Genomic DNA, 72,089 nt, shown 5'->3' with positions numbered 1-72,089 from the left:
GCCCGAACTCCTACGGGAGTCGGGCTCCGTCCTCAACATCAACTGCCGGTAAGCCCCGTCCGGGCTCCTACGGGAGCCGGACTTTGCCTTTAACTTTGATTGCAGGAAGACTCCGCCCGGACTCCTACGGGAGCCGGAATTCGTCCTCGACTCCAACGGCTGCAGACAGACTTCGTCCGGACTCCTACGGGAGCCAGACTCCGCCGACAACTCCGACCTCAAGTAGACTCCACCCGGACTCCTACGGGAGCCGGGCTCCATCCTCAACGTCAACTGCCGGTAAGTCCCGTCCGGTCTCCTACGGGAGCCAGACTTCGCCTTTAACTTTGATTGCAGGAAAATTTCACCCTGACTCCTACGGGAGCCGGGCTCTGTCCACGATGCCAAAGAAGGCTCCGCCCGGACTCCTACGGGAGCCAGACTCCGCCGACAACTCCGACCTCAAGTTGACTCCACCCGGACTCCTACGGGAGCCGGGCTCCGTCCTCAACATCAACTGCCGGTAAGCCCCGTCCGGGCTCCTACGGGAGTCGGACTTCGCCTTTAACTTTGATTGCAGGAAGACTCCATCCGGACTCCTACGGGAGTCGGGCTTCGTCCTCGACTCCAACGGCTGCAGACAGACTTCGTCTGGACTCCTACGAGAGCCGGACTCCGCCGACAACTCCGACCTCAAGTTGACTCCGCCCGGACTCCTACGGGAGCCGGGCTCCGTCCTCAACCTCAGCTGTCGGTAAGCCTTGTCCGGGCTCCTACGGGAGCCAGACTTTGCATCTGATTTTGATTGCAGGGGATTCCACCCGGACTCCCACGGGAGCCGGGCTCCACCCACGACCCCAACTGCAAGGAGGACTCTGCTCGGACCCCTACGGGGGCCAGACTCCGACCGCTGCCGAACTTCAGCCAGTAGATCTGCGCTCCCAGGCCACAATCACGGCCACGATCCTGCTCCACTTCCTGCGGTGGATTTCGTGCAGCTCCATCACTCCCTGACAGGCCACAGTAACAGTCGCAACACTGCTCCGCTCCCTACGATGGATCCCACGCAGCTCCATTACTACCTGGCAGACCATGATAAACGGCCACGATCCTGCTCCACCTCCTGCAATGGATACCGCACGATTCTCCCATCCGCTGCCAAGATGCGACAGCACACGCCGCCCCACTTCCCGCGGCAGGTTCCACGTGGCACGCCCCAGTGATGGCCACGGGTCTACTCCACTACTCTTCGCAGCAAATTCCGCCTGACCCTGGACAGCCCACTACCAGGCGGTTACAAACGTCGCCATCAATCCGTTACCTCCTCCGCCTATAAAAAGGGGGACCCAGATATGTTATTCTATAAGCTCATTTTTTATCTCAAAACTCTGCTAAATTCTCCGTTCGAGCGCTCCATTCTTGTTGAGGCAGAGAACTGACTTGAGCGTCGGAGGGTCTTGCCGGAGCAACTCTATCTCTGGTTTAGACTTCACGTGCAGGTCCCGGCGGCGACCGTGACTTCCCCGACTCCAGCTTCTCCAGCGCAAGTGGATTTTTGCACCAACAGGATCTAACCAAACTTAGTTTGGTTGAGAATCTAATTGGATCAATTTTAGGTTCAAATGGATTTGAACCAAAACCCTAACACCACCTTATCTCTGTGCCCTTCTCTTCCTCACATGAGAATTATTTTTGTGTGAAGGTTTCTCATGCCCAGAAGTGGTTTGTCACCCATTTTCTGATCTCCTTTCGATTAGGATGAGTTTGGTTAATGTTTGAATTCAAATAGTTTGAATTCAGGTTAAAACTACCTTGATCTTATCCTTATCCTATCCCTTGTCGCCAACTCCTTGGGAAGGTTGATTTTTTGTCTGACCAATGAGAAGAAAATTTAATGAGAAATGTCTCTCACCTCAACCCTTCTGATGCCTCTCTTGGATAAAGATTAAGTGGTTTGAGTTTGAATTTAAAGGAAGTTTGAATTTGAACTCAAACAACCACTTTATTCTTATCCTTATCTCATCTCCACGCCAACCATAAAACCTCTCCAATTTTGTGCGACAAAGGATGAGAGTTTTATCATGAAAATTATTTTCTAATAGAGAGGGGGCATGAAACAGAGAGGGGGTGGGTTACTTTATGCGATAGAAAGAGAAAATTTATTTCCTCTTTGGGTGTGAGATCGTGGGTACCCTAGGGTTACATACTAGGGTTTGGAAAGAGAGATTAGATAGGAAGGAGTTTCCTTTTCTCTTCATCTTCTAGCATCTGGATTCCTACTTAGTACTCTTCTGATTCTTGGAGGAGTTCGAGAGATCTGAAGAACGAGAAAAATCAGCCAACCAGTGCCTTTCGCACGAGCTAGCACTCTCGGAAAAGGATGATCAGATCAAAAATTTGAGTAGACATCCTATAGAGACTGGACGTGCTGTGCAGCTGCTTGACATCAAAAAAAATCTGTTATCATGTCTATCAGTAGCAATGATCATCAACCAATGCTCAAGTATAAGGTTCAAAATCTTAGTAGTTATAGATTTGATCTATCGAGTAAATTAGTTTTCATGCATAATATGTTGATTTTATAGTTCAATTTTTTACATGCATATATACATGTCATAGATCCTTATGTAAGATATTTTATGATTAGATCATGTGCTTGCATTATGGATTAAAATATTTAATCTAAAGTTATTCTATTGTGAAAATTTTAAAATGCATACACAAAACCCTGACGGTTTTCTTTCAGTGATATCAGAGCAAGGTTTTTTTATGGCATGTATATTATGCATGTAGCTTTAAAATTTGATTTTTAATTATTTAGATTAAATTTAAATAATTAATTTTAATTTTGAGTAGTGTAGTAGTTGGATTGGATAGACCGTCATAGCCATCCGATCATAGGAGAAAGTAAGGTTTCATAGCCATCTCCTTCCATTCGATGGGGTTCTCCTATGATGTGTAAGGGCGCTGCACGGTTAATTTCTATGAAGATGAAATACAAAAAGAGCTTAAAATTTTATTTTAAGATCTGATATATTGTATGTTAGATCTAAAATTAATTTAAAGTTGATTGCATAAAAACTTGTAAAAAGATTTTACAAAATTTGAAACTATTTTTGAATACCGAACCCCAACCCATATCAGCCTAAACTTAATTGAGAATTAAGTGATCTAGATTTGAGAATCAAAGATTGAAGGCCTTCTTTTTCATAAATCATGGGTTTATGGGTTAGCTCAAGTCAGGTCCTTTTAACTAGATTAGACCTAGGGTTAGAAATCATAGATAATGGACTATATTAGTAATTGATCAAATCTAATTAATGATTAATTCTGATTGGGTCAATTCTTCTCTTGATCATTTCTCAATAGTTTTAGTTGGTCTATATCCATGTTTTTGATTAGACCATATCAAAGATCAAGATCAATCTCGATCGTAGCTCCGTGGTTGAATCCAAGTCTATAAGTTGATTGAATTGAAACTGATTAATCAATTGGTATCTAAGATAAGTTTGACAGTCTTAATTGGTAGTCATTAATTGAGAGCTACTCACATAGATTAAATCTATGGTGAGTTAATGGTATATCCCTCCCATCGATCTCACTTACCTGGCCAACATAGTGAATCATGTTTTGATCAGATCACTTAATGATTAGGGTTGACCCATGCTAGCTAGAAAATCAGTATGATTGATTTAGGTGCCCCTAGTTTGACTTGTCAGTAGTCATCTTCATGATTTGATGAAGTCAGTGGGAGGATTTGTGACTAGTCGGTTGGACCAGCTTGTATCTAGTCTTCTTTGATCTGACTTGGTGAAGTCAATGGGAGGATTATGATTAGCTAGTCAGTCTTTTCTCTTCTCTTAGTACATCTAACTAAATTTTTTAAAATTATCAGATCTCTAAAAATGAAATAGTTATAGTGATAACTAGATCATAGCCTCTCATTAAGTTGGATGATAATGAGTCCAATAGTTTAGAAGATCATTGGAGGCGCCACATGCTTGGTGCTCATTTAGCTGTCGAAATTATCATTCACAATATATTGATTTAGATATGTCTTTCTAACGATGGTCAGATTGGTCGAGCCACACTCAAGTCTGATCATTCATTTGTTAGATATACTGAATTCTGACATATTAATAGTTGGATGTATTCAGGACTTTCAGTGGAGGCGCCACATGCCTGCTGAAGAGGAGCCTGAGGCAAAATTAACTACTAGAAGTTATTTGGTGAAACAATTGATTAAGAATCTATCCATGGGTATACAGAGGTTGGCCGAGCTACACTCGGACCCATGTGCAGCCTATGAGGATTCTAGTATCCGCTAAGGAATTAGTATAATTTTTGAAATTAGAGGTAAAAGCTACCAATTCATATAAAATAGCAAAAGAACCTTTAGACTAAAGTCCATGTCTTTAGGCTTAATTAATTCACATACTAATTTGGTTCTTGATTTTTCTTTATACAATTATGGCCACATCATTGTCGCTCCGATCACTATATAAATTGATGAGATCCAATTTTGATAGTTGGTATCGAAAGCTTAAATTCATCCTAGAGCACAAATGAATCGTGTACGTGCTAACAGATTCGACACCTGAGGAGCCAGGTCCGAACAGCCATAGTATGGTCTAAGATACTTACCAAAAGTGGCTTAACGATCGAACTATGATGCAATGTATAATACTAGCGGCTATGAATGATGAGTTCAGCCATGGGTTTGAGAATGCTCAGCCACAGGACATGCTTCAAATGTGGAACGAATCCTTTGGCACTCCCCACAATGTTGAGAGGCACAAGACAAGTTGTGCTATCTTCAATGCTTGAATGAGGGAAAGAGCATCAGTCATTAATCATGTACTATACATGATCGAGTTGATTGAGCGCTTGAGCAAATTCGATTTTCTCCCACATGAGCAGTTGGGGAAAGATGCAATTTTGAACTCTTTGCCAAAATTCTACCTCCTATTCCTTACTCATTACAGAATGACAAAATATGCAGTCAACTACCATGATTTGTTAGGATTACTACAGAACTTTGAGAAGGATCATCAGCTCCACAAAGAGTCAGTAAATATAGTGGGAGAGTCTTCTTCTGGGCGTTGACCTTTTAAGAAAGAAAAGAAGAACAAGAAGAATAAAAAGAAGGTGCAAAGTGCTGGGGCGTCCAAGCCTGTCAGACTAAGAAATCCAAATCCGACCAGAGTCAGACAAAATGCTTCTACTACAAGAAGTAGGAGAACTAAAAGAGTAACTATCCTTAGTACATTACCTTCCTGGATCCGAACAGGCCAAGAAAGAAGCAAGCTATTGCTAGACATAGTAATTATATGATAACACCTTATTATTTCTCTATTTGTGATTCTACTATTTGGATATTAGATACGGAAGCTCTTTTAATATATATAATTTGTTGTAGGATCTATAGATCATTAAGAGATTTGAAGAAGATGAGAAATTTCTTAATATTGGAGATGGAAGATCAGTTCTAGTTCTAGTGTTAGAGATTGTCAAGCTTGTATTTAAGTCTAATATAATTATTCTTAGTGGATGTCACTTTTGTCCTTCATTTTTATTGAATATTATTTCTATAGGCCTTTTGGCTAGAAATAGTTATGAGATTTCAATAAAAAAAAATTTAATATCATTATGAACGGTTTTAATATGATGAATTGATAATTGAACAATAGAATTTATATATTATCATAATCTGTTAGTGTAATGTACACGTCCGGCAAGCACCCTAGAATTGATGATATCTCCGATATCTATCTTTAGAATTGTAGGCTAGGTTATGTTAACAAGAACAGAATAAATAGGTTGACTCAAAAAAAAATCTTCAAAATTTATGATTGTGAATCACTTCCAACCTGTGAGTCCTGCCTCCTTGAAAAAATGATCAAGTCATCTTTTACTGAAAAAGATTAAAGAGCCAGTGAAGTTCTATGTCTAATACATACTAATGTATGTAGACCCATGAATATAAGTACCAGAGGTAGGTATTACTACTTCATTACGTTTATAGATGATCTATCAAGGTATGGGCATATCTACTTAATAACGCATAAGTCTGAATCATTTGAAATGTTCAAACGATTCCATAATGAGGTAGAAAAATAAATTAAAAAGAGTATTAAAACTCTTCAAACTGACTGAGGAGATGAATACCTCTCCAATGAATTTCTAACATATTTAGAAGAAAATAGGATTCTCTCATAGTGAACTCTTCCTAGAACACCATAACATAATGGTGTGTTGAAAAGGAGGAATCGAATCCTATTAGACATGATTCGATCCATGATAGGCTTTGCAAGTCTGTCGATCTTCTTTTGGAGATATGCACTTGAGTGGCTTGTTATATACTTAATAAAATTTTGAGTAAGTCTGTAAGTAAAATACCACATGAGATGTAGACAGGACGTAAGCCAGTACTCTCTCACTTTAGGATTTGGGGGTGTCCGACTTATGTCAAGCGTTTGAAAATAGATAAGCTCAGATCTAAGACTTACAAATATAATTTCATAGGGTACCTAAAAGAGACTAAGAGGTATTACTTCTATCTTGCTGATGAACAAAAGATGTTCGTCAGTAATAGGATAGTCTTTTTGAAAAAAGAGTTTCTTGGAGAAAGAACTAATGCCTCTAAAGTTGACTTGATGAAGTTCGACCGATAGAAGAACAGACATAATCTAGTAAACTCATGGAGTCGGATTTGATTAGATCAAATTTGAAATATGTTGTAGAGACATCTTTGAGGAGATCTGGTAGAGTACTACGTCAGTCAGACAAATACTATGATTTCTTGATCCGAGATGGTAATCTTGTTGGAAAACGTAGGCGATTTCATACATGTATTTCAAAAATTTTTAAAATAAAATACAGTGAAAGATAACTAAATTAATCATATTAATCTAATATGCATATGAACTAATCATTAAATCAACCTAGTCTAGGATCTATAATATGATATATTGCATATAAAATCTAAAAAAATCATAAGATAAAATCTGCATGCATATATGTGAGCAGTAGATCAAATCTACATCTATCTGAGTTCAGAACTTGATACTTGAGCATGGATCGATAATTATCGTTGCTGATAGATATGGTGAAGATGATCTTTGCTGATTGCTCACAGTCGTACACGTGTCCGACCTCTACGAAAGGTCCATTCGAAGCCCCGATCTGATCGATCTTCCTGAGAGTGCTAGCTCGCGCGAAGACCATCTTCTTGGTTGATCTGGATCCTTTCTTCAAATATCTCAAATCTTTTCAGAGGTTAAAGAAGGATATCTAGAGCAGATGGAGAGGTAGAAGAAATATAGAGAAGAAACAACTTTTCCTCTTGTTTTTCTCTCTTCCCAAACCCTAAGGAACAAAACCTTAGAATTTAGATTTTGCGCTAACCCAAAGAAGAAGGACTCTCCTCTTCTTTTTCACACCAAGAACCCATACCCAAAACCTCCCAACATGAAGAGCACTCTCTCTTGTTTTTTACATGCACAAAAGTGAATTAATTCTCCTTTTTATTTGGCATGTAAGGTATATGGGTGAAGAGTCCAACAATGTTTGGACTCTCCTTTGTTTTATCGCCCCTTCTCACCAATTCATGCCAAAAAGAAACATGGGATGCCCCTTCTAAAAATTTTTCATGCTAAATCAGATCCTTATCTAATTTTCCACACCCCATATATCTCTATTTGTTGCACAAAAGAAAGGCAAAAGAAGGAAGTGGGCGGCAAGGTTATAGATAAGGTCAAACCTTATCTTATATGGTAACTAATTCAAATCAAATTTGAACATACCATAAAATACCAGATATTATCCATATTTGGACATGAGAAAGGGATGGTGGAACACTATTTTTGCATAGAGAAATCTCACACAAAAACCTTTTGTGCGTGAGGAATGTGGCATCCAAAACTTGGTGGCGTATGGGAGGAAGAGTCCATTTTTTCATGGGCTCTTTATTTTCTTATTTGAATCCAAATCAAATCACATCTGGTTAAGCCCAAATAAATAGATAAAATCTAATCTAATTAGATTCATAAATTTTTAATCAAATTTTAATCAAATTAAAAATTGATTGAACCAAAGTCCTAATCAAATCAGGGATAATTCTTCTTTAGCAATTAGATCATCTCATAATCTAATCGGATCAAACCTAATTGCATTTAATTCAATTAGATTTTATCAAATTTTTTTTACTTAATTAAATTAAGTAATAATAATTAAATATTAATTAATTCTCTATTAATTTACTAACACTTGGTGAATAAATTTATTATAACTTTTGTATAAAGTTAACCATTAATCGAATTGATGATTAAGCCCTTGAACGATTCTTAATTGTTGATCAATCATATGATTAGTTAAAAACTTCTTTTGAGAGTGACCCCATAGGTTCGAATCTAAATCAGTAGCACAGAAATAAATTTTTGAACCAATCAATGTAACCATCTTGTAATGAGACCTGACATCTGGATAGGTCAAATGATGGCGAAGCAACATTCAAGAACCTACTGGTATATGGTTACCGAAAAATTCATCCTTTGATCCTAATGCTCAAGGACGACCTAAGATTTAACTGCCACTCTAGATAAGTCATCCATATTATATTTTAATTTTTAAATGTATTACATGGATTATCCTGGCTCAGATTTTGCTAAATTGAAATATATTGATACATTAACTCCTACAAATTTGGAGGGATCAATCCCATCTTGACTCATGCACTGACTTAACAAGTACTTAACTGCACTCAAAAATTTTCAACACTGAATTATAAATTCAGATAGTCTGATATTAAAGTACAATGAGTTATTTGCAAGTCACCATGGTGATCTCAGATCGGAGGGATACTTATACCCATACCCTTCGCGAGCTACTCTTGACAGTAGAGTACTTCATAGTTGGTCACATTCAGTGACAATGTACTCCTACATTTCATCTGTATGCCATACCAGTATCTCCACACCATTTGGTTATGAGGACAATCAATGCATATGGCACACAACGACTTACACTTGATATCGCTATCGTCCTAGTAATAGTGTATCCTTTGGTCACGAACCAATTTAAGGACTACACGATAAATTCTCCTTTATCGATCAAAGTAATTCTAAGAATTTCATCATAATACAGGAGTTTGTTAGAAGATATAATCTTATGATGAAAAAGACTAAATAACTTTTATTATTGATCAATTCATATACATTTATAATTAGCACAATCGTCAAACGATTGGCTTTAGGACATATTTCTCAACAACTTTCACTTGGACTAAAGCCAATCAATATAGTATCATATACCCATCTTTGATTTATCATCTCAAAACTCTTAGATACCAAGATTTTAGTAAATGAGTTGGTCAGATTCTCTTTTTCGTCGATCTTCTAAAGTTCGACATCACCGTAATAAATTTTTCAAATAAGGTGGTAGCGATGCAAAATGCTTGGTAAGCTAATAGAACGTTGGCTCTTTGGCATGAGCTATGACTTCAGTGCTATACAATACAGCAAAACCATCATCAGAGGGTGCCACTCCTAGCTTGTCAGTAAATCTGTACAATCACATAGCTTTTTTGCAAGCATCGAATGCTGCAATGTATTCTACCTCACAAATTGAATTTGGCTATATTTTTCTGCTTGAAATTTTTCCAGCAAATTACTCTATTATTTAGGATAAAAATATATTCTGATATGTTCTTGCTATTATTTATAACTAAAAATTGGAGTCATACTCTACAAGTTTTAAGTTAGATTCTCCATAATCGAATCATCGGTCTTTAGTATTTTTCAAATACTTAAGGATGACCTTTTAGTTATTCTCATCCGGATCTTACAAACATCCACTCACTATCTTAATGAGTATACCATATCCTGTCTCATACATGACGCATATGATAGAATAAATTCTATTCATAAATATCCTATGTACGTTGGACTGGAATAACCCAAGCAGCCATTTAGATCTATTTCTATAGATCTTCATCCCTAAGATGAGGGATGCTTTTCCTAAGTCTTTTATGGAGAACAATGATAACAGCGAAACTTTTATTCCCTGCAATGTAAGGAATATCATTTTCGATTAAAAGAATTTTATTCACATACAAAACAAAAAATACACTCATAGAACTATTAACCCATTTGTATTTGCAGGGTTCTTCTTCATTCTCAACGAAGCCATGCATTTTGATCATTTATCAAAATACATGTTCCAACTTCAAAATATTTCAACATTGCCATAGGAGAAAAATATCTCATTATGGTCAATACCATAATATTGATGATATCCTTAGGCAAATAGACGGACTTTGTAGGCCTCCACCTTCTCGTCTGTGCCACTCTGATCTTATTAAAGATCCACTTACACCTTATAGGCTTTACCCTTTCGAGTGAATCAACGAGTGTCCATACACTATTGATCTTCATAAACTCCATTTCAGACTTTATAGCTCCAAGCCACTAATCAAATTCGGACCTCTGTATGGCATTCATGTAGGAGATCAGATCCTTGTTGTTCTCGTCGAGTTCAACAGAATCACATCTTGGATCTAGAAACTAAAGTATCTATCCGACGGATGTGGTACTTTATCGAATCTCCTTAATGGTGCCTCTATAACGGGTTTCGAGTTTGATCTAATCAAATCTGATTCTATGGGTTCACTAGATTGTGTCAGTTCTTTTACTTGTTGAACTTCATAAGTTTCACATCAAAGGTATCAGTTTCTTCACCAAGATACTCCTTTTCTAAAAGGAATACCGAACAACTTTTGTTCTTTAGCAAGATAGAAGTTATATTCCCTATATTCTTTAGGGTACCTTACAAAATAATACATATAAGATCGAGATCCAAGCAATCGATCTGTAAATGCTTGACATAAAACAAACACTCCTAAACCCTAAAGTAAGAGAGTATCGGCTTACGCCTGTCCATATCTCATATGGAGTCTTTGCGACTGATTAATTCGAAATCTAGTTGAGAACATGACAAGTAGTCTCAAGAGCATAACCTTAAAAGGAGACCGACAGACTTATAAACCTCATTATGGATCAAACTATGTCTAACAAAGTCGATTCCAATAAGAGAGAATCATATTTTTCTCTAGATATGTCAAAAACTCATCAGAAAGGCATTCTCCTCTTTGGTTTGATCGAAGAGTTTTAATGCTCTTTCTAGTTTATTTCTCTACCTTATGAAGAAATTATTTAAATATTTTAAATAATCTAAATTTATGACAAACATATTCATAGATCCAATACATCAGTATGTATCAGATATGACCAAGCCTAAATTACCAAAGGTAGGCATTTGTGATATTATCTACTTTAGGGTGTTTGTTTGATGTGTACTAACAGACTGTGTAAATGTCATTTCTGAGTTGTTCACCATGATTTTGACATCATCTATAATGATATCATAAAAATTATTCTATGTTGATAATGCAAATCCATCTTTGGCCAGAAAGCCTATGAAAATTATATTCGTCAAAATAGACAATGGTGACAATCACCGAAAATAATATTATTCGAATCAAAAATTTGCTTGAGAATTCTAAAGCCAGAACTGAAACATGACTTTCAACTCCAACATTCAAGAATCTTTTACTATTTTCAATCTTTCTACTAATCTGAAGTCGTTGCAACAATTTGCATGGACTTTCGATATCCAATACCTAGGTAGTAGTTTTATAGATAGAGAAATCTCAAGGTGTTATCATATAAGTATCTTATCCTGTAACCCTTTTGGTGATTTCTCTTTCTTAGCCGGTTCGAATCAAGAGACTCTACCAGACTAGGTTAATCTTAGACTCTTTTAGTTTGGACTTATCAGCCCAAACATGATTTTTTTCATCTTCTTTTTCTTTTTTCTCAAAAGATTGTTGCCCAACTGAAGACACATTTTAGAGGTGCAAAAGAATTCCTTCAATATTTGAAGGATTTTCTTCTACTGAGCATCATTGAATTTACAACTAAATTTATATTTTTTGCTGCTTGCAAAAATACCATATGGTGATACAATCATTTGACTACTTTTGAGAAGTGCCTTTGATCGCATTATGTGTGTTGGATGTGGGAACATTAGGTGCTGAATCCGTAATCATATATAGGATCCATTCGTGCTCTAGAACTATTTACAGCTTTCGATACCATTTATCGAAGTTGGATCCTATAAATAAGTCACTATTAAATAGTGAACGGAGCAATAGACATCTAGCCATAACTGAAAGGAAAACACAAGACCTCTATGTTTATGAATTGATTAAGCCTAAAGACTTGAACTTTAGTCTAAAGGTTCTCCCACTATTTTAGTCAATTTGTAGCCTCTATCTATAATTTGAGAAATTATCTTAATTTTTAGCAGATACTAGAATCCACACAGATTGCACACGAGCCCGACTTTAGCCGGCTCACCTATGTACATCTATGGGTAGGTTCTTAACTAATTATTTCAGTAAATAATTTTTAGTAATTGATTTAGCCCCAGATAACTTTTCAATTGATTTTGATCTTCTCTGCAAGCCCTGGTTAGGTCCAACTATTAACATGATCATACTCAGGAATCTAACTACCAATTGATCAGGCCTGACTTTGGCGGCTAATCTGAATACTTGCTAGAGAGACTCGACTGAGTCATCATATTATGAATGATAATTTCAATAGCAGATGAGCACCATGCCTTTAAGCCTCCAATGATCATTATACTAATGGACCCATTATCATCCAACTTAATAGAAGGCTATAATTTAGTTATTACCATAACTATTTTATTTTAGAACCTAATAATTTAAAAAATTTAATTTATGAATTAAAAGAAGAGAAGAGATCAACCAGTAAATCATAATCCTCCCACTGACTTCATCAAGTCGTTGAATTAGATTAGGTCATGCTGGTTGAAATGGCACCTAGATCAGTCACACTGATCCATCTTAATGACAAAGATCAACTCGAATCACTTAGTAGTCTAATCAAGACATAATCCATCAAATTGGCCAGGTAAGTGAGATCGATGGGAGGATATGCTAAGCTTGCCTTAGACACCATCAAAATGGCCAGATAAGCCACTCTCAATTAAAAATTATCGATCAAAATGCCAAACTTATCTTAGACACTAATTAGTTAATTAGTTTCGATTTAACCAGCCTAATGATTCGGGTTCAACCACTGAGCCACAATTAATATCCATTTGATCTAATCAAAGATATGGACTTGATCAACTACAACTATTGTATTGGTTCTAGAGAAACTCTGATTTAATCTAATTCAATATTTGGTTAGATTCAATCAATTTTTCTACATGATCCATTAACTCTTTGATTTTAACCTTAGTCTAACCCAATTAAGAGGAGCTATTTGAGCTAACCCATACCCCCATGTTTTATGCAATGTCATTAGATCCTAAATCATAATTCTAAATCTAATTGATTCTACATTTAATTCTTAATTAAGTTTCATATCAATATGGGTAGGTTAAGTTTTGAACAATTTTAATTTTTTATTTTATAAATAATTTATAATAAATTTTATATAAAAATTTTTTATTCTAAAATTGAGTCGACTCAATCAACATTGAGCTGGCTACACAAAGAGACTAGGTCAGCTCAGTTCAAAATTGGATCGGCTCAATAATTATGCGAGCATATTTTAAAAAATTTAGATCTAAAAATTTTTGCATCAGCTTGAAATAAAATTAATCATAAACACCCTATTAGATTATATCTAAACCTTTTATGTTTTTAGATTTTATTTTTCATGATTAAATAATTTTAATTATATAGATTAAATGTCTTACTTCTCATATAACTTTGTATCACATACAATAAATATAAGATTTCAAGATCTAAGATTTTACAAAAAAATAAGTTCTTTCTTTTATATTATTCTTCATGGGATTTAATCACACATACCCCTACACGTCATAAGAGCAGTCCATCAAATGAAAGAGAGGGCCTTAAAACCCTTTTACTCCTATGATCGGACAGCCTGATGATCAATCCAATCAAATACTTACTAATTGGATCATCTAATCTAATCACATATCATATATGCTTGAATTTAGATCTAATCTAAATTACATCAGATCTGATCACAATCTTAGATCACATCTAAATCAAATCATAAATATTATATGCAATATGTAAAATCAGATTTTATTAAAGATCAACACAAATTAGGATAACCTATTCACTGTAAGGGGTAAACCCTACAGCAGGATAATCTTATTTCAGTTTGTACGATCAACCATTAATCAAATTTAGATCTAAAATATTACATATCAAATCTAAATAAAATTAAATTTTAGATCTAATATATATATATAATATGTCGTAATGAATCTGGATTCTGATATCACTGTTGGAAAATATAGGTGATTTCATGCATGTATTTCAAAAATTTTTAAAATAAAATATAGTAAAGAAAATAGATTAATCATATTAACTTAACATGCATATGATCTAATCATCAAATCAACCTACTTTAGGATCTATGACATGATATATTGCATATAAAATCTAAAAAATTACAAGATAAAATCTACATGTATATATGTGAGTAGTAGATCAAATCTACATCTATTTAAGTTCAAAACTCGATACTTGAAAGTGGGTCGATGATCGTCACTATTGAAAAATATAGTGAAGATGATCTTTGTTGATCGCTCACAGCCGCACATGTGTCCGACCTCTACGGAAAGTCCCCTCAAAGCTCCGATCTGATCGGTCTTCTCAGAAGTGCTAGCTCGTGCGAAGATCATCTTCTTTGCTGATCTGGATCTTTTTTTCAAATCTTTCAAATTTTTTCAGAAGTTGAAGAAGGACATCTAGAGAAGATAGAGAAGTGGAAGAAACATAGAGAAGAAATAACTTTTCCTCTTATTTTTCTCTCTTCCCAAATCCTAAGGAACAAAACCTTAGAATTTAGGTTTTGTGCTAACCCAAAGAAGGACTCTCTCTTCTTTTTCACACCAAGAACCCATGCCCAAAACTCCCAACATGAAGAGCACTCTCTCTTCTTTTTTACACACACAAAAGTGAATTAATTCTCCTTTTTATTTGGCATGTAAGGTATATGGGTGAAGAGTCCAACAATGTTTGGACTCTTCCTTGTTTTATCGCCCCTTCTCACCAATTCACGCCAAAGAGAAATATGGGACACCCCTTCTAAAAATTTTTCATGGTAAATCAGATCCTTATCTGATTTTCCACACCCTATATATCTCTATTTGTCGTACAAAAGAAAGGCAAAAGAAGGAAGTGGGCGGCAAGGTTATAGATAAGGTCAAACCTTATCTTATATGATAACTAATTCAAATCAAATTTGAACATATCATAAAATACCAGATATTATCCATATTTGGATGTGAGAAAGTGAGGGTGGAATATGTATTTTTGCATGGAGAAATCTCATGCAAAAACTTTTTGTGTGTGAGGAATGTGGCATCCAAAACTTGATGGCGCATGGGAGGAAGAGTCCATTTCTTCATGGACTCTTAATTTCCTTATTGAATCCAAACCAAATCATATCTGCTTAAGTCTAAATAAATAGATGAAATCTAATCTAATTAGGTTCAAAAATTTTTAATCAAATCTCAATCAAATTAGGAATTGATTGAATCAAAGTCCTGATCAAATCAGAAACAATTCTTTCTTAGCGATTAGGTCATCTAACTTAATCGGGTCAAACTTAATTGAATCTAATTAATTTAAATTTTATCAAATCTTTTTTGCTCAATCAAATTGATCTAATCAACAATCTAATTGCTAATTAATCCTTCATTAATTTACTAACACTTGGTAAATAAATTTATTGCAATCTTTGTATAAGATTAACCATCAATTGAATTGATGATTAAGCCCTTGAATGATTCTTAATCATTGATTAACCATATGATCAGTAAGAAATTTTTTTGAGTGCGACCCATAAGTTCAAACCTAAGTCGGTAGCACAGGAATAAATTTCTTAACCAATCGATGCAACTATCTAGCAATGAGACTCGATGTTCGGATAGGTCGAATGATGGTGAAGCAACATTTAAGAACCTACTGGCATATGGTTATGTATAATTCATCCCTTTGATCCTAATGCTCAAGGATGACTTAAGATTTAACTATCAACCCTAGATAAGTCATTCACATTGTATTTCAATCTTTTAAATCTATCACATGGATTATTCGGACTCAGATTTTACTAAATTGAAATACATTGATATATTAACTCCTACTAATTCAGAGAGATCAATTCCATCTTGACTCACGCACCGACTTGACAAGTACTTGACTACACTCAAAAATCTTCCGTCACTGAATTATAAATTCAGATAGTCCGATATCAAAGTACAGTGAGTTGTTTGTAAGTCACCATGGTGATCTCAGATCGGAGGGACACTTATACTCATATCCTTCGTAAGCTACTCTTGACAACAGAGTGCTTCGCAATTAGTCACGTTCAGTGAAGATGTTCTCCTATATCTCACCTACATGCCATACTATTGTTTCCACACTATTTGGTTACAAGGACAATCAACGTATATAGCACACAATGACCTACATTTGATATCACTATCATCCTAGTAATAACATATCTTTTGGTTGCGAACCAATTTAAGAACTATACGATAAATTCTCTTTATCGATCAAAGTAATTCTAAGAACTTCATCACAACACAAGAGTTTGTTAGAAAATGTAACCTTATGATGAAAAAGATCAAATAATTTTTATTATTGATCAATTCATATATATTTATAATTAGCACAATTATCAAATGATTGTGATCCTGTTGATCCTATTGAACTCGATGAGAATAATAAGGATCTGATCACCTATATGGATGTTGTGCAGAAGTTTGATTCTGATAAGTGACTAGAAGCTATAAAATTTGAAATGGAGTCCATGAAGATCAACGATGTATGGACATTAGTTGACCTATCTAAAGGGATAAAATCCATAAGGTGTAAGTAGATCTTCTAAAGAAAGAGGGTGCAGACGGAAAGATGGAGATTTATAAAGCCTATTTGGTTGCCAAAGATTATCATCAACATTATGGTATTGAATATGACGAGATATTTTCTTCTGTGACAATGCTCAAGTCCATTCGGATCATACTTATGATAGCAGTACACCTAGACTATGAAATCAGGCAAATAGATATGAAAACAACTTTCCTAAATGGAGAGCTAGAAAAAAAGGTGCATATGATACAACCTGAAGATTTCATATCCACAGATGAGTCTAAGGTGTGCAAGCTTTAAAGGTCTATTTATGGACTGAAGCAGGCATCTCAAAGTTGGAACATACGTTTTGGTAGGATGATTAAAACATATGACTTCGTTAAGAATGGAGAAGAACCCTGTATATACAAATGAGTTAATAATTCTATGGTTGTATTTCTTATTTTGTATGTGAATGATATTCTCTTAATCAAGAATGATATCCCTGCATTATAAGAATTAAAGGTTTGGTTGTCATCTCAATTCTCCATGAAGAATTTAGAATAAGCATCCTACATCTTTGGGATGAAGATCTATAGAGATAATTCTAAGAGGTTGCATGGGTTATTCTAGTCCACGTACATTGATACTGTACTGAAGCAGTTTAGCATGAAAAATTCTAAGAAATACTATCTTTGATAAATCATAAAATTTTTCTCTCGAAAAGGGATTGTCTGACAACTCTTCAAGGGAGAGAGCATATGAATAGAATTCTATATGCTTCAGCAGTGGGATTTATTATGTATGCCATGACATGTACGAGACCGAATGCGACATACTCACTAGGGGTAGTAAGCAAATACCAATTTGATCCAAGAGAGAACCACTGGAAGGTCGTAAAGATCATCTTTAAGTATTTGAAAAATACTAAGGATCAATAGCTCGTTTATGGAGAATTTGACTTAAAACTCATGGAGTTTACAGACTTCAATTTTTAATCAGATCATGACGATAGAAAGAACATGTCAAGATATATATTTATCTTGAACGGTGGAGTGATCTGCTGAAAAAATTTCAAGCAGCACACCGTACCTAACTCTACTTGTGAGGTAGAATATATCCCGTCATCTGATGTTGCAAAAGAAGCTGTGTGGTTATAAAAGTTCATCGGTGAGCTTGGAGTGGCACCCTCCCTCGATAGTCTTGTCTTGTTGTACTGCGACAGTATTGGTGCCATTGCTCAAGCAAAGAAAATAAAGTCACATCAATACACCAAGCACATTCTGCGCCGCTACCACCTAGTTCGAGAGATCATGGATCGAAGTGATGTCAAGCTTCAGAAGGTCCACAGAAAGGAGAACCTAGCCGATCCATTTACTAAAGCTTTCGATGTCAAGAAGTTCGAATATAATAAATCAAAAATAGGTATATGATATTGTGCCAATTGGCTTTAGTCCAAATGAAAGTTATTGAAAATTATGTCCTAAAGTTAATCATCAGCTTGTTGACGGTTGTGCTATGAATTATTAAATAATAAAAGTTATTTGACTTTTTCATCACTTTGTGTACATCTTCTTTGAACTTCTATATTGTGATGAAGTCCGTAGACTATTTAAATCGATATAGGAGAATATATCGTTTAGTCCTTAAATCTAGTTCATAACCAAACGATATGCTATTATTAGGATGATAGCTATATCAAGTATAGGTTGTTGTATGCCATGTATATTGGTTGTCCTCTTTATCAAAGAGTGTAGAGATACTGGTATGGTATGCAAATGAGGAATAGGAGTACATCTCACTGAACGTGATCAACTGTGGAGCACTCTACTGTCAAGAGAAACTCGCAAAGGATATGGGTATAAGTGTCCCTCGACCTGAGATCACCATGATGACTTGCAAGTAACTCACTGTGTTTTGATGTCGAACTATTCAAATTTTTAATTCAGTGATAAAAGATTTTTGGGTACAGTCAAGTACTTACGAAATCGGTGTATGAGTCAAGATAGAATTGATCTCTCCAAATAAGTAGGAGTTAATGCTTTAGTGTATTTCAATTCAATAAAACCTCGATCGAGGTAATCCATGTGATGGATTTGAAAAGTTGAAATATAATATGGATGACTAATTCAAGATTGACAGTTAAACCCTAAGTCATCCTATGTATTTAGGGTCAAAGGAATGAATTATGTGGTAACCATATGTCAATAGATTCTTAAATGTTGCTTGGCAATCATTTGGCCTATCCAGACATCGGATACCATTGCTAGATGGTCACTTTGATTGATACAGAAAATTGTTCTTGTGCTACCAGCTTAGGTTTGAACCTATGGGGTCACACTCTAAAGAAATTTCTGACTGATCAGATGATTAATCGACGATTGAGAATCATCTAAGGGTACAATCATCAATTCGATTGATGATTAACCATGTGCAAAAGTTACAATAAAATTTATGAAGATTTATTAGCAATTAGATTGCTGATTAGCTCAATTTGATGAGAATTAAGGTTTGAATAAAATCTAATTGAATCGGATTCAATTAGGTTTGATTCGATTAGGTTATGAGATGACCTAATCACTTAGGATGTTCGATTCTTGATTTGATTGAAATTTGAGCTCGATTAATTTCTAATTTGATTAAGATTTAATCATGATAATTTGTTACCTAAATAGATTAAGTTCAATTGTCTGACTGGGTCTAACCTAACTTGGTTTGGTTAAGAACCTAATTGGATCAATTTGAGGTTCAAATGGATTTGAACCAAAACCCTAACGCCACCTTATCTCTATGCCCTTCTCTTCCTCACGTGAGAATTATTTTTGTATGAAGGTTTCTCACACCCAGAAGTGGTTTGTCGCCCATTTTCTGATCTCCTTTGGATTAGGATGAGTTTAGTTAATGTTTGAATTCAAATGGTTTGAATTCGAGTTAAAACTACCTTGATTTATCCTTATCCTATCCCTTGTTGCCAACTCCTTGGGAAGGCTGATTTTTTATGTGACAAATGAGAAGAGAATTCAGTGAGAAATGTCTCACACCTCAGCCCTTCTGATGCCTCCTTTGGATAAGGATTAAGTAGTTTGAGTTTGAATTCAAAGGGAGTTTGAATTTGAACTCAAACAACCACTTTATCCTTATCCTTTTCTCATCTCCATGCCAACCATAAAACCTCTCCAATTTTGTGCAACAAAGGATGAGAGTTTTACTGTGAAAATTATTTTCTGATAGAGAGGGGGCGTGAAACAGAGAGAGGGAAGGTTACTTTGTGTGATAGAAACAAGAAATTTGTTTCCTCTTTGGGTGTGAGATCGTAAGTGCCTAGGGTTACATACTAGGATTTGGGAAGAGAGATTAGATAGGAAAGATTTCTTTTTTTCTTCATCTTCCAGCACCTTGATTCCTCCTTAGTGCTCTTCTGATTCCTGGAGAAGTCCGAGAGATTCGAAGAATGAGAAAAATCAGTTATCCAGTGCCTTTTGCATGAGCTAGCACTCTCGAAGAAGGACGATAAGATTAGGACTTCGAGTGGACATCTTGTAGAGATCGGCTGTGCTGTGCGACTACTCGACATTAGGAAGAACTCGTTATCATGTCTATCAGCAGCGGTGATCATTGATCTGCGCTCAAGTATAAGGTTCAGAACCTTAGTAGTTGTAGATTTGATCTACCGAGTAAACAAGTTTTCATGCATGACATGCTGATTTTGTAGTTCAGATTTTTATATACATATATATATGCCATAGATCCTTATGTAGGGTATTTTATGATCAGATCATGTACTTGCATTATAGATTAAAATGTTTAATCTGAATTTATTCTGTTGCAAAAATTTTAAAATGCATGTATGAAATCCCTATGATTTTCTTTCATTAAGAAGTTTAGGAAAGTTCCCTCCAAGCAGGCGTATCAAAAACCAACTAGATAAGCTTTAGGAATGTTGGTCATAGGTAGTCGGATTTTGCAGAAATAGGCGTAGAGCCAATGTTAGAAGATCCATAAAGGACCTCCACAACCCTGGTTCTCTGAACTAATTCCTTGAAGGCCTTAATATGGGGAGGCTGAGACTGTGAGGCCTAAGGCTATAAACTGATCCTCGGCCAAGACTTCGGCTAGTCGGAGATACGATTTTACAATCTTGAGTGACTAAGAATAGAAGAGACACAAGCAAATCCAAACAAGAAAGAAAAATGACGTGCTCTTATGTTGTTGAAACCAACCTAGCCGTAGCTAAAGGCATTCATATAAAAATATAAATAGCCTTCTTATCCAGGTTTGATTGAACTCATCACCAGGAATGTAAACCATGGTGTTCGCACTGAACACTTCATTGATGGGTCGAAGGTTCAAGAGAACTCCTAAATTTAGTAGATTGAGACTAATGATCCTATGATACAGGGTGTTAGTTGAAGAAGGCTAGAAAAAAAAGGTATTAAGGATTAGGGATTGATTGGCTATAGGAGAAGATTTAGATAGAGATAAATATCTAAGAGGCCATTTTTCTCCCATATAGAAGATTTATATTGGGAAACACGAGCAAACAAGACATCCTAGAGATCGGCTTGGTTGGCCAAGGGCCATGGAATTAGGATTTTTCGAAACTAAAGATTTAAAGCCTGATCTTTTATAAAGAAAAATCTCATTAGGATGATGAGGAAAGATGAGGGAAACGATATCGAGAACCCTAGAATTCAAAATTGGACCAAGAATGAGGAGGCTAGATGAATCATAGATGAATATTTGTGATTGCAGATTTAAGATTCCTCAAGCACTCAAGTTTTTCTTGTTTTTATTGATATTATTGAAAGCAGTGTCCAGATTCATCTTGCTTGGAAGAACAAGCTAGTGAAAGCAAGGATGACGGAGAAAAAACTTTAGAACAGACAAACCTTATTTATACAAGACTGGCACGCTGCATCAAGAACTACCCAAAAGAGATCCTAATTGATTGTGACATTTCATGCAATCAAATTTAAAATAGCCCATACCATGCAAACACATAGTTGTTCCGTATGGTCAAAGAGATGTATTGGGTTGCATTCTAAAAAAGGGATAATCCCAATGAGATGTAGGAATCTTGGTAATTGGATATTTCAAAAACTTGTCAGGCACCCAATTGAGGCCCCAGATGTGGCACTAGGTATATCCCATTACCATTTTGATTGTCAACTAAGAAGATGTTAGGAGCGTTATTTACACCATATCCTAACTTGAAGTAGCAGCCTATAGGCCGATTAGATAGTAGCCTCATGGCAATCCTAAATACCAAGTAATAACAAGCTCTAACCCCAGTCGTGAAAGGTTGGCCAAGCGGATGGGTTTGATTTAACAAGAGAGTGTAAAGGCGATTGATGGGAGGTATTGGATAAAACAACTTACATTATAATCGAGATCAACTTAAATGATTTCGTGTGATCAAGTTCAAGAAAGGCTGAAGCAGTTGAGGGATGAACCAAGAATAAACCGGGCAAGCATATTAGAGTTACCGCATGGCATCGCGTAAGATAGACCGACCAACATCTAAGAGGAGCTAAAATCAGACAGCATTACTACTTGAGGCACAAGCCAAGTCCGAGGGTAGGATATTATGTTGAATGTGAAAATGACCTATCGGAGAGACTATGTATTAACTTAAAAGGCCGATCATGACTTATGCAAAGACATCGGCCTAACACAGAATAAAGTCTTGGAAGCAAGATGTAAGAGGTGGAAATAATTGCTGACATATTAAGACATGGAAAACAGAGATATGGTTCGAATCCACTACGGTTATTATTATAAGAAAGTGGATAAAGTGATAACAATCCAAAAACAGACAGCACTAGAAGAAGACAACAACTAAGCATGAACAAAAGATGTGTAAAATTTTATAATTCTAAAAAGAGATTCTTGGCCAATCAATTGACCAGTACTTTATTTTACTTTTCACTTATTTTTTTTAATCTCTAGTTATTCTTTAGTTTGTAGTTGTCAACATAAACTATAGTTACCACTCTCTTTCTTAAGAAGACAGCACCCTAACAGCGCAAGTCCTTGAAAGTCAGAGAATAGAACCTACTACCTTCCATCCTTTCATGTTTGGACACCAGTGACAAGCCGGTTACCATTCGAAAGCCATTCTCCTTTATCCTATCCCAGGAGGAAAAAAAAAAAAAGCAACAATAGTATGTTAATAATATTTTATATCTTTATATTATTAGTTATATAATGATCAGATCATAATGTATCTATATTATTAAATTATATTTTAAATCATAATAATATGATAATTTGAATATAAATATAAAATATTATTATAGTGATAATAAAAGCAATGCAAATAGAAATAATAAAATAATATAATTATAACTTTATAACAATAAATATAACAATATTATTATTTAAATAGTGTTTTTTGAAAATAAAATTTCAACTTTAATTCTTGCTAAGAAACTTCAACTATAGGAAGGTTCAGGCATCTCATCTCTTACATTTAAGAAAATTACTCAAAGATTGAAATTACTTGAAACACGTATTACAATCATCCTACTTTGTTTGTACTATGCCTCATGCTGTTCCCTTAACTCCAGGTTCTTGTTTATCAGAACATTTATTTGCTTGAGATACATGATAGACAATGCTTACAACCACCAAAACCTAGTAATGGGCATATACTAGAACTTGACTACCTTCTGTGGTAAAATTTTGGTTTCCAGAACCAATTTTGGTGCCAATGTGAGCTGAAGTAAAAGGATATGAATTAGCCAGTATGGATCTTATCCAGTATGCCAGACAATTGTCTAGGCAAACAATATGAAAATCTTCTAAAACATAATGTTTTCTTGATCTGGATATCACACAACTGAAATCTTGTTGCTCATCATGGATAAACATATCAGATACACTCCATAACACTAAAGTATGTATTTTAGGTTTTGATACAAGCAGCCAAATGATGACCATCTCACCATCAAAGTGCACTGACTGAACTGAATTGAGTCCATGCTTCCTACACAAGAAGTAAAAAATTTAGTATATGTAACTATAAATATGCATTTTAGCCAAACAGTATTTACTCTTCTGTGAATAAAAAAGGAAGCTTATCAACTTTTGTACTAAAGAAAGCTCAACTAATGCCTAAATGATTGGAGAAAATACTCTCTCATGGCAACCTGTCAGTATATTTTTGGGAAGCATCCCATAGTCTTCAATAGAACTGAACAATCGAGCTCAAGATTAATTACTGAGAAATAACAAACTTTAACTATCTCACTGGACTCCCTGAAGAGTGGGCTGCCTTAGGGAGCCAAAGCCTTATAAAACATTTCTACAATCAATAGGTTTTTTAGGGGTTCTCTCAAAATGAAAATAAAGGATAAAACATAAAGAGAGTTCATATAAATGGCTTGATGTGGAATGAGGCAATAGACCAGCACTGATGCCATTAGGTTACATTGCTCTGTGCTAAAAAACTAATTTAATACAAATGAAATAGGCAAGAATAAGAAGAGATGCAGTGCTGTTGTTATCGATATGTTCCAATATAATCCAGCCGTCTATCTCCATTAATAAAATGGTATCACGTGACTATCACATAATACCATCAGTTTATAAAATGATAAAACTACCCTTATCTCCACCTTCTTCCTCCTCCCTCCTCTTCGATTGATCTCCTCCTCCATCATCGATGACCCTCTTTCTCCCTCCTTTCCTTCCTCACCCATTTCTCCACCTCCATCCATTTCGCCACCACCTTCTTCTTCTCCTCTCCCTCATCTCCAATTGATCCCCTCCTCCTCCATCGCCGGCATCCCTCTTTCTCCTTCTTTTCTTCCTCCTCACCCATTTTTCCTCCTCCATGGCAGCTCCATCCATCTCCACCCATTCCTCCACTGCCTCCCCTTCCTCCTCCCTCCTATCCGATTGATCCCCTCTTCCTCTGTCATCGGCATTCCTCTTTCTTCCTCCTCCCTTTTCTCCTCATCCATTTTTCCTCCTCTATGGATGCTCCCTCCACCTCCATCCATTCCTCTACCACCTCTTCTTCCTCCTCATCCTCCTCTTTCCTTCCTCCTCTCTGATAGATCCCCTCCTCCTTCCATTCTCCTCCTCTTCCTCCAAGCCATCCGGCTCCAAGCAGCCCCCTCCTCCTTCTCATCCTCTTCCATCCTCCTCCCCCTTCTCATCCTCTTCCTCCATCCTCCCTCCTCTCCGATTGATTCCTTCTCCCTTCCTCCTCTTCTAAGCAGTCCATAAGCCATCTCCCTCCACAGCAGCTCCCTCCTACTCTTTCTCATTCTCATCCTCTTCCTCCTCCAAGCCTACCCATAAGCAAGAGGCATTTTTATCCATTAAGAAAAAAAGATAATATCGTTTATTGATAAGTAAATGACTGGATCATATTGGTACATATTAAAAACTAAAAGACTGATTTGATACTTTCTAAAGTACAGGAGGTGTAAATGAAATTGAGCTAAAGTTGAAGGAATGTTCCTATAACTTTTCCTATATTTTTTTCCTGCTAACAATGAAGTTGTTCCAAATCAGTTGCGTATGATTCTGAAAAGAGGCTGTACCAGAATGACTTTGCTGCATGCATGTAAAAAGTGATTCATGGTTTTCAGACATGGCCTTCCTCATAGACGTGTAACAAATTGCTTTGATATGCAACTGTTACGTTAGAAAAGTTTAGTTTATATGATGCATAAAATTGTGCTGTGAGTTCTACATTGTTTATCAGCATAAGCACGCTAGAAAAAACTCTTCTTGTTTTGCATCAATAAATAACAAAAGACATCTGAGTAATTAGTTCCAATGGAGAGCTTAATAAAAGCCCAACAGAAAATGTTGACAAATGATACATGATGAGTTGGAGATACCAAATACCTGCAAAATCTCAAAAACCTTTTCTGCAATATATGTTTGATGAACAGCTGCACCCCGTTGTTGTAGTTTATCTGGATGTAAACAAAGTAATGCCTTTTGATATGCTCTCTTCACAGCAGTTCCTTCAATTATATCAACAAGGGGAATTGATTTCCATCCACACTCTGGCCAGAGAACCTAGAAGGCGAGTGGAGAAAAAAACTGTAAGAAATAAGTCATTTGAAACACTATCATAAGCTTTTATAAGAATTTACTAAATAAAATATGTTTACTGCCATGTTCTGAAGCAAGCAATATGTAACGTAATGTTCATTATCAGTAATCCACAACTAATAACAGAGAGAAACCTGATGAAAGAACTAATTTCATTGCCACATTGAGATCAACTTGATGGTATGTCACTAATCTATATCATGAATTGCCAGATAGCATTTTCAAGCAATCCTCAAGATAGACGAGTGATTGTGGTTACTCTAAATTAATGAAAACGAATAACCATGACTTGAAAAGGGTTCCGGTTTATGTATGAAGCAGAAGAATAAGGCTTGCGATGCCAATCTTCTTTTCTGATAATGAAAGCCATACTCACATATTGTAGTGTCGATAGCAGAGAACGGATATTTCCTTCCTTTCCTTTTGACCACTCCCATATTTTAGCATCTGAAATCTGCAGAAAAGCAAATAATCCAAGTGCTGTGAGGACAACACTGTCGAATTGGGTCCTTATCTAATGGTCCATCAAGTAATAGTTACTTTGAATTGATCTTGATGTAGATTACTCTGCAGAGGTTCATTCTGTTCTTGAGATAACTCCTCTACCTGTGAATCAAGAAATCGAAATCTCTAATAACGGGTAATTTACAAAAATAATCCTCAAAATGAGCATTTCGAATGAAATCTCTGATTGTACAAGCTCAATAATGCCTGGATTATCCAAGTCAAGGATGCAGCACAACCTTCTATTACGTGTTAAAACATGAGCATGAGTTACAACTATCATGTTGCATTTGTGCTGTTTCCAGTATTCACCATTTCAGAACAGATATTAAGTGATAAAAGAATTAAAGAAAAAAAAGAAAAATATCAAGTTAGCAAAGCAATGGATAAGATTCACAGGTAGATAAATTTGGATCTTCTGATACAGTAAGCAATGGGGCATCCAATCTGAAGTTACAGAAGTGGAAACGGAAGGGAGAATCCAAGCAATTAAATAGTCCAGATTTACTATTCCTCGTAAGGAATTCCAGAGCACAATGAAAAGAGCAGGCTCCAACACTAGCATTATCTGCCAATCATGTTTTACCATTATGAGGGTATAGGAGCCTAAGGTGCTCAGTATGCCGCCTTCATTTCACAGTGAACTTCTCGAATATAGTATAGGGATCCACTTTGAATCTTTTTTATTCAAGGTATGGAGACACAGTGTACTCTTTGTGACTTTGGGATTGCATTAAGGAGATTGGCAAGGAGTATGTAGTCTAGGGTGCACATGACCCAGAGTATAAAAGGTTAGAGATGACTTGATGTTAGAGAAGCCACATTTCTGCTGGACCTCATGCAGCACATGGCAAAGATCTAATGCTGAAGGATATCAGTGACTTGCTGCAAGTTATGTCAGTCATGGATAGCGGGTAAGCAATATCCAAATACATCTATAATCATATGCAGGCACTAACCCTAATGAGGTCAAACATATAGGGAGAGCCTCTTAGGCCCCATAACATAGTTTGCAACTAATATGTAGCCTTAAAGAGCCTCCTTGATAGGAAAAGAGTTCTCAGGGTGATGGTTATTTCAACGAGGTGGGTGGCTCTCAAGTATGCCAGGGCATAGGAGGGAAGAAGAATTAAGTTGATTATCTTGAGCTCATATTTACTAGAATAGATGCACTAAGGTCTTTAAGGCAGTGGATCCTTTGTACATCATGTTGAGGAGAAGTGGATGATGAAAAGCACCTGTAGAAGGGCATTCTTTACACTAAAATACAAATGGACCAAGAGGAGATTGTAGATAGAGTTGGCTTAAAAAAGCTGCGCCATACTTATAGAATATTGAGAATAGATGGCACACTCAAATGGGTTTGGAATTGTACATGGTAGGTAAAACTTGCTGAAACCCAAGCCTTACTCATCCTTTGTTAAATAATTGATGTTTATTAATCTTGTTCTTGTTTTTTTGTACAACCCTGCTGTCTGAACCCTAAGTACCAGTACAAGTACCAAATTGCTTTCAATGACAAGCTACTTCAGGCAGTGAAAAGGTGGTGCATAGGTTGGATGATGGCCTGGCTGCACAAGCTATAAGTGAGGAAATAAAAAAGTCGACATCGAAGATTGATGGTACACTTGTGCATTATATTGAGATTATAATATCATTATTGATAACTCTATATTGATTAGGTAGGGAGAAGCTTCTTGGAAGTGGTTCAGAAGTTCTCAAAAGCAGGTAAAAATCTAGGGACTCATTTGGTTCACAAGAAGTGGAGAGGGGAAGAGGCAATTCCTTGGAAGTGGAGAGGAAGTCTTTTGTTTGGTTGGAGTTTTAAGAGGAGAAAGAATGAAAAACCTCTTCCCATAGGAAGAAAAATTCATGGGAGAAGTGGATTTCAAAACTTCCCATGGGATGAAAATTAATTATATTTTTCTCTTTCTGAAAATATCCTTTTAAAATCCATAACTAAGATTTTACAAAATATCAATGAATGGTTATGATGATGATGATTTTGTAAATATATGATTGTGAAGCATACAAATTCTCGAAAATATCATTTAAATATTATCCTTATAAATATTAATATAATATTATATTAATATTACCCTAATATTTATATGAACATAATATAATGTTTATATTAATATTAATATTATAATTTTATCATATTTTAATATTTATACTAATATAATATTTTTATTAACATTAACATAGTTTTTTTACTAATATATTAATAATTTATATTAATATAATATAATATTTATATTTATATTTATATTAATAAATTTATTATATTAAAAATAATATTATATTAATATAAGATCAATATATATTAGTATTATATTAATACAATCAATTATTATGATCTAATGTTATATTATGATATATTAATATTATATTTATATTTATATTTATATAATATTATTATTTATATAAAGTTTAGAAGCAAAAAGATATGGCCTTATATCTATTAAGGGTATAATAGGTATTCTACATAATTTTTTTAAGAAAATGGGTGCTCAACCAAATATGAACAACTTTGCAATAAATTACTTTTCTATAATCAACCAAACATGCTAAAATCCTATATCCAACAAGTTACTTCCTGAGAAGAAAAGTTCTTCCCGCGAACCAATGAATCCTAGATGTCACCAAGTACCATTATCAAAGCTAACTTTAGTATTCTATTGTTCAAGTTTTCATGTATAGCTTAGGACATGAGTTCCTTATATGGCTGTGTTATTTGATTGTAGGACAGTGGTGGGTCCAACAAGGCACATCTAGACCATATTTAAGAAAGATTGTCATCCCAATCCTCTCACAAACTGTCTCATTCTAGTTGATGTGAGTGAAAGTGGAGTACATTAGCCTTGATCTACACCAAACAGAAAATCACTTCATGATGAAAAGGCTACATAATCTAGCCTTAACTCAGTACAATATGAACTCAAGTATATTAGCACAAGGACTGAAAAGAAGCAAGATGACCCATTAGAAGACAAGTTTGTCTAGGATGAGGGCCCTATGCTTGGCCATGTTGCAGATCAAAAACATTAGGACATGCCAGTGCTAACTAAGCTAGGGGATCCTCCATGACCATCTAGAAATCATGGCATAGAAGATGGGTGTACCAAACACCAACTGGTGCGCAAAAGAATACTTACATTCGAGTCACAGTGCACTCGAAAGACTGGAGGGAGTGATGGTAGATAAGGTGACTGGTAGTTTGAGGATTCTGGTCAGCCATGGGACTGCAAGTGCTTCGGCCAAGTTGTGAAACACGGCAAGGCACTAAAGTCAGACAGGGAGCTCGGGCAAGTTAGCAAGCAGAGATGATCAGGACCTCTAAAGGTAGTCAAAGAGGTTGTTAGGAAGGGCTTTAATCTTACTTGAGTCCAGAAAGAGAGGTAGTCAGATCGGGACCAAAATGTCTGTCACAGAAGGACCTAGTCAATGTGGTAGACGTAATGGACAATGTACAAGTCTGGGAAGACAATGAGACACCCAAACCATCAAATCCTAGCTTGCACAACACAATACCTGCAATGATGATTTAATGATAGCTTGGTGATGACAAGTTTGGTGATTAGGGTTGTCATGATGACTAGAATAGTGTCCCAGACCGTAGGAGCTTAGACCATTCACTATGAGAAAGAGAACACCCATGCAACACAGGATCATGTCCATGAAGCCAGAGCAAGAAAAAGATACGAGGAATGGTTGTTGTCATACAGGAGAAGGGGGGAATAAAACTGCAGGATGGAGCAAACTAGCTGGTGACATCATGGACTGGTTTCGTAGGAGTTGTGGAGAGCTTGAGAGCATTCATTTTAAAGAGACAAGGATGCTCAAGAGATTGCACACTTGGTGGGTCAGTTAGTCATCTGGGGATTTGATAGACACTCATCATCATTGCATTCCAGATTCAGATTCCTTAAAGCAATGAACAGACAAACTAGACATTATGTTCCTTTTATATATTATTCTCATCTACACCCTACACATCATATTGCAAGGGATATGCTCCTACAAAGCTTTAGCCTTCCTGTAGGAGCTGGTTCAAAAGTCATGGTACAATATTGCCTCTTATTATCTTGAGCAAAGATGGCCAGGGTCCTACTAGAGAGACTATGAACCACAACATCAAAAGGGTTATCTAGGACAATCAGACACAATATCAGAGATGAGAACAATATGAAAGCTAATATCAGATCCAATGACCTAATTATTATAAGACCCATAGGCACCGTCTCTTGAACCATGCCAAACCAACGAGTTTGGGGCATACCAAATTGGACCAATCGGTTACTAGCACAATCCATTTGTTCGATTCAAAATGGAATTATACCATGCCTACAAAGGGGGAGGGAATGAATAGAGATGAAGAGAGGGAGGGAGGGATGAAGGGAGGGAGAGGGAGAGGGAGAGGGAGAGAGGGATCAACAGCCCTCACCGGAAGTTTGGAACAGGGATCTCCTGTTTCATTTTGAAATAAGGGAATCTTTTTTTTTTTTTTGCCGATTTTAAATTGAAATTGGCAAAAAATTGAAATCAGCAGAAAAAAATTGGTATATCTCAAAACAACATGGGACGACCTGCACTGTATCGTGCCAGTCGCCAACCGATACAAGCCCTAGAACCAGTTCGGTGAATCTTGCCCATAAACATTCCGCTAGGAGCTAAAAAAAAATTGGATGTTATTTCACTTATAGTTATGTTTCAATTGTGCATAATATATATAAGTTATGTTTCATTTATATTTATTAGTACTAGTTTGTAAATTTTGTTCAAACCACGAGTATCAAAACCAATATCAGCATAATACACATGTCATTTACTCAAAAGCGATGTTTAAGGATGTTAAAATAGTTAAATATTTCATTATAAGTTCAACTAAGACACAAATGTTTTGAAATTGAAAATAAAAAATAAAAAATGCTTCCTGGTATGAGTTGCAATGGCAGACCATCTTAAGAGGTGCAATGTTAGCGTCCTGGTACTTATCAACCCAGACTAGACCAGTATGATGGTAGGTACTATGATTTAACTCTTGGTGACATTGGTTAGATATGATCATTCTAATTGCTCTTATTCAACAACACAGACCTACCAACATAGAATCCATGAAATATTATTGTTATGCCTGCTTTATTAATCATGGACAAGTTACCTTCATATATAACCAGAAAGCTAATTAGTAAACCATAGATACTAGCACTAATAATTTATTTGCACTTGTAGTTTCATTGAAAATATGCCAAATGTAATGATGAAAAAAAATAAAAATTTGTAACTTTGTTGGTAAATAGGATTTCTATGACATCGAAGTAGGTCAATTGGAATGGAATAGTAGTCAATTGCTCATACGCAAGGGATCTTAAAGAAGAATTTAGGAATATTTTGCCCCTATTAGTTCCCTTAAAAAGGGATCCATCTTTTCATGGGACATATATCCAATGAAAAGATCAATTTCAAGCCCATCACATGCATGTTGATGTTGGTTCCTTTTCCTTTCCATTAGTGCAAGAGCGCATTTGTTGAGGGTGAACTTTGTTGGTTGCCAAGACAAGAATAATTATGCATTTGATATTTCCATAAATTTCATTCAACAAATACATAGTTCCTCAATTTTATCATGTGCAAAAGATAAAGAAATAAAAAAGATACATAATTGTTATGACAAAATGGTTTAGTTGGGGTACTTTAGCTAGGTGTGTATGGATTAGAATTTTCCCCAAATAACTTGCTAGAGATTATCACTCTTTGGCTTATGACAGAGTCCAATCACAATAAGTTACACCAAGGATCTCCTCTAGCTCCTTATTTTGCACTAGGTATGGATCAGCTTACTAGAGATATTCAGAACGATATTCCTTGGTGCAAGCTATTTATGGATGATGCAATCTTAGTGCATAAAACTAAGTTCGGAGTTAATAGTGAGTTTAAGTTATGAATAAGCGCATGAGAATCCAAGAATTTTAGTTTAAGTAGGACTGCAGGACAAACATGGAATACATAGAATGCAATTTAGTAAAATTAGAAGTAGAGATGGAGGTACTGTGAAAATTGAGGATCATAAAGTTTCTAAAGGTAACTAATTTCAGTATTTAGAATAGATTATTCATAGAAAAGAGAAGATTGAAGAGGATGTTATCCATAGGATTAAAAGAGATGGATAAAATAGAGAAATACAACCGATATTATGTGATTATAGGATACTTCCCAAGTTGATGGAAAAACTTTATAGATAGTGATAAGACTAGTTATGCTTTATGGTCTTGAATGTCGGCAATTAGAAAAAAACATGTGCACAAAATGAGTGCCACCAAAATGAGAATGTCAAAATCAAGGTTCGTATTGGAACCCGTATAAGGACCATCCTATTACAGTAGCAATATACGGTTCGGTACAATACAAGACAACATATCGAGTGTCGGTACCATACTGATACAGTACGATACACCCGTACCGGACAATATGGTAGACTATGGTTAAAATCATATGTGGTAATACAAGAAAAAAATAGAATAAAAAATGAAGTTATCCATAGAATGGGAGAGGTATCACCAATTGAGGACAAATTGAGCAAATGATGACTTATCTTAAATGGTTTGAACTTTGAATATGTACAATGTAGGCTAAGAGATGCACTAGTATGAATGAATGGTTTGATACATGTAAAAGGAAAGTGTTCTAAAGATTTGATGCATGTAAACTGAAAATCACATTGAATGAAGTAGCAAGTAAAGATTTGATATCTCGACATCTCTCAAAAAGTATGGCCCAAAACCAAATAGAATGGAGGAAAATGATTATGTGGACAACCCCAACTAGTTTGGGATTAAGACTTAGTTAAGTAGATTATCACTTTTGGCACAGCAAGTTCGGCATTTAGGAATGGAACCAAAAGTTGCATCCTAAATTTGCAAGGTGATAATAGTCAAGTTTTTTTATGTTGTGAAAATCATCAAGAAGTTTTGAGGACAATACCTCTTCAGGATGCAAGTGTAAAGAGCTCGAAAATATCATTAAAAAAAATTATTTGAAGCATTTTTAATTTAAGTCCATTGGTTTCTCACTCAGAACAAGATGTAAACATTCTTCCAGTGCTTGAGTCCAAACTTGAACATAGCTCAACAAAGCCATGACCGCCTACGTAGTCAGATGGCATTTGCAATGTTCTAAAGGTTTTGCCTAGATTTCTCCAGCCAATTAAAGAAAACATCCAGTGCAAGAAGAAAAAAAAAATCTTCAGCTCAAATGAATCCTCCTTTGAAAGGATCTGACTTTAGTTGCAATCTTTGTAGGATGGTAATTTTCGAAGATTAGAAGCTACATATGTGCAAGCCACAACACAGAAGCTCATAATACTATCAATCAAATAAAGGATTTTTGCTTCTTAAGAAATTGCTATGATGCCTAGAGTGCTTTTGTGTTGCAGGTTTCACTAGAGCTGGTCATGTAAACTAATTTCCTTTTAGCTTGATTTTTCACATATCTCTCCCTTTAAGGGAATGATGGCTACTTTCACTCATGATCTCTTCTTATTAACATCTCCAGTACTTTGCCCAATGCCCATAAAGAAAAAGAAAGAAAATAATGAAACAGAACCTTCTAAGTCAAAGGAATGGATCTATATACCTTACGTAAAGAAATTGGTGATTAAGGATGCAAAGAAAATTTAATTTTGCCAAATAAATTTGGAATCCATGTCCCCAGGAGAAACTGTGCAAGGAAGTATCTCAAGAATTTTACAACTTACAATCCAATTAATTAACATTGCTGAAATACCCTGATGTAATAAATTATTTTTGCTATATCTTCAATGTAAGAATGTACTAAATATCGAAAATGCCTCTTGCCTAGATGATCCCAAAGTTGTCGTAAAACAAGAATAGTAGAAATTTTCAAGGTCACATAAAACAAGACAAGGTAGGAAATGCGTGTACCAAACATTCTTCAATATCTTCATAATGGTAATCCTCTACATTGAATACTGAAGCATCCATGCTTTCATGAGTTGACTCTAACATAAAAGAACAATTTATATGAGTATATATCATTGCAGAAAATGTAAGCATCAACAATATGTTACAAGATTATACAACTAATGTCCACAAACAATAGAATAGCTCGCAAAGAATATCTAATAGTAACATTTAGTTTGTGAAATGTCATAATGACATTGAAAGCTTGGTAGATACATCAGTGTCAAGCTTGGACAAAAAGGATGATGGAGTGTCTGACAGTAGCAATTCTTTTTCCTTTTTCAAAAAGGGAGAAAGTGAAGTACAGGGAAACAAGATATTTTATGAATAAATAAATTAGTTGCCAGAAGTGTGATGCATATGTGATCTACAGATTGATGAATTCCTCTTTCAATGTAAAATGTACCAAAGACATTAATTCACTGAATTTTGTTATCTTTTTTGTTTATAATTTTCAGTTTTAGCAGGATAGTTGGTGGCTGAGATTAAAAAATTGTGGCACCTTTTTGATGGTTAGATTGAGCAATAATGTGGCAAATCTTATCTTGCCACATAAGACCATTTATACCAGTCCACAGAGAAATATCCACTAGAAAAAAGGATGTGCAGCCCCCACCCTTAAGTGGGGCAGCCATCTCATAAGAATACCAAGAGCATTTGAGAAATTGATTTAATTTTCTTATCTATTTAAGGCCTGACATGAAGGTTTTAGAGATTGTGAAACAAGAAAAAGGAAGTGAATTTGCTAAAGCCATCCAAAAATCCTTCCTCCTATTCTCAGTCTATTTTTTCTTATTATTTTTTCATTCTTTCTTTTGCAAGTTTTGTCATTATTCTGCTAGTTAATCTTGTATTGGATTTGAAAATAGATGCAATAAGCCTTTCCTTGATCTATACTGTATCTTATGATGGTCTCTCATTATTATCAACAATCTTCTGATTTCTACTTGAGATCTTTGTTCCTGTGTATACAGGAATTTCTGGACAGCAGTTAGATTTTTCCTTAAAACTCCGCTAGGGAATCCTTGGGAAAATAATGCAGTGTTGCAATTCAAGCTCTAAGATATTTGCATCAAGCAAAAAAATGGCAAGTAATGTTCAACTGCAAATTTGTTGAATTAGCTTAGCTCGTAAATATCCATAGGACTTAGTAGTCTATCTTTTGATTCTATAGTTCAATGAAGGATGTGATGTAATACTTTGATAAAAACTCTCACGAAGCACCTAATTAAGCTCATCGATGTCCCTTAGTTCGTGCTTTGCTTTGAAAGTTTTTACAAAAATTTGATGGATGGCTGTCACATCTTCAAAAATCAAAAGTCTTCTTTATGATTCCAGCAGCTCTATCAAGTAATAAAGGATCAACAAGGAATCTTTCTCCTGGATGAAGCTATTGATTTTTCAAGTTTTGAGCTAGAGAGCTTTTTATGGGTTGCCCTTTTGCAAGTGGATTCAATGCTGGGCGGAGAACAATTTCCATCACTTCTTCATCACTGTTTATTGATTTATTGTCTATTGTCATTTATTGATTAGAAGATGTAACAAAAAATATATGCTTAACTATGAAATATGAATTCTTTATTCACTAGCTAGGGTTCATGATTCCATTGGGGAAAAAATACATTCTTCAAATCTTAGCCAAACAAACTTCTTAAGCACATTAATCACTGCTACAAATATAGAGATATAAAACAAACTATCTCAAAAACAAACTTTGAAATGGAGCAAGGTACCAACATGTGTTTTAAAATGTTGTACGTAAGGCCCCATCTACATATGCAATCCCCCCTGGCGGCAAGGTTCGCCGAATTGGTACTGGAGAGTGCATCGGCCAACGATTAGTTTGGCATGGTATGGATCCATACCATACCATTCCATGCCATTTTGAGCTCCCTTTTTTAACTTTTCAAATTTCAAACAGAAGTCTACAAATGATTTGCCGAATTCAATTCAAAATTTGCAAATAAAAAAAAAGGGTTTCAATGCTTTGCCTCCTTGCTCCCCAATTCCACAGAGGATGAAGAGGGAGAGGGAGAGGGAGGGTGAAATAGGGAGAGGAACAAAGAGAAAGAGAGGGAGAGGAAGAGGGAGGGAGAGGGGGAGAGAGAGACCGAGAGAGAGGGAGAGGAAAGGAGAGGCCATTGGGGAGAGAGAGAGAGAGAGAAGGAAAGAGGGGCAGAAGTGTTCGAAATCATTATCAGGCATTGGGGATGCAGATTAAGGTTTAAGTATTGAAGGGAAGGTTCGAAGCCATGATCGAGGAGGGATTTTGGTCATTGAATCACTCAAAGGAGGGCAAACCAATTTGATAGGATGAATCATGCCAGTAGCTAACTGGTCCTGCTTAGTATGCACCAAACTAGCTAGCTTGGCATGGTTTAGCATTCCTTCCCTGACAATACCGCATTGCCTACATGTGGCCATATTGAATATGGGCCAAAAAGACCATGAACTTAGGACTGTGCAGCCATATATGTGTGTTGCATATACGACATGTTTAGAATTATAGAGCCAAATATATGCCCTCTTAGATGGGCCTATGCAAATGAAGCATGTTCCAAATGATGGTCAAATCAAATTTGGGTTTCAATTACATTATAACTATCACTATTAGACCATTAGTATTAAGTATGAAATAATAAGAATTAGTTGTTAGTATTGTTATTTTTAATTAAGATTAATTATCTAGAATATAATATTTTTGTCTTTATTGAATTTAATATGTTTTATTTATTTTTATATTTAAAAATATTAGCCACAAATGCATCCATGTTTGTGGCTAACATATTGCGTATACATTGTGCATTGCCTTGGCCACAAGAATACCGCGGCATTTCTTTTTAAAGTATCGGTACCAACTAGTAGACCAAGTTTGGCTTTCCTTTCTCCTTAAAAGAAAGTCCTGCCATTATCATATAAAAATTGCTTCAGGTCTGGAAAACTATCAAAATATAAATTCCTTCGTATTGCAGGCTATGAAGAGAAATCTTATATATATATATATATATATATATATATATATATATATATATTAACAGCCCATTCTACAAATAGCTACCATCAACCAAGGTTTTAAATTCCATAGGATGGGGCTGTCCCGATTTTTCTATGGAACAGAACATACTGCCATCCCACCCCATTCTGACACTTAGGACAAAGAATGTACCAATACGTCCGATTAGGATGCTAGGATACTAGCGGGACTATCCTAACCCGACACATGGGATGGTACCCCATCCCAATGTCCCGTAGGACGTCCTACCTAAAAGAATTGTGTCCTGCAAGCCAATCGCCAATCACATTTAATATGTGATAGGATCTTTTCTGTAATTACTCCCAACTCATGTATGACATTTATTATTAATTAATAATAATGAGACATTTTTATGATTCATCATTTGCTGTATCTTAATAATTTTTAAGATTATGATGAACCCCATAGATTAGGACAACGATTTTATGAGCATGAAGGGTTCAGATCAGTGAGACCTAAAATCTTAATCTAAAATAATTCTAGTCGTTGAATCATTGAGTCAGGAGATCAATGAATCCAAAAAGACTAGCATATCCTATGTATGCTTGATGGAGAGGATGGATAATCTCACAACCACTTGTGTAGGGATACTAATTCAAGGATATGAGTGCTCGTTAGGGTATGAGTACACTGATTTGATCCACCAAAAGAACATCTAATGAAAATCTTACTTGCATGTCAAAATATAGTTCTCTAAGTGGGAGTTGTGCAAGTGATCCTTAGACCTGAGATCACCATAGATCTTGGGCACATGAATCTATATTTTAGTTTAGTCAATTATGACTAAAGTCATGAACGGGGTGTTCTGGATATGGTGGATTGTGTACGAAGGTTGTGAGTAGATCAACAAAAAATCGATCACTCCAAGTAAGAAGAGATAACATCCCATGTATTCTTATCTTTAGATAACTCAGAAAGTCTTTGGCCAAAACAGTATAAAGATTAGAAAGGGTTTCTAATTCTTCATTAGAGTTACCATTGATTGATGATGAGTCAATAGAAATATGTATTTGAGTTTGACATAATTCTATACCCATGAACATATTCGGGGTGCAGGATGATCGAAGGATTGAATTGTACGGTAATTTACCACTGAAGGATATTTTGATAATTTCTATCAAATTCCACATCTTCCGAATAGGCATGACACGTTGCTAGACGTCAATCATGTCTTGTGGGTTTTCATGAATTAAAGTGATTAATTCATTAGGCAATTAGAAAGAGTTCTAATTTGACAACTCGGGTTGACATGAGTTTGATCTAAATCGATTAGATGGAGTCTAATCTAATCAGATCAACACACATCCAGACCTACTGCTGGTTAGATGTGGAGCCCATAGGGTCACACACATTAGGAAATTAACCAAGAACAAGTTTTGGTTGGTTGGTTGGACTAAAGGAACCAACTAGGGTTGCTAGGAAACATGCTAGCACATGTGGCACAAATCCTAGCTCCTTAATCAAGCTGATTTGATCAAAATCTTGTTGAATTAGCTAACCCACTTGGGCTATTAATTAAATTGGGTTAAGTTCTGACTTGAACCAGATTTATCTGGATTTTATTGGATATTTTTAGCCATTTGGGGTGCCATATATAGAGTCCAAGTTAGTTAGGACTCTATCAAGTCGAGCGCACAAAATGATAAGGCTAAAATTATTTTGATCGGTGAAAGGATTTTAAATCTTCTTCTTATCTGATCTCCACACCTATGATGAAGCCCTCTCAACCCTCTATCTGCATGGAACAAAGTTTAAAGTGTGCCATGGCCAGATGAGGCGTGAGACACCCTAAAGATCTATGCACGCACCGCAGTAAGAAACGCGAACAGTCACGACTTCACGCATTTCTTTCTCACGATTGGGATATTGTCATGCTTTAATTTTTATGCCATTAGAATCCTGATTCAAGTGGCTACCACGTGGCAAAATCTCAGAATTTTCTAAGATGATTTGAGGCGCATATGGCATCTCCTAATTGATGATATGCGTAGGAGACGCGAGAGAAGGCTGAATCATCGTATCTTATAATTAAGATTCCTTCTCAAATAAGACTCTTAATTTTTGATATGCTGATTAAGTGACTCCGTGAAAGAGTGTATCTGGACCCCTTCTGCGCCCCTTCTGTTGCTATAAATAGGTGGCAGCAAAGTGGTTCAAGGTATTCCCAACACTTTTTGATAGTTCTCTTCCTTGAGACATTGTCTTGAAATTAAGACAAGTCTGCCCCACTTTAAGACAAGAGCCTAGGAAAAGAATTATGAGAAAAATAGAGGAAAAAAGTGAGGGTTTAGGAGTCAAATCCAAGTCAAGAAGAGGCCAAGTCCAAGGTGCGGGTTTGATCAGATTGGATCAAACCAAGTTCTATTGATTAGAACTCATCAACAAGATTTTGGCGTTAGGAGTCCTGTTCCTGGAGCAATTTCCGTGTGGATCACCTGTGGAGGGCATACGTTTGTGTGTCTGCGGAGATTTGAGAATTTCGCGTAAGAGGTATTTATCTAAACTATTTAATTGCTTTATTAGTTGTTCATTAATTGTAATTAGTCAAGGGATCTTGGGTCTAAGATTTTGGGTGTTATGGATTTCATGATCATAAATTTTTGAAGTCCAGTATTCCGTTGCACTACCCGAACCCAACAATGGTATCAGAGCCACCTTGATTGATTCAATTAATGATCAATTAGATGTTATGACATATCATATGCAAGTCATGTTAATATTAGTAGCATGGTTGTTGTTATACAATATGTATTGTTGATTGTCACTGATTAGGTGTTTCACCTAAATCCTAATTAATATTATAGACATGTTTAAATTTAGTTAGTCATCATTTTGTCATAAGGTTGTCCTAGCATAACAGTGGATATCTGCTATGTTGAAAGATTGTCCTAGAATGATGATATAACCATACACTTTTGGCACAGCATGCTATTGTTATGATTATCATGTTATGTTTTTTATGATATGTTATAGCTTGTGATATAGTTTGATAAAGTAAGATAGAATGTGTATTTGAGACCATTAAAGCCCTCTTAAAAATTATATTTAGTCGTAGTGTTGAAAATCAAAAGCAAATCCATTCAAAAAATGAGTGATCATTTGGTGTCTAAGAAAATAGTTCTGAGAAGGTAAAGAGCTGGTGGTTTTTAATTGGGTCCGTTTCTTACCTGGCCAAATCTTTTGGTGTTTAAGGCAAGAACGGGGGGCCTCCCACCTCTCCCCCACTTACCTGGCCAATTTGATTCATTGAAATCTTGAAGTGGAAATACTTAATGATTATGACACTACTAATGCCTTCCTTCATGCTAAGTCAAAATCATGTTACAAACTATGGTAGATTTGTTATATAACACAAGGCTTACTATAGGGATTAATGTGAGATTATCTTAGTGTATATAATGCTTTATGGCATATTTGATGATGTTGCTTTGTTGTGTAACACAAAAACAACATTATTCAAATATGCTTATATGGAAATGAAGGGTCTGACTAAACTAAGACATTATAGTTTATTGTGTAACACAAGACTATAAGTGTCTTAAAGGCAGGAGTTATGTTGAGAATTGCATTGGTTGCAATTGAAAAAGAAAATTTCCTACCCTTGAACTCATGAATGTTTGTTGTGTAACACAAGATATTTGTAAGGAATTGGGATCTCAAGCCCACTAAAGAAAGCAAGGTAGGGTTTCTCACTTACCATAGGTGAGGGCTATGGTGTTCGTAATAAAATAGTGGGAGACACAATTAGATTAATGTAGTCCTCATCTAGTTGTGTTTGTCATCTTGAGTGGTCTGCTTATACGTTGTTCTTTATTTAATGTAGATTAATTTTAATGGCTTCTTCACTATCACTGCGAGGCATTTTAGATGCCAACAAATTGATCGTCCTAATTATGTGGATTGGTTAAGGAATTTGAGGATTGTATTAACTCAGGAGGTCTCCTACATCCTCGACTCTCCAGATCTTGAGCCAATCAGAGAAGATGCTATGGAGGAGAAAAGGGTCACATATAAGATGTGGCAAAGTGACAGTTTGACCATCAAATATATCATGTTGGCCTCAATGAGCAATGAGTTATAGAGACAACATGAGAACATGGAATCTCAGTTTATATTACTCAATCTTAAAGAATTATATGGAGAGCAAAGTAAGATTGCTCGATATGAAATATCGAAGCAGTTGTTCCAAGCCAGAATGAGTGAGGGCTCATCCGTGCAGACCCATGTTCTAAAGATTATTGACTTAATCACTCGATTAAGTCAATTGGGGTTTGTCATGGATGGATAGCTTAGTCAGGACTTGATCCTGCGGTCACTTCCTGATTTTTTCTATCAGTTTATCATAAATTACCATATAAACAAACTAAATACCACCTTACCAGAGCTGTTAAATATGTTAAAAATAGTTGAGAGCCATTTCAAATCAAAAAAGGCTCCTCTTCTTCTAGTTGATAAGAAGAAGACAAAGATAGGAAAAAAGGGTTCTAAAAAAAAAACAGAACCTTAAAGGTAACATCCAAAAGAGGAAGAAAGTGAAGGACTTCACAAATGGTGCCTGTTATCATTGTGGTAAGCAAGGGCACTGGAAGAAGAATTGTAAGAGCACCTTGCAAGTTTGAAGCATGATGCAAATGAAGCATCGAAAGATTTGTACATGATTCAAACTAGTTTATCATTGAGTGCTTCAACTTCTAATTCATGGGTATTGGATACCGCATGTGGGTCTCATATATGCAAATCATTGCAGGGACTATAGAAAATTAGAAATTATTACCGATTTGGTCATATTAGTGAGTCAAGGTTACACAAGTTGTACAAAAAAGAATTCTTTGATTCTAATGATTTTGAATCATTTGGAACTTGTGAATCCTGTCTCATGGGTAAAATGACCAAGTCTCCATTCACAAGACATGGAGAGAGCAAATGAATTGTTACGTCTTATACATTCAGATATTTGTGGATCTATGACAACTCAAGCTAGAGGTGGATATTTTTATTTTATAACTTTTACAGATGACTTATCAAGATATGGATATGTGTATCTCATGAAATACAAATCCGAGGCCTTTGATAAGTTTAAAAATATCAAAAGATGGTCGAAAATCAAACTAAAAAAATATTAAAGTTCTTCAATCTGATCAAGATAGCGAATACTTATCCAGTGAATTTTTTGATCATCTTAAAGGACATGGAATTCTCTCTGAATGGACAACTCCTTATACACCACAGTTAAATGGTGTAGCAGAAAGGAGAAATTGTACTCTATTAGATATAGTGCGGTCCGTAATGTGCTTCACGGATCTTTTTGTATCTTTCTGTAAATATACCCTAGAAACAGCTGCTTACATCTTGAATAGGATACCATCTAAGTCAGTAACCAGCACTCTATATGAGTTATAGAAAGAAAAAAAAGCCAAATCATAAATATTTTAAGCTTTGAGGATGTCCTGCTTATGTCAAAAATACTTTTGGACATAAGTGCTAGGGTTGACAAATGTAGATTTATAGGTTATCGTCGAGAAGATATTGGATACTTCTTTTATCATCCTACTAAACAAAAAATTTTCGTCCGTAAGCATGCTGTTTTTTTGGAAAAAGAATTTGTCCAAGAAAAGAGATGTAGGAGGATGATTGAATCAAGTGAAGTTCAAAACCTACAATCTACCTTATCTTATCCTCAATATAAAATTCCAAAACCAATTGCATCTGTTGATCAGGAATATCCACAACACAAACCTCCTCTCCGAAGATCAAAAAAAGTACAGAATGTACCTCTAAAATATGATTTTGTCATTGAGAATGACAAGGAAGCCCATATCATTCAGGATGATGATCCTATGACCTATACAGAAGCTATCCAGTGTAGGGACTCTGATAAATGACGTGAAGCCATAAAATCTGAGATGAACTCCATGTACTCTAATCAAGTATGGACTTTGGTTGATCCACCTGAAGGTATAACCCCAATAGGATATAAATGGATTTTCAAGAAGAAGATTGGAGCAGATGGCCAAGTAGAGACCTACAAGGCTAGGCTGGTGGCAAAAGATTTTAAGCAAAGACAAAAAATTGATTATGATGAAACCTTTTCATCAGTAGCAATGCTCAAGTCCATTCGAATTATGCTTGTTATAGCTGCATATTATAATTATGAAATCTGGCAAATGGATGTAAAAACTATTTTTTTCAATGAAAATCTTGAGGAAGAAGTTTATATATCACAGTCGGAGGGATTTGTCTCAAGTGGGAGACCAAATCAAGTATGCAAGCTAATGAGATCCATTTATGGATTGAAGCAAGCCTCAAGGAGTTGAAACATCCGCTTTGATGAAACTATAAAGGAGTTTGGTTTTATCAAAAATGTTAATGAGCCATGTGTGTATAAGAAGACAAATGGCAGTGCCATAGTCTTCTTAGTATTGTATGTTAATGATATACTTATCATTGGGAATGATATCCCAATGTTACAATCGGTCAAAACTTGGCTATCTAAAAAGTTTTCCATGAAAGATTTGGGAAAAGTATCCTATATACTAGGTATAAAGATCTATAGAGATAGATCTAAGAGGATACTTGACTTATCCCAATCTAGGTACATCGACTTAGTGTTGAAAAAATTCAACATGGAGGTAAGTAAAAGAGGTTAGTTACCTATGAGTCAAAGCATACATCTATTTAAGAAGATGTCTCCTAAGATACCTGAAAAGAGAGAAAAGATAAATAGAATTTCTTATATTTCGGCTGTAGGATCAATCATGTATGCCATGTTATGTACTAGACCTGATATTGCTTATGCCGTAGGCATAGTAAGCAGGTTTCAGGTTGATCCGGAGGAGGATCATTGAAACACTGTGAAAAACATTCTTAGTATCTTAGAAGAACTAAAGATATTTTTCTAGTTTATGGAGGATCAGAGTTGAAACTAGAAGGCTTTACTGACTCTAGTTTTCAATTAGATTCAGATAATTGTAAATCCATATCAGGATATGTATTTACTCTGAATGATAGTGCAGTGAGTTGGAAAATTATCAAACAGCAAATTGTAGCTGACTCAGTCACTGAGACAGAATACATTGTCGTTAGTGAAGCAGCTAAGAAAGCTATCTAGATGAAGAAATTCATCACCAAATTGGATGTAGTTCTTGAGATTCAATATTCAGTGCCACTATTTTGTGATAACACTGGAGCTGTTGCACAAGCTAAGAAACCGAGGTCTCACCAAAAGTCCAAACATATCCTAAGGCGCTTCCACCTCATTCGTAAGATTGTTGAAAAACAAAACGTAGTCATCGAACGAGTACATACGAAGAACAACATAGCAGACCCCAAGGTTTGCTGAACCGGTACCGCCGGCCGTTTCGGCCGGCCGGCAGTATGGTTTCATACCGTACCGAACCGACGACCCGAACCGAAAGAAGAAAGTGAGAAATTGAGAGAAATAAAGAGAGAGAAAGAGGAAGAAAAAAAAAGAGAGAGGGGAAGGAGCCGGCGGGGCCACCAGACGGCCTTCGACTGGCCGCCGTGGCCGTCAGAGGGCGCTATCCACGTGCGCGGTGCCGCAGGTGTGAAACAAGAGCATCGCGATGCCCCTGTTTCGCAAATTTTTTTAAAAACATGATTTTAAGTGAAGTCGGCAAACGATTTGCCGGCTTCACGATTTTTGTTTTTTTTTAAAAAATTCTTAAGTCGGCAACCCAGTTGCCGACTTTATAAGTTTAAAACAAAAAAAAAAAAGAAAAAATCGAAACAGACGACGTCTGTTTCGAAAAAGAAGGGGGCGGAGCCGCGGAGGGGCTTCGCCCGCTCGACCGCCCTCAGGCCGTCGGCGTCGGCTCGTCGGCCACCGGGAGCCTCGCAACGGAAGCACCGTCTATCCGGTAGGTTCTTCACCCCCCTCCGAGTACTCTCTCTCTCTTTTTTGCTCTCTTGAAAGCCCTATCGGGCGATACGGGGCTCGGAAGCCCTCCGACGGCCGCAGCCGGCCGCGCCGGCCTCCGGTGGCTCCCACCTCCCTCTCTTCCCTCCCCTCTCTCTCTTTCTCACTTTTCGTTCTTTATTCGTCGGTACCGCCGGTGTACCGATTTTACCAGCCGAATCGTGCCGGTTCCCCGCCGGTCCGGTACGAGATGGGGTGTACCGGCCGGTTCGGCACGGTATGGCAAACCTTGGCAGACCCATTCATTAAAGTACTTCCTCAACAGCAACTTGATCACCACCTTGATTGTATGGGTGTTAAATACAAGGACGATTGGCTTTGATGCAAGTGAGAGATTGAAAGAATTGTGTCCTGCAAGCCAATCGCATTTGATATGTGATAGGATCTTTTCTGTAATTACTCCTAACTCATGTATGACATTTATTATTAATAAAGAGATATTTTTATGATTCATCATTTGCTGTGTCTTAACAATTTTTAAGATTATGATGAATCCCATAAATCAGGGCAATGATTTTATGGACATGAAGGGTTCATATCAGTGAGACCTAAAACTCTAAAATCCTAATTTAAAATAATCCTAGTCGTTGGATCATTGAGTCAGGAGATCAATGAATCCGAAAGACTAGCATATCCTATGTATGCTCGATGGAGAGAGTGGATGACCTCACAACCAGTTGTGTAGGGACACTAATACAAGGATATGGGTACTCATTAAGATATGAGTACACTGATTTGATCTACCAAGAGAACATCTTATGAAAATCTTACTTGCATGTCAAAAGATAGTTCTCTAAGTGAGAGTTGTGCAAGTGATCCTTAAACCTGAGATCACCATGAAATCTTGTTCACATGAATCTATATTTTGGTTCATACTTAATCATGACTAAAGTCATGAACGGGGTATTCTCGATATGGTGGATTGTGTATGAAGGTTGTGAGTAGATCAATAAGGAATCAATCACTCCGAGTAAGAGGAGATGACATCCATATATTCTCATCTCTAGATAACTTAGAAAGCCTTTGGCCAAAGCAGTATGAAGATTAGAAAGGATTTTTAATTTTTATTAAAGTTATCATTGATTGATGATGAGTCAATAGGAATATGTGTTTGAGTTTGACATAATTCCATACTTATGAGCATATTTGGGATGCAGGATGATCGAAGGATTGAATTGTATAGTAACTTGCCATTGAAGGATATTTTGATAATTTCTATCAAATTTCACATCTTTCGGATGGGCATGACATATTGCTAGACATCAATCATATCTTATGGGTTTTCATGAATTGAAGTAATTAATTCATAAGTCAATTAAAAAGAGTTTTAATTTGATAACTCGGGTTGACATGAGTTTGACCTAAATTGATTAGATGGAGTCTAATCTAATCAGGTCAACATACATCCGGACCTACTATTGGCTGGATGTGGAGCCCATAGGGTCACACATATTAAGAAATTAACCAAGAACAAGTTTTGATTGGTTGGTTGGACGGACCAAAGGAACCAACTAGGATTGTCAGGAAACATGCTAGCACATGTGGCACAAACCCTAGCTCCTTAATCTGATTTGGTCAAAATCTTGTTGAATTGGCTAACTCAATTGGGCTGTTAATTAAATTAGGTTAAGTTCTAACTTGGACCAGATTTATCTAGATTTTATTAGATATTTTTAGCCATTTGGGGCGCCATATATAGAGTCCAAGTAGGTTAGAACTCTATCAAGTCTAGCGCACAAAACGATAAGGTTGAAATTTTTTTGATCGGTGAAGGGGTTTTAAATCTTCTTCTTATCTGATCTCCATGCCTATGATGAAGCCCTCTCAACCCTCTATCTGCATGGCACAAAGTTTAAAGTGTGCTATAGCCAGATGGGGCGTGAGATGCCCCAAAGATCTGCGCACGCACGGCAGTGAGAAATACAAACACTCGCGACTTCACGCATTTCTTTCTCACGATTGGGATATTGTCATGCTTTGATTTTTGTGCCATTAGAATCCTGATTCAAGTGGCTACCACGTGGCAAAATCTCAGAATTTTCTGAGATGGTTTGAGGCAAATATGGCATCTCCTAATTGATGATATGCGCAGGGGATGCGAGAAAAGGCTGAATCACTGTATCTTATAATTAAGAGTCCTTCTCAAATAAGACTCTTAATTTTTGATACACTGATTAAGTGACTCCGTGAAAGAGCGTATCTGGACCCCTTCTGCGCCCCTCTGTTGCTATAAATAGGTGGTAGCAGAGTGGTTCAAGGTATTTCCAACTCTTTCCGATAGTTCTCTTCCTTGTCTTGTTAAGACATTGTCTTGAAATTAAGACAAGTCTGCCCCACTTTAAGACAAGAGCCTAGAGAATTAGGAGGAAAATAGAGGAAGAAAAAGAGGGTTTAGGAGTCCAAGTCCAAGTCAAAGAGAGGCCAAGTCCAAGTCAAGGTGCAGGTTTGATCAGATTGGGTCAAACCAAGTTCTATTGGTTAGAACTCATCAACAAGATTTTGACGCTAAGAGTCTTGTTCCTGGAGCAATTTTCGTGTGGATCACCTGTGGAGGGCATACGCTTGTGTGTCTATGGAGATTTGAAAATTTAGCGTAAGAGGTATTTATCTAAACTACTTAATTGCTTTATTAGTTGTTCATTAATTGCAATTAGTCGAGGGATCTTGGGTCTAGGGTTTTGGGTGTTATGGATTTTATGATCATAAATTTTTGAAGTCCACTATTCCATTGCACTATCTGAACCCAACACTACTAGGACCTGAATCCTCGCCATTAACTATCTTTTTTTTCTTTGCATATATAACATTAGGAAATTGTTAAAAATAACTTTTGTAAGCGAATTAGGGATTATTTCAACCTAATTTTATTCCTATATCAATTTTAGTTATCCTTTTGCAAACCCATAATACCACCAAGTTTAGAATGTTAATACCATTACTGATACCAGTCAAATGCCAATCTGGTATGGTAACAATACATACCATATTGTGCTGATGCACAGTTCAGATCCCAGCTATTAAGCTGACATCACTTTTTTTTCCCAATTTGAAAGGCAACTCAAGTACCAATACTTCACCAGTCCAATTAGGAATGGACCAGTACCAGAATCTTACAACCAGTTGATCATTTAGCCAAACAAATGGTTCCATATCTTTTCATGTATTCTTACTTCCCCTCAAAATTAGTTACCTCATATCATTTGATAAAACCTATATAACATTATGTGCTACCAAAATATCCACAACTGTAACCATTAAGCTTGTCCTAAACACCATTTACTTTATTTTATCCTGCACCAATGATTGTGATTTAAGGGCTACATCTGCCACATAATTTACCAGCTCCTTTCTTGATCAGCAAGAGAGTCCATGTTATCATGAGCCCTTTGCTCCTGATAACCTTTTAATACAAATCTGAACTCCTCTACTTATATATAATGTTATACCAAGTAATGATAAGTTAATAACTCAACTTGAATCCATCCACATCCCAAATATATGAACGTGTAATGCTCAAAATACTGAAATAGCATATATAGGTGACTCCCAAGCACAGAGGAGAAAACATAGAGCGGTGACTTGTGAGAGATTGCAGTCGTTTGTATAAGATCTAATTACAGCCTCTGATCTTCCCATTTCTTATTCTCTCTGTCCCTTCTGTTATCTTGTCTCAGTTCTTTTTCTCTCCCTCTGGTCCTTCATGGACTTGAGCTCTGTAATTCTGTTTAATTCACTCAATGAAAGTTGAAGGGTCCCATCTCGGCCCCCAACTTCATTTCAAAGAAAAAAAAAATTATATGTGTGACAAACTGAGCACAATCATCCACAAATAATACTAACACAGCACCCACAAATACCATTGTCAAGCTCCACTCAAGCATAATTACCTCTTTTATATAACAAGCCAAGCCAAGGCATCCTACTACCCAGCTAAGCTCAGCTTGTTTGCACCACCTGCTGCTCTGTTTTCTAAGCCTTTCAGTCAAATCCATCATTTTGAAACAAACCATAAAGAAACCAAATTCTCCAGATTTGGTACTTGTCAAGAATTAGTATGCAACCAAATGGAGTGTTCTTAGGAATGACTAGTCAATCATGAGGTTCCATCAACAGCCCATAAGCTGACTTTTTTTGGGAGTGCCAAGGATAACATTTATAGAGACACCTTTTCATAACATATACCAAACTGTTTACTTCGATCAGCAACTCCTTAGTCTCATTCTTTTCTTTTTTGTCCCCTGGTGTATGCTTAGCATTGTTCCACATGATTATGAAAGAAAAACTCTTCAAAATAGACCATTATAGTAGCAAATTAATTAAATTTGTAGTCAGAAACAAGGGTTCGATCTTAAAATACTGAAAGCCTGAAACTAAAGATACTGCATGAAATATGATTTAACAGAACTAACCAGAACATGGACCTGTGATGTCAATTCTTTCTGAAGATGAATCATTGTTAATGTGATTGTGAGAGCTCATATTGGAGTCCGGCTTCTCTACCCCATTTAATATTTCATTTACCTGAAACAATTATTAGACTACTTATTAAATCAACTACAACACATATGAGCGAAGCCAACAATATAAAACTTCAAAATTTCAAATAATGAACAATTTAGGTATTTGGTTAACATACTGCCACAGAGGTAGCCAAAAATGCTCCATTGTTTTCATGGCTAGGTTTGACTTTCTTATCAGCCCTGGTTGTAGGGATGCTATGTTGGTCTTCTATTATGATGTTGCCTCCACATTTTCCTTTAGATCTGCGTCCCTGAGTTTCGAATGTGCTCTCGCATTTTGGTGAACCTTCATGATTGAATATTTTGATGAACTCCTTTACTTTACCCTTTACTCTGCCACCAGGCATTTTATCTTCCATGCATATCGGGACATCTTGACTGCTTATGCTCATTACTTCAATGTAACCTACACTATTTTCTCTTCCAGCTTTCTCTTTAAATCCAACATTATCATTAACATTTCTTTGGCCTCTGGACAAGCCTCCTGTTTCCTCATCCTGTATAATTACATCCTCATGTCCTATGATCAAGAAGACAGAAGCTACACTTGAAATAGTTTGGAAAAGGTAGCATCCAATTTCATAATTACCAGCCAGATTATGTTTTACCTTGTTTTCTAAATTCATCATTAAACAGCTGGCATAGATTTCTTGCTCCAGATTTCCTTGTATCAAGTTTAGTCACAGGAACCTCCTTATTGGTGTTCTTGCAAGTACCTATATCATACAAAGCACCAGAAGAGACATGAAAAAAAGATAAGATTGGAGAAGAATAAAATGATGACTAATGCATGAATACCTGATTCTTTGACTGAATCACTGTGAAGGTCCTTCAGCTCAAACTTAGCAGGCAAATGGTTATCCACACTTGCTGAACCTGTATCAAACTTTCTCTCCATAGGGAAATCATTCGGCAACTTGGTAGCATGACTCTCACTTTGGGATTCTGATGCTCCAGTCACAGTTGATATATTGTCATCATCACTGGCTAGATCAACTCCATGTATCACCACTTCAGGTAATTTTCTAGGCCTGCTTACATTTTTATTTCTTTCTTCTGAATTATAAGGCAAAACCAGTTTTACTCCTTTGCCCACCCATCTGTACATGGAGAAATGGAATTGGCTGCTGCTGATATAACTTTCTAAGCCCAATGAGTCCTTTTGATATTGGCTTTCTGTGCTGTGCCAAGCAGAATCAGTGGTCTTTAATGACCTATTAGAAAACGGACGAGATAAAGGACTTTGGCGATAAAAAGCATGACTTTCATTTCTCAGATCAATTTGTGCTCGTACTTCTCGGGTTGTAAAACTAGAGACAGAAGCATTTGGGGAAGAGGGAAAGCTGAATACATCAGGAGCTTCATACTCATTTTTATATAGAGAATGATTAGTGGGAGATCCAAATGACGGATGGTCTATCCCTTTGGCTAACTTCACAGAGTGGCTGGAAATATTCAAATTTGTTGATGTCAATAGAAGGGAGGAAATTGCATGAATAAATAAATTTAAATAAAATAAAGAAGAAAAAGTATTCATCGATTATTTTTTTCCAATATGTGTGAGATCTAGGGCAAGTTTCACTTGGAAAGCGATACTTGTTGAGTGATTGAAAGATGCATGTGTGTTTCTGTGTTTGCATGTGTAATGAAAGGTTGAAACCCATCACAATGACCAAAAATTCAGATGGATATAAATAAAGGATGGCAAAGTTGCAATTATTTTGACAAGCAAGATGCATCTGGGTTGTCAGAGTGAGAATTTAAAAGGTTATTTCTCCTAATGTGGCTTAATTTTTACAAATATGGTGAACTTAAGCTGCAAAAATTGACAAAGAACATGAACTAAATATAGTACTGGGTGAAATGGAGCCTGTTTGTTTGCCCCCAATTGGGTATCAAAACTCAAGAGGCTAAGGGAGCCCATTTTGAGTTTGGCATCAACTGGAGTTGAATTGAATTCCTCCCTGGCCTGATTTAAGGGAGAAAAGGCCCAAAGTGGTCTCACCCTAAGGGGGAACTGAAGCCACTTCAATGAAGTGGGGCTCCTACTCAGCCACTTACAGCAAACCAAGCGGTCCTCAAGTTGAGCAAGATCTAAGCCTTACAAAATATATTTGGGACTGAAGCTGGGTGGAGTCTAGGTTCATGTCCAATTCAAAAAATAAAAAGACACATATAGTGTAACATTTTTTTCTAAATCTACTAGGAATAACGATCAAGTCCAAAAAATTATTATTAAAATAAAAATAAAATAAAATAAAAAAAACAGGGTGTTGGTGTGGAATCCTACCATTAATTTCGTCAACATAAGGGACAGTTTAACATTATTTAAGCCCTCAAATTTTCAAACAACAAACAAATGGCCCTAATATCCAACTATAAATCAAATAAGACAATGGGTGAGTGATTGAAGGGATAGACATTTCCAAATCATGAGGCTTTAGGTAAGCTAGGTTGGGCCGAGTCATGATGGGTTAGGTCATCTAATGTTTGGCCCATTTTTGACCCAATTAGTGCACAAGTAGGGTCAGACTAGGTCAAGTGAGTTCGGATCCTTTATGGTACAACATTTGCACCACAGAGTCCTGTAGTATCACGGATAACAGCTATGTCATCCATCTTAGAGATGGGTGGTTTTCATTCATCCTAAAATACGATAAGGCACCATTAGAACGGTACGTAGCTTGTCATGAAGATGGAGAGCCACTCATCTCTAAAATGAATGATGTGGCAGCCATCCACGGTGGTACAAGACTCTGCGATCGGGTCAAGTAGGATAAATATGATCCAAACCTAACGCGATTTTCTAGATGGGTCATATATCACACTGGACTCAAGCACTTAGCCCACAAGTGTAAAAGATTGGGTCCGGCCAGGGCTAATAAGGTCAAATCATAGGTTTGCCTAATTAGCAGGCAAAGGACAACTTGTTCAAGGATGTAAGAGTAAAGAACTAAACCCATAAATCCCCATCATGCCCTCTTCCACCATGTAGGCTTTCTCTCATCATAACAAAGAATTGATAGTGCCTCATTTTTAGTGGCCCAACAACATTTCAAAACGACCATTTCCACAAAAGTCTAATAGTTAGATATTTCTTATATAGTAAACAATAAAAGCAGTTTTTTTTTTTCTTTTTTCTTTTTTCTTTTATGTGATTAAAATATGTTCTTGGTTTATCCGTATTAATAGTGTAATAAAATAAAAAGTTGATGTGAACATAATCTTATCAAGGTATGCTGTCTTTGTACTGGACCTTATATTGGTGCCATCCTATCACCATGTTGGGATGCCTAGTAGAGGGCCAGTTAGGCGTACTGAGCATCAATACATCTCCTATACCATATATCGATACCGAATCGGTAGAATATAGTATGCCCTGTACCACCCGATTCTGTACAATATGGCATAACCTGGTCTTAATGATGTTAATATGTGATGAGTTGTATGATAAATCCATTTTTGTAATTATTAGCCTAGTTGTTGGTTGATGGAGCAAACACCACAAATGCTGCCAGAGACAAGCTAGGGATCGAAAGACAATGGAGGCCATCTTTAAGAGGTTTATAGAGCAATATTTTGTCAGTTTCCTGATCCTTGACAAGAAAATGAGATGGGTGAAAATCAAAGAAGCAATTATTATCTTGAGTGAACCAAAAGATGGATAACAAGTTTTTCAAAATAATTGGGACAAGCAAAATATTTAGTAAATACAATGGTCGATGTAAAGAGGAAAGAGAGGAAGAACCAATGTAAGTAATGGGCAAACCTGATCTGTCTCCAACCATAACCTAGTCTTGATCCCCATAATTAGATAGAAAAGAAAGATTAGAGAGAGGAGCAGTCATATGATGTGTGGCACCCATGTCGAGAATCCACATGTAGTCACCAATACCAAATGAATGAGGCGGAGCAGAGGCAACATGAACCTAACGTGGAGTATTGTCAAGCTAAAAAGCATGATTGAATCGTTGACGATGTACTCCTACTGTATGGCCATTTTTATTGAAAAGTTGACATCATAATCACCTTTGATTATTCCTGCGACAACCACAGTAAAAGGTATTAAATTAAGTCCATTATCCGCAGATTCAGTTTCTGTAGTGTCAAGCTACGGATGAGATCCTCAGCCATGAGGACCCGATGTTGAAGTATGTTGTGGCTGTCAAGGGGTTTGGACTAAACAATAGCAATGTGGGCCATAGGCCCAGCTACTGCTGAAAAGGCGGCATTCGGGAAGCTGCTCTGGATCGCCAAGCGTGTTTGTGTCAATAGCATGCCATGAAGTTCTGTGAGCGTCCTATCACGTATGAGCCGTATTCTGGACCAAGATCGTTGGTCACCTACTCTTACTGATCATAATGGGAAATAGGCTGTCCAATTGCAGCAAGAGAGTTGATCAAACCTTTGGCTTCTTGAATATACTAGGAGATCGAACAACTCCCCCTGCATAAGATTTGAAGTTGCAAACAAATGGTCTAGGCTTGAGCACTGTTGTGGGCAGCAAACAATTGCTCCAAGATTATCCAAGCTTCTTGTGCCAAACCAATATCCACCAGATGACCAAGCACGTGATCGACAACTGAGTTCATGATCCAACCCAAGGCAAGCTAATCTCTCATGATCTAGGTGTGATATTTGGGGTTGGGATTGGCCATTGAGATGCCATCCTTCTCAATGGTGACAGTGGTTAGTGGACATTGATAGGAACCATCGACATTATTAGCCTAGTTGCTGCACTATAAATCTTCAAGAATCTCCAAGATCATGCAACCAAATATTCAAAAAATCACCACAGAATATTCAAGAAATTACCAAAGCATATTTCTAGAATCTATTATTGTATATTTTCGATTAAGGCATTGCTATAGCCTACTTAGAATATTTGTAAAATCTTTAAAAATATAAGGATTCCTAAGTATTATATTAGGATCTATTATTATATATTTCCATCTTTGCATCCATTACCATTATAAGCAGATGTACAGAAACACTATAAAGTATACATAGACTTCCTCACCAACACAAATTGAAAGAGAGTTTCCCACAACACCAATTTTCTTTTCTTCATGGTATTAGAGCTCCTTTGACTTGCATCCATTGATCCTATCTTCCATCCACCTTCCATCCCCTTCCCTAAGCCTCTCTTCTACAGCTGTTGTTCTCCTATCCTCATTTTTCCTTTGCTCTTGCTCTCCTTGCCAAGCTCCATGGCCATCCTGTCACCTATTTCCTCTAAGTAGAATGGCTCTTCTTCCTCCGATCTTTGTTCTATCAGCATTAGGTTGGAAGGACCCAATTATCTTGTAAGGCAAACATGTTTTATTCCATATATAAGAGCTTTTGATCTGCTTGATTATGTTTGAAGAAAAAAACTAGAGTTGTAGGAAATTCTCTCTTAACATGTGTTGGTGAGGAGGTCTACATATCCTTTTATAGTATTTCTATACATCTGCTTAAAATGGTAACAGACACAAGAATAGAAATGTACAATAATAGACCCAAGAATATGCTTAGGAATTCTACATATTATTGAAGATTCTACAAATATTCCAAGAATATGCTATGCAATCCCTTCATGGAAAATATACAATAATAGATTCCAGGAATATGCTTTGGCAATTTCTTGAACATTATTTGATGATCTTTTGAATATTTAGCTGCATGATCTTAGAGACTTTTGAATATTTAGCTACATGATCTTGGAGACTTTTGAAGATTTATATGGTAACAACCGGGCTAATATCCCCCGCAAGCAAATAGGGCCTAGACTACTCATAATCGATGATACGAGGGACCTTTGGTTAGTATATCAGCTATCTACTTTCGGAGGAGACGAAACTAACATACGGTTGATTGTGAGTTATCCATTCACGAACAAGATGAAATCAATTTCAATACCTTTGATAAGGGAATGAAAAACAAGATTTGCTATCAAATCACTCACTTAAGTTGTCACACCAAAGTGGAAGAGGAGAGGAAAGAAAAACACCCAACTCATGCAATAACTATTGAATCCATACATGCAATAAAAGATCTAGGCCCACTCCATTATTTCCTAAGTGTTGAGGCTCACTCTATGCAAGATGGCTTAGTTCATACATGGTCCAAGTATATTTCTGATCTTCTCAAGAAGACTCCCATGAATGGCTCCAATCCTGTGACTACTCTGATACCATCTAGCTCCAAGCTCTCGCTACATGCAGGTGATTTGTATCCAGATTCAAGCCATTATCCTAGTATAGTTGGGGCCCTTCAATACCTTACTCTCACTCTTCCTAAATTGCCTATGCTATCAATTATGTATGTCAATAAATGCATAGGCCAACTATTGAGCATTGGAAGATTGTTAAATGAATTCTACGGTACATGAAGTACTCTATTCACACTGGACTTAAACTAAGTAAATTATCTAAGGTTACTTTACACGCATATTCGGATGTAGATTGGGCTAGAGACCCTGATGATTGATGATCTATAAGCAGCTATACGATATTTCTCAGCTCTGATATTATTTCATGGAGCTCAAAAAAACAACACACTATAGCCCGCTCTAGCGCAAAGTCCGAAAATAAAAGGTTGGCTAATGCTACGACCAAGCTTATATGGATTCAATAGTTATTGCATGAGTTGCATGCTCTTCTTTCCTCTCCTCCTATCCTTTAGTATGACAACCTAAGGGCAATTTATTTGACAGTCAATCCCATTTTTCATGCTCATACTAAACATATTAGAATTGATTGATATAGATTTTCACTTTGTTCATGAACAGTTTGCTCGCAATCAATTACATGTCAGATTCATCTCCTCTCAAGAGCAAATTGCTAATATAGTAACCAAAGGTCTCTCCCATCATCGATTTTCTACTTTTAAATTCAAGCTCAATGTGGAGTCTATGCCCTATTTGCTTGAGGGGCGTATTAGCGTAATTGTTGCCATATAAATCTTCAAAAAATCTGCAAGCTCATGTAGCCAAATATTCAAAAGATCACTAAAGAAAGCATATTCCTAAAATCTATTATTGTTTCTTTTCCAATAAGGTATTGTCATAGCAAATTCTTGGAATATTCATACAATCTTCATGAATATGTAGGATTTTCAGAGCATATTCTTAGGATCTATTATTGTATATTTTCATCCTTGTATCTATTTCTGTTCTAAGAAGATATACCGAAACACTACAAAAGGATATGTAGACCTCCTCACCAATATAGGTTGAGAGAGAATTGCCTACCAATAACTGTTGAATCCCAAGAATGCTATGGCAATCTCTTAATGGAAAATATACAATAATAGATTCTATGAATATGCTTTGATAAGTCCTTGAATATTCTTTGGTGATCACCATTTCTTTCCAGAAATATGCTTGATTTTGGTGAATTTCTAGATTACATTCTTTGCCATGCCATAATTTTTCAGCCATCAAATAAATTTGTTTGCTGATCAATATTTATCATTGTTAGGAAGGCCTCAAAAATGAAGTATTGATAGGCCAACAAACAATAAGGCAACCCTCGACACTAAAGTCATTACAAGCTCAACTGATTTCAAAGCCCATTAGGTGGGAAAGTATCATAGTGGTCTCATCATTCAATATGTTCAGATATTCGTAATTTTCCAACAAGATTATATTTTTTATCTGCTACCATCATCCATGTAACATGTAGAATTCTGGTTACTGATGTGTATAAATTATTAAGCTTATTTTGTTGGAAGCTCCTTGCTGTCAGATAATGAAATTTCAAATTTTCTTTATAAATGTCAATTGTAATGACAATGAACAATAAATTGAAAGATCCATCATTATTAAGAAATAATTCAGTTCCGCATCCCATTAAATAGCATAAGGCTACCATTGTTTTTTTTTTTTTTTAAATCATGGAAATGGGGACCAAGCAATACATTATAAGGAACAGAGTATAAGAAAAGACATACAATATGGCCTTCAATGGTGCATATTAACCAAGCTATTAGCTATATGAACATATTCTCGTACAAAGCAAATGTACATGCTAGACTTCTGCATGCCTTGTCAGTGACCTAGAGAGAAGCATAGATGATCCATTTTATTGAATCATCATTTGATCCATTGGACAGTTCTTGTCCATAACTTATTTAGTAGCACGGGTGATCCATTTTATTAAATCATCATTTAAAGTCTTGCACAGGCCTTGTGTATGACTGAAAGAGCAGCACAAGTAATCCATTCTATTGAATCATCATTTAACCTAACAGGTCTTAGTTGCTGACTTCTCGTTTTGATTTGAAACAGAAAATACCTCTTGCTATGATTCAAGTGAACCTTTAAAGTTCATATGCCACCATCCAAGTAAAAGTTAATCATGACTATTAACTAATTAATTTGCAAAAATCCCTCGTATTTCTATGTGTTGCAGTTAACTTTTTTGTATAACATGGTCCCTTTCAAGCATCAGAGCATCACGTGCATGTGCTCTATGTAACTTGGTTGTTGTTAATCAGTAAGAATCCATAAGCCATATCAACTAGATGAGGATTTTTTTATCAGTCAACCAGCTTGCAATAATAAGAAATATGATTAGCTAAAATGCATATATACATGAAAGTCCTCAGAGGCCTTAGGCCCTAATTGATCATTTAAATGAACCATTAGTGAAAAACTTGAGTTTTGGTTTAAAATCAATTTAAGCATGGCATAACTCCCTCGAGACCTCCACCTCCACTCAATCACACCCTAATTTTCTATCAATATAGAACTATTACTTCTAAATTGTTAATGATCAGTAGACCACATCGAGCATCTTATTACTTAAAAAATCAATTATTTAACTTTCCATAGGTGAGGGAATCGGTTCCAATCATAGAACACAAATCATTAGCTCCTGTTGGCCAACTTTCACTACCACCACTTGGATATAGGTGTGCTAGGCAACTCATCACAAATCGCGTGGTTAGGGATAGATGTGCAGGCATGCCACCAGCATCAGATTAGCCAAAAAAGAAAGAGATGATCGAAGGAAGATGATAAAAGTGCATAAGCCCAAATGCCTTGACCTTAAATAACTTTCCTTACCATCACATGCTCCATTCAAAAAAAAAAAAAAAAAAGGATAGAGTATGATAGGGTGTAGCAAAGGCTATAGTTGAAGTAATCTACTATTACCACTACTCCTAAGGTGAAATCCCAATAGTAATCTAAGAATGAGATAATAAAGATAAAAATAATTATGGATAAACCGGAATCATTGCTACGTCAAAATATTTCCGTCTTAATGGTACAATTTGATATCTACAAATGGCCCCTCGTAACTAGTATAATGGGTGATACTACTCATCTTAGATACTTGTCCTTGCCATCACATACCACATGGCCCACTATTACCAAACATGACAGGTAGTATTGCCTCTCCTCTCACGTCATGGGTAGTGGGAAGATGGGTGTAACCACCCCACTCCTTCCACGTTATGGGTAGTGGAAAGATAAGTGTAATTACCTTAGTCCTCCCATTTTATAAGTAATGGTAAGATGGGTGTAACTATCTATTCTTGAGCTCCACTCTACTAAGACCTTGTCACATAACTCTCACTCCCTTAGGTCTACACCACATTCATTTGGCCTATAGGCTAGATGTATCGGCTTGCACCTCCCTTAGTGTATTGGCTTTTAGATCATAATCAACTTGGATATAGTGTAAATTAAGGTTCGCAAATTCGATACCAGAATCCATGCTGATCAACCAGCGGTACGGATTGGTATGCATACCGGATTGGACCAGCACAAACCGACACAGGCAAAGGAAGCAAATCGAGAGGAGGAAAACAAAGATAGAGAGAGAAATAAAGAGAGAGGGGGGTAAGAAAGAAAAGGAAGAAGAGAAAGTCATCAGAGAGGCGATCAGACAACCTTCAACCGGCTGCTATGGCCGACGGCGCCGCACTCCACCACGGGCATAAAATAGGGGCGATGCCCCTATTTCATGGGTCTTTTTTTAAAAAAAATCGAAAAACGTGAAACCGATAATGGATTTGCCAGCTTCATTTAAGTGAAGCCGGCAATTAGATGAAGCCGACAAACTGATTGTCGATTTCACTATTCATTATCCTTTTAAAAAATACGATGAAGGAATGGAGGCTGTCAACCCGTTCCGCGGCTCCGTATGCACGGTTTCCACAATCCGGTGGCCATGGCGGCTACCCGGCAAACTCCAGCGGCCTCTCTATCGGCTGCACCTCCCTTCGATACGTCGCTCTTCCTTTTTCTCTCTTTTTCTCACTCGTTTAAAAGTCCTATCGGATGACAGTTGAGCCGCAGAGGCTTCCACGGCCCTCCGACAGCCGTAGCGGACCACCGTCAACCTCCGACAGTGTCTGCTCTCTCTCTCTCCCTTTCCTCCTCTCTCTCTCTCTCTTCCTCTCTTTTCCTCTTTCTCCTCTAGTATACCAGCTTCCCCGACTGAACCGTCCCAATTCTCCACCGGTCTGACTCAATATGGGATGTACCAACCAGTTTGGGTCGGTATGGAATTTCTTGGTGTAAACAATATCCTTCACAACCTATCAATCGATGATTCAAAGGATAATGGAATGTATCTAACACCACATCCATCGGCTTGACTTTTGGACTCAGATGTCACTTAACTTGGCCAATTTAAAGAGCATCAAGGATCTTGTAATGGTGAGACTTAAACTTGAGCAGCAAGAAGAAAGCATATAGGATCTACTAGAGGTAAAATCCATAGCTATGTTTGCTCCCCACTATATAGACTTAGAATATATACCAATCAGAGAAAAACTTGGGGCATCAATCGAGAGGATTGCCCCCAAGCCCTCATAATGGAGATGCTAATATTGTAAGGTTGTAACACTACTCCTACCCATTAACTAATCAGTTCCACCATCAAAGAATTGTGTCGATGAAGTCTACTGATCTTACCAACCTCTTGTAAATTGAGATAGTGAATTTTAAGCTCAAACATCAATCCAATGATGACCAAGTATCAACTCTAGTTCGATCTGGTATAATTTTGCATTTGATAGCAAAATTTCTGTGTTGCCTTAGTATGTGAACACTAAGAAGTCCATAAGATAGTCTTCGGCCTCTTCCTCCTAATAGGCTGAAATCCCAAAGTTGGTTCCTATAAGACCTCCACATTTCTATGCAAAAATTAATGGACTGATTCATTTGCTACAAAGATATAGGATTGACTAACTTTACCATAGTATACACCAGAATGTGCTATGGTTTCTAATATTGGCTCTTGATAACAAAAACAACTCTCATGACCTGTTCCAACAACGAGACCGAAGATGTCATGTATTGCTCCATAAGTGACCTTAGCATAGTAGGCAGTTTAATTGTAATTGCTTCGTTAATTTCTTTTAGCAATGGTCTGACAGCAGCTATACAACGATATCCCACTAGGCATGAGAGAGAGTGTGTGTGTGTGAGCTAACTTTCCTTTCGACCACTTGGAAATAGGTGTGCCAAAAAGCTCATGACCAGTCTCTTGGCTAAAGATAGATATGTGAGCATGCCACTGGTGTCAAATTAGCTAGAAAAAAAGAATGATCCAAAGAAGATGATAGAAGTAACATGGGTCCAGTGCCTTAACCTTCAAGGACTTTTGCTACCATCACACTACTCATCCAAAAAAAGATGGATTGAATAGGATGGGATGTAGTAGAGGCTACAAGTAAAGTAATCTACCATTACAACTACTCTTAAGATGAAATCCTAATAGTAATCTAAGAGGAAGATAAAGTAAAGATAAAGATAATTAAAGATAAGCTAGATTCATTGATGTGTTGCAACATTTCCTTCTCACCATTACAATTTGATATTTATAAGTAGCAGGTCATAACTAGTAAGATGGATGTCACCACTCATTTTGGATACTTGTCCTTACTATTATGTGCCACATAGCCCACTATTGCTATACATAATATATAGTAAAACCCCTTCCCTCACATCATAGGTAGTAGAAAGATAAATGTAATTATCTCACTCCTTCCACATCACGGGTAGTGGAAAGAAAGGTATGACTACCCCATTCCTCTCATATTTTGAGCAGTAGTAAGATGAGTGTAACCACCATCCTGGAACTTCACTCTACTATAGGGGTGTTTGGTTGGGAGTGGAGGACTGGAATCGGAATCGGAATGGGTGACTCCCATTCCAACCATTTAGTTGGGAGGAGTCCCATTCCGATTCCGATTCCGGGATGGAATGGGAATGGCTCAATCTATATAGAACTCAATCCCTACTCTACTCTTCTTTATGGATTCAATTTTTCATTCCAATTTCGATTCCGATTTCGGTCATGAACCAAATGCTTGAGACGATTTGGCCATTCCAATTCCGATTCCAAGCCATTCCGATTCCCATTTCTATTCTGATTCTGATTGCGAACCGAACACCTCCTAAGATCTCAATATAGGTCAATAACTTTCGCTCCCTTGGGTCTACACTACATTCATTATGCCTGCACTTTCTTTAGTGTATTAGTTTTTCCGGATAGGGTGCAAATAGTCGCAATAATTGAAAATTTCACATAGTATATTGATTCTTGAATTAATTTAAAAAATGTAACGAACTTTAACATAAAGATTTCTGTATCGCCAACTGGATTCAAAATGTCAAGGATGGGTAGGAATCGAACACCTGAGCTGCGCAGGCAGTGAGGAACTTCCAACATATGGTTCGCATCTAGCCAGGACAGGGCGGTTCGGGCTGAGGACCCGAGAAACAGGCGCAGATGGGTAAGAATCTCGGTCCTGCTTTCTCAATGTAGTACCTGAGGACTCGCTGCCCGGAAAAATGTCACTGAAGAAATCATCTCCCAGGTACCTCCTTCGAGCTGGGCTACTCATCTCCCCAAACACAGGCTTCTCCTCCCCGTCCGACCATGGCCGCCGTGACCTCTCGCCCTCCTCCCCGCTTCCTCTCCCCCTCAGCGAGGAACGCAATTCCAATGGATCCCCCCGGCTCCGACGACACTCATAAAATGAAGAACGCCTCGGGGGGCCGCCGAACACGTCGTGGAAATCCACATCGGAGTTCCGGTGCGCCGCCGAGTTCGGCGGGTTTCCGAAAGGGTCTCGATGGGCGTAGCCAAGGAGGGCGCGATCCCCGTCCGGGAGCTTCTCCATATCAGGATCCGAAAACCAAATGTCTTAGACGGGAAGAACTCCAATTACGCTTCACTCAATCCAAACCAATACACTGAAGCTGGGAGAGCTTGGATTGATCTGAGGAGGGTGGGGGGCAGAAGAAGACAAAAGAGGTAGGATTGGGGTTGGAAGTGGATCGGGGGACTCGTGGATGGGAAGAGAGGAAGGAGGGGAAAAGAGGAGACCACGAGGAATCCATGTTAGGGAACTCGAATCTCGACCACCAGTTTATTCTGGCCTACAAAGTTCAGCTCGAATGGCTCCAAAAACGAACGTCAAAGGAGAGAGAGGAGGAGAGATATCTAGTCTTGTCGAGGCTGGTAGGGATAGCGTGGGCCCACCGAGAGGTGGAGGAGGAAGGAGACGTGTTTCTGTCTGCCGCTGCTGAAATCCATCCCGGACCGGATATACATGACGTTCGATGGATCGTGATCGGATCTTTAAAAAAAAAAAAAAATTTACCAGAATTAGTTGGCTCTACTTTTGGCGTTCAAATCAGATTTTCCAGGATAGAAAAAAAGAGCAACGTCTATAAAATAAAGAAGAGATGAAAAATTTTTAAATATTTTTTTTATAAATGAGATTGGAACTTTGGAACGAGAGAAGGTCACAAAAGATTTTTTTCACCCCTTGCTCTTGAAAACCATGCCCGGCCATCTCATGTTTGAGAAATACTTGTGCAGAGTCTATAATAAATGCTATAGACTAAGCTAATAAAAACAAAGATCATAGTTGATAGATGGTTGGAAGTTGAATTATATTTCATTGATTATCTCATTGATTTCATTGATTACAATCTCAACTCAACTCCACTTCCAGCTATCCATCAACTCTGATCTTTATTTTTATTTGCTTAGTCTACAGCATTTTTATTTGCTTAGTCTACAGCATTTATTATAGACTCAATCTACATAAGAATTTTTCTTTATTTTTTAAGAGTTGATGAGTTGTGTCATCTCATAGCAAGTGGAGGTTATCTCTATTAATATTATGAGTTGACAGTTAGGAGATTTGAAGATGGTGTGATTTTGCTTATAACTATCCTCATATTTAAATAGGATGATGTGATCGAACTGTTGAAAGATCTCTAAAAGTCATTATGATAAGCCATTGTCCTCAATGGCCCGACTTGACAACTGCTTGAAGGCTTCGGATGGATGTTATCGTATGCAGCGATTGAATCAAAGATTGAGGAGAATAGGCCTCAAGAGCCAATCATGCACCGTCGGATGGCGTGATTTGGCGTGAACCCCGCCGATCACATGTAGGCAGCTATTTGTAGAGATGTATCTCATTGGAGAGCGTCATGATTTGTTGGGACGACGAGGAGGGTTAACCTTCTTCAAAATATTTTGATATAGTCATTGACATGACATATGATTAAGAGCAAAGATCAGTCAAAGATCTTTGAGGAAGAAACTTGAGTCATGGTATCCCTTAGATTGGTATCTGAGGTTCGGCTTCTCATCCTTAATTTTAATCTCGATCTTGGTCTTGCTCTTGACTTCAGTCTCAACCTTATCACTAAGATTGTGTTCATTTATTTCCGATTGATATTATAGTAACATTTCTGCATATCATCCGCTTCGAGCCCTTTTCTAGTCCATGTCTTCAATGTGACTATTGTATTACCCCCAACACTGTCAACATCCGGCATGCGGGCAGACGGCCTCAAGGTCGTGAGAAAATTGCAGGAAATGATCCGACCAAGATGGGCAACTATGGATAGGGCCGAGTCTTAGGATGCAATCGAGATGAGTTGAAGGTTGAATAGTTTGAAGCTCTGAGTTCAACTCAACTCAGAATATTTGAACTCAAAACTTGATTCGAATTTGATTGAATCTTAATATTTCAAGTTCGACATCGGCTAAATAAACAAAAATAATATTTAAGATCAATTTAATTAAAATTTGTTGGGTGTAAAATCTCTCCAGCCGAAGTTCGTGTCAGGAGTGACCCCTCGGAGATTCTACAAGAAAACTTCGTCCGGACTCCTATGAGGGCCGGACTTCGTCCCCAACTTCGGCTGCAGGCAAACTTCGTCCGGGCTCCTACGGGAGCCGACTCCGTCTCCAACTTCGGCTGCAGGCAAACTTCGTCGGACTCTTACGGGAGCCGGGCTCCGTCTCTAACTCCAACTGCAGACAAACTTCGTCCGAGCTCCTACGGGAGCCGGACTCCGTCTCCAACTTCGGCTGCAGGCAAACTTCGTCCGGACTCCTACGGGAGTCGGGCTCCGTCTCCAACTCCAACTGCAGACAAACTTCGTCCGGACTCCTACGGGAGCCGGACTCCGTCTCCAACTTGGCTGCAGACAAACTTCGTCCGGACTCCTACGGGAGCCGGACTCCGTCTCCAACTTCGGCTGCAGACAAACTTCGTCCGGACTCCCGGTCCTCTCCAACTTCGGCTGCAGGCAAACTTCGTCTGGACTCCTACGGGAGCCGAACTCCGTCTCCAACTTCAACTACAGGTAAACTTCGTCCGGACTCCTACGGGAGCCGGACTCCGTCTTCAATTTCTACTGCAGGTAAACTTCATCCGAACTCCTACAGGAGCCGGACTCCATCTTCAATTTCAACTGCAGGTAACTTCGTCGGACTCCTACGGGAGCCGAACTCCGTCTCCAACTTCAACTACAGGTAAACTTCGTCCGGACTCCTACAGGAGCCAGAATCCGTCTCCAACTTCTACTGTAGGTAAACTTCATCCGAACTCCTACGGGAGCCAGACTCCGTCTCCAATTTTAACTGCAGGTAAACTTCGTCCAGACTCCATGGAAGCCGGACTCCATCTCCAACTCCAACTGCAGACAAACTTCGTCCGGACTCCTACGGGAGCCGGACTTCATCCCCAACTCCGACTGGGGAAGACCTCGTCCGAGCTCCTACGGGAGCCGGACTTCGCCTCCAACTCCAGCTACAGGTAGGATTTGTCCGGGCTCCCATGGGAGCCAGACTTCCACCCTGAATTCCTGCTGAAGGTCTCGACCGAGGTTCCTCGATAAATGATCCCCATCCGAGCTTCCGTGGAAATCAGACTCCAACCGAACTTCAGCCGACAAGTCTGGACCACCTGACAGGCCGTAGTAATGGCCACGACTCTACTCCACTCCCTGCGGTGGATCCTACGCGGCTCCATTACTCCCTGGCAGGCCGCAGTAACGGCCACAACTCTGCTCCACTCCCTGCGGCGGATCCTGTGCGGTTCCACCACTCCCTGGCGAGTCGCGTCAACGGACACCGCTCCACTCTCCGCAACTGATTCCACGTGGCGAGCCATGGTGACAGCCACAACTCCACCCCATTACTCTTCATGATAAATTCCTCCTGGCCCCGTACGGCCCATGACGAGGCGATCATAAATAGTCGCTATCAATCCGCTGCTCCCCCCGTCTATAAAAGGGGACCCCAGATATATTATTCTCTAAGCTCTCATTTTTTACCTAGAAATTCTGCTAAAATTTTCGTTCGAGCACTCCATTCTTGTTGAGGCAAAGAACTGACTTGAGCATCGGAGGGTCTTGCCGGAGCAACCCCACCTTCGGTTTAGACTTCTTTTGCAGGTTCCAGCGGCGACCGCAACTCCTTGACTCCAGCTTCTCCGATGCAGGCGAATTTTTGCACCAACAGGATTGGCGCTAGAGGAAGGGCGAGCGAACCTTCACAGTACCCTTGTTCTTAAAGGAACGCTCAACGGGACCGCCTCTGGTCATCTTCTCCAACATCCACTCCTCCTTCCCCCACTGGATCCTCGCCCGATGCCTTCTCACGAAGCATCCACACGGTGACCCACGACCTCCGTGGTCAGATCTCAGGCTCCGACCTCACCTCCGATTTTCCAGGCCCCACATCCTCCGGCAATGGTCGCCGGCATAGAGCAATCGGACAATCGACCTCCGACGGATTTTGCCAACACCATCTCGGGAGGATCCCGGCAGGAAGCAACCAACGTACTGGCCGTACCCCCAAGCGACGAAAGATTGAGGAGCCATAACCTTTACTGAAGAAGATGCTCAGAGAATCCAATTCCCTCATAACGACGCGGTTGTAGTTTTCTTGAATATAGCAAATTACGACGTCCGCCGCATTCTTGTCGATAATGGAAGTTCGACCGATATTTTGTTCTACGACGCCTTTTCAAGAATGTCCATCCTTGACGGCCATTTGAGGCCGATTACCTCCCCTCTAGTAGGGTTTATCGGCGATGCTGTCCCGATGGAGGGAGTGATGACTTTGACTGTAGCTGCAGGTCGATATCCAAGATAATCCAGGGCTCTGGTGAATTTTCTGATGGTGAAGGCACCGTCAGCCTACAACGCAATCCTCGACCGACCTGGCCTCAATGCTCTCCGAGCTGTCGTGTCAACTTACCATTTGAAGTTGAAATTTCCTACCAACCAGGAGATCGGAGAGGTCAGAGGAGACCAAGCCCTGGCCAGACACTGCTACAACATAGCCTTGCAAAGAAGCAACCAATCTGACCCCTGTCCAGTTGATGGGCTGGATGCTCGCGATGACCTCACTGAAGAGAGGGGCGACCCAATCGAAGATCTGGTACCGATCCCTTTGAACGACGGGAATGCGAAGTATGTGACGATGATCGCTCCAACCTGGGGGAAGAGGTGCGGACGCATCTCATCAATTTTCTATGAAAGAATGCAGATGTCTTCGCTTGGGTTCCGGCGGACATGTCGGAGATCGATGCGGAAATCATGGAGCACCGTCTAGCCGTCGATCCAAAGCATCGACCGATGAAAGAAAAAATTCGAGGTCATGCACTAGAGAGGCAGAAGACGATAGTCGAGGAAGTAGACAAACTCCTGAAAGCCGGATTCATTAGAGAAGTCGATTATCCTGATTGGATTTCTAATGTTGTCTTAGTCAAAAAGGCAAACGACAAGTGGAGGATGTGCATAGACTTTAAAAAGCTGAATAAAGCCTGCCCAAAGGACAGCTATCCCTTGCCCAAAATTGATCAACTGGTGGATGCGACCTCGGGCCATGAGCTCCTCACCTTCATGGATGCATTCTCCGGCTATAATCAAATCAGGATGGCACCGAAAGATGAAGAAAAGACTGCTTTCATTACTAACCATGGCCTTTACTGTTACAGGGTCATGCCTTTCGGCCTCAAAAATACAGGCGCAACCTACCAGCGATTGGTGAACAAAATCTTCAAAGAGTAGATCGGTCGCAACATGGAGGTCTACGTGGATGACATGCTCGTAAAAAGCAAATCTTTCATGAACCACATCGCCGACCTCGAGGAGATCTTCAGCACCCTCCGAAAATATAAAATGAAGCTGAACCCGACTAAATGTGCTTTCGGAGTGACCTCAGAAAAGTTTCTGGGCTTCATGGTATCGGGGCACGAAATTGAGGCCAATCCAGAGAAAATTCACACCATCCAGGAGATGGCCGCCTTAAAGTCGATAAAAGAGGTTCAGTGCCTTACAGGGAGGGTAGCAGCCCTGAATCACTTCGTCGCAAGGTCAGCCGAACGGTGCTTACCCTTCTTCCAAACCCTCAAGCAGTCGAAGAACTTCTGTTGGACCCCTGAGTGCCAACAGGCATTCGAAGAACTAAGGAGCTACCTCGGCTCACCTTCGCTGTTGGCAAAGCCAGAGCCTGAAGAGGAACTGTTTTTATACCTGACGGTTTCTCCCATGGCTCTCGCGGCAGTCCTTATCAAAGAAGAAGCAAAAGTCCAACGGCCGATCTACTACGTCAGCCGTGCGTTGAGAGACGCCGAGACCAGGTATACTAAATTAGAAAAACTGACTTACGCCTTATTGATTGCAGCCCGGAGGCTCCGACCCTACTTTCAAGGGCACACCGTAACGCTGCTCACTGACCAATCGATCAAGGTGATTCTACACCGGACGGATACCTCTGGGAGGATGGCAAAATGGGCGATCGAGCTCACAGAATTCGACATCAACTATCGACCCAGGTCAGTAGTGAAGGCCCAGATATTGACAGATTTCATAGTGGAGTGTACTATCCCAGAGGAGGCCGAACCTAAAAATGCAAAATTGACGGCCTGAAGTCCCGACCGAACTCCCCCAAAGAAGAAGCAGGTCCCTCTGGTTGCTTTTGGGCCCTCTACGTGGATGGATCTTCCAACATGTCAGGCACAGGCGCGGGCTTGATCTTGATCAGTCCAGAGGGAGTCATCGTGGAATACGCTCTGCGCTTCGAGTTCTCCGCAACAAACAATGGAGCGGAATATGAAGCTCTGATCGCAGGACTGAAGATCGCCAAAAAGCTGGGGATAGATCGGCTCCAGGTCCACAGCGACTCTCAACTAGTAATGAGACAAGTCAACAGAAACTACAAAGCGCGGGAGGACAGCATGGCTAAATATCTTGAAAAGGTAAAGGAGCTCGTCTCCGCCTTCAGCAGCTTCAACATCAGGCAGATTCTGAGGTTGAAAAATACCAGGGCCGACCTTCTCTCCAAACTGGCAATGCTGGCTCCGGCCGAATTGCCCAAGGATGTTCTCTTTGAAGTTCTAAAGTACCCGAGTATGGAAGAATCACAGCCCGTGATAGAAATTGACCACGAGCCCAGCTGGATCGACCCACTAATAACCTATCTCAGAGACGGAGTTCTCTCCTAGGATGCAAAAGAGGCTCGAAAGCTCAGAAATCAAGCCTCCCGAAACATCCTTTATGAGGGCAAGTTGTACAAGAGATCATACTCTTTGCCCCTTTTGAAATGTCTCTGGCCTTCGGAAGCTGACTACGCCTTGTGGGAGGTGCATGAAGGAATCTACGGAAGCCATCTGGGGGCTAGATCTTTATCCCACAAGTTGCTCCACCAAGGATATTACTGGCCGACGATGCATCATGACTCGATTGAATACGTCAGAAAGTGTGATCGATGTCAGAGATATGCCAACATCCAGAGACAACCCGCCACCGAGCTTACACCCTTGAGTGCCCCATGGCCTTTTGCGCAATGGGGGATGGACATCCTTGGACCCTTTCTCATGGCGTCAGGGCAGAGGAAGTTCCTCCTAGTAGCGATTGACTACTTCACCAAATGGGTTGAAGCCGAACCACTGACAAAAATCACGGAAGCAAAAGTGCAAGATTTCGTCTGGAAGTCAATTGTATGCAGGTTCGGTCTGCCAAGGACTCTAATCACTGATAATGGATGGCAATTCGCGGGAGCAAGATTCATCAAATTCTGTGAAGATCTAAACATCTCCTACAACTTCACATCAGTAGCCCATCCTCAGGCGAATGGCGAAGCTGAAGTGACCAACAGAACCCTGTTGCAGGGGATCAAGACAAGGCTTGAAAAGGCGAAGGAAACTTGGGCAGACGAACTTTATCATGTGCTGTGGGCGTATCGAACTACCCAAAGACTGCCCACGGGGGAGACCCCCTTTGCTTTAGCCTTCGGAACGGAGGCCGTCATCCCAATTGAGCTTAAACTCCCATCGGCACGGGTCGTGGCATTCAACGAACATCATAATTCGCAAGGTCTTAAAGCCAACCTTGACTTGCTAGAAGAAAAGCGGGAGGTAGCTCAAGTTCGGATGACAGCCTACAGACAGAAAGTCGCCCGCTATTACAATTCTCGGGTCAAGAATAAAGCCTTTAGAGCAGGAGATCTAGTGCTTCGACGAGCCGCTGTCTCGCAACCTCAGGATCGAGAGAAGCTCGCCCCAAACTGGGAAGGCCCATATGAGGTCAAAGAAGTAGTCCGGCCCCGAACTTATTACCTCAAGGAGCTCGGAGGAGCAGACCTCCCGCGACCATGGAGCTCGAAAAACTTACAAATGTATTACCGATAACTTTGTTTTAAATAAAAATTGCATATCTACATGTCTCCCCTTTTGGCACTAGCTTATATCGACAGGGCAGTCAAAACAAACTGTGTCGGAAGTAGGAGGAAAACTTCATCTCGACAAAGTCGAAGGCCCGATTCTCTTTAGACCGGATGGGGGGAGAGGCCCTGCAACACCCGTATGCGCCCCCGCAGCCCTGTTAGGGACAGGAGGAGAACCTCGTCCTAACTTAAGCAAAGTCGAAGGCCCGGTTCTCTTTAGATCGGATGGGGGGAGAGGCCCTACAATGCCCATATGCGCCCCCATAGCCCTGTTAGGGACAGGAGGAGAACCTCGTCCTAACTTGAGCAAAGTCGAAGGCCTGATTCTCTTTAGACCGGATGGGGGAGAGGCCCTACAATGCCCATATGCGCCCCCACAGCCCTGTTAGGGACAAGAGGAGAACCTCGTCCTAACTTGAGCAAAGTCGAAGGCCCGTTCTCTTTAGATCGGATGGGGGGAGAGGCCCTGCAACACCCATATGCGCCCCCACAGCCCTGTTAGGGATAGGAGGAGAACCTTGCCCTAACTTGAGCAAAGTCGAAGGCCCGGTTCTCTTTAGATCGGATGGAGGGAGAGGCCCTGCAACGCCCATATGCGCCTCCACAGCCCTGTTAGGGACAGGAGGAGAACCTTGCCCTAACTTGAGCAAAGTCGAAAGTCCGGTTACACCTAGATCGGATGGGGGGAAGGGCCCAGCAACGCCCATATGTGTCCCTACAGCCGCGTTAGAGACAGGAGGAGAACCTCATCCTAACCAGAGATGAAACCTGTTACGACGAAAATAGGAGAAGAACCTCGCCCCGACATCAATTAAAATCTGGTCATTCAAGACCAGATGAGAAAAAGGGGGACCTTCCCAGCGGCCCCTTCGCAATAAGACCCTGTCCCGACTCCTACGGGAGCCGGACTTCGCCCTCGACTTTGATCGCAAGAAGACTCCGTCCAGACTCCTACGAGAGCCGGACTTCGTCCTCAACTTCGATCGCTGGTAAGCTCCGTCCGGACTCCTACGGGAGCCAGATTTTGCCTCTGACTTCAATTGCAGGTAGACTCCGTTCAGACTCCCACGGGAGTCAGACTTCGCCCTGACTCCACCTACGGGAGCTGGACTCCCACAGCCCCACCAAGAGCG

The 72,089-nt window shown here is 38.3% G+C and overlaps 1 protein-coding gene across 3 annotated transcripts; it reads right to left on the bottom strand.

Annotated features, from left to right (window-relative positions):
* Window positions 1–23,629: 23,629 nt before the first annotated feature.
* On the bottom strand, window positions 23,630–63,276 carry LOC105035773 (J domain-containing protein required for chloroplast accumulation response 1). 3 transcript variants are annotated; one of them, XM_073253745.1, is made up of 10 exons: window positions 62,604–63,276; window positions 50,762–51,408; window positions 50,572–50,679; window positions 50,080–50,504; window positions 49,853–49,964; window positions 34,435–34,511; window positions 26,528–26,593; window positions 26,364–26,441; window positions 25,775–25,951; window positions 23,630–23,897 (listed from the first exon to the last, which is right to left on the bottom strand). In XM_073253745.1, the coding sequence occupies exons 1-10, from the start codon at window positions 63,089–63,091 to the stop codon at window positions 23,859–23,861; spliced, it is 2,217 nt and encodes a 738-aa protein (XP_073109846.1). In that variant the 5' UTR covers window positions 63,092–63,276; the 3' UTR covers window positions 23,630–23,858. The 3 variants fall into 3 exon arrangements, with proteins under 3 accessions (XP_073109846.1, XP_073109847.1, XP_010909768.1); XM_073253746.1 differs by having other exon boundaries at window positions 49,865–49,964; XM_010911466.4 differs by having other exon boundaries at window positions 50,080–50,483; window positions 62,604–63,275.
* Window positions 63,277–72,089: the final 8,813 nt, after the last annotated feature.

This window comes from Elaeis guineensis, chromosome 3 (assembly GCF_000442705.2).
Source record: "Elaeis guineensis isolate ETL-2024a chromosome 3, EG11, whole genome shotgun sequence".
Classification (NCBI taxonomy): Eukaryota; Viridiplantae; Streptophyta; class Magnoliopsida; order Arecales; family Arecaceae; genus Elaeis; species Elaeis guineensis.
Note: the sequence above shows the minus strand (reverse complement) of the source record. Positions and strands in the feature narration are given on the sequence as shown.

Coding starts and splice junctions, on each gene's coding strand:
- LOC105035773 (XM_073253745.1), bottom strand. CDS start 63,091: ATGGAGAAGCTCCCGGACGGGGATCGCGCCCTCCTTGGCTACGCCCAT. Junction 51,409..62,603: donor TCACTGCCTGCGCAGCTCAG/GTGTTCGATTCC, acceptor GAATATTTCCAG/CCACTCTGTGAAGTTAGCCA. Junction 50,680..50,761: donor TGATTCAGTCAAAGAATCAG/GTATTCATGCAT, acceptor TGTATGATATAG/GTACTTGCAAGAACACCAAT.